Raw genomic sequence first — 72089 nt, forward strand, 5'->3', positions numbered from 1 at the left:
GGAGGGGTTAACAGTAAAATTAAATAAATAAATAAATAAATAAACTCTCGAGGTATTGCTCGCCTGAAGAAGAGTACTTCATGATAAGCTGTAGACTACACTATCTACCAAGAGAGTTCTCATCTATATTATTCGTAGCTGTCTATTTACCACCACAAACCAATGCTGGCACTAAGACCGCACTCAACGAGCTGTATAAGGCCGTAAGCAAACAAGAAAATGCTCATCCAGAAGTGGAGCTCCTCGTAGCCGGGGACTTTAATGCAGGCAAACTTAAATCCATTTTACTTCATTTCTACCAGCATATCACATGTGCAAGCACAGGGAAAAAAAACTCTAGACCACCTTTACTCCATACACAGAGAAGCATACAAAGCTCTCCCTTGCCCTCCATTTGGCAAATCTGACCATAATTCTATCCTCCTGATTCATGCTTACAAGCAAAAACTAAAGCAGGAAGTACCAGTGACTGGCTCAATACGGAAGTGATCAGAATCAATTCAAATCAAATTTTGTATTAGTCAAATTTGCCGAATACAACAGGTGTAGACCTTACAGTGAAATGCTTACATACGAGCTCCTAACCAACAATGCAGTTAAAAAAACACGAATAAGAATAAGAAATAAAAGTAACAAGTAATTAAAGAGAGAGAACAGTCTATGACTAGGGTGGCTGGAGTCTTTGACAATTTTTAGTGCCTTCCTCTGACACCGCCTGGTATAGAGGTCCTGGATGGCAGGAAGCTTGGCCCCAGTGATGTACTGGGCAGTTCACACTACCCTCTGTAGTTCCTTGAAGTCGGAGGCCGAGCAGTTGCCATACCAGGCAGTGATGCAACCAGTCAGGATGCTCTCGATGGTGCAGCTGTAGAACATTTTACATTTACATTTTAGTCATTTAGCAGACGCTCTTATCCAGAGCGACTTACAGTAGTGAATACATACATTTCATTTTTTTCATTTCATGCATTTAAAAAAAAAAAAATTCACACACCATGCTGGCGTTGCAAACACCATGCTTTACCAACTGAGCCACAGGGAAGGCGTGGCTTTTTTGAGGATCTGAGGAACCATGCCAAATCTTTTCAGTCTCCTAAGGGGGAATAGGTTTTGTCGTGCCCTCTTCACAACTGTCTTGGTGTGCTTGGACCATGTTAGTTTGTTGGTGATGGGAGACCAAGGAACTCACCCTGCTCCACTGCAGCCCCGTCGATGAGAATGGGGGCGTGCTCGGTCCTCCTTTTCCTGTAGCCCACAATCATCTCCTTTGTCTTGATCACGTTGAGGGAGAGGTTGTTGTCCTGGCACCACACGGCCAGGTCTCTGACCTCCTCCGTATAGGCTGTCTTGTCGTTGTCGGTGATCAGGCCTACCACTGTTGTTTCATCGGCAAATTTAATGATGGTGTTGGAGTCGTGCCTGGCCGTGCAGTCATGAGTGAACAGGGACAGGAGGGGACTGAGCACGCACCCCTGAGGGGCCCCTGTGTTGAGGATCAGCGTGGCGGATGTGTTGTTACCTACCCTTACCACCTGGGGGCGGCCCGTCAGGAAGTCCAGGATCCAGTTGCAGAGGGAGATGTTAATTCCCAGGGTCCTTAGCTTATTGATGATCTTTAAGGGCACTATGGTATTGACAGCAACAGAATTAAGAACATTGGCCATTCTCCCTGTACACCCTGTATCCCTATACACCCCTCCCTGTATTCTCCCTGTACACCAAGTCAGAACCGTAGGATAAATAAAGAGGGCATATAAGCAGACAATGAAAGCTCTTCCAATATTCGATGATGACATTTCTCTAAAACAGGCTATAGGCTACATGTGCACCACCAAGTCAGAACAGAAGGCAAAGTTATATGGGTGAAAGGGACCAAATTATTAGGGTGAGGCACATGGGCTACTAACAGCTTACTACACAACATACACTTAGTACTACTTTCTTAGCTACAGTATACATATCTCCCTGTCATATTACATAATGTATGCAGCAGCATACAAACATTTTTGGACTCACCATTGTGCTGTGCTCACTCGAACAATAAGGTGGCGAGGCGGTCCTTATTGTATTTGATTTTTTTTACTTTTACACCTTTTTCTCCCCAATTTCGTGCTATCCAATTGGTAGTTACAGTCTTGTCTCATCGCTGCAACTCCCGTATGGACAGCGAAAGTCAAGAGCCATGCGTCCACCGAAATACGACTCAACAAAGCCACACTGCTTCTTGACACAATGCCCACTTAACCCAGATGCCAGCCACACCAATGTGTCGGAGGAAACACCGTACACCTGGCGACTGTGTCAGCTTGCACGCACCCGGCCCGCCACAGGAGTCGCTAGAGAGCGATGGGACAAGGACATCCCTGCCGGCCAAACCCTCCCCTAACCCGGACGATGCTGGGCCAATTGTGCGCCGCCCCATGGGTCTCCCGGTCACGGCCGACTGAGACAGAGCCTGGACTCAAACCAGGATCTCTAGTGGCACAGCTAGCAACTGCGATGCAGTGCATTCGACGACTGCGCCACCTACAGAAGGCCGAGGCGGTCCTTCTTGTGGGAAAATGTTGTCATAAAACTTTGTCATCAAAGTCTGGCATTCTATGGATTTATGGTGCTTTCAAGACAACTGGGAAGTTGGAAAAAAACAAGGTCGAATCATGACTTAAGTAATCTATCTTCAGGTCGGAGTTAGAAAGAGGCCCGAGTTCCCGACTTGGATGACCGTTCAAAACTTATTTTTCCAGTTGGAGCTCGTTTTTTCCTGAGTCCCAGCTGTCTTGAACTCACTGAAGTCTGAGATTTTCCAGTTCTGAATTTCCAGTTGTTTTGAACGCTGCATAGCATACAGGGGAATCAAAATAGTGATTGCTTTGCAACACTTGCAGTTAGCCACTGATTCCTTCCAAACCACTTATTGTTGAATCTGCCATTTCCAAGTTGTTGTGTAATGTTTATGTCCAATGGCTGATGAGCACCAATACGTTTTATCTATAATTTCTCTTCATATGAAAAGGATTGAAAAGGATTTGCCAGTAGATTGTCGACATGATTAATGATGACTGCGTGTCTAGTTTGCTAGCTAAGATTTTGAAAGTATGATGTTGACATGATCAGTCCAATCAAAGCTACGGTAGATATAACGTGATTTGACGTCATTTTATCTGAGGCCTTGAGCCTTCTTGGATGGGCACTTCTAATGTAAATCTATGGCAGCACCCAAGGTGGCTTGAACTTTCTAGCTTTCCCTGTAGATTTTGCGGTGATGTAGTGTCCCCATGAGTGACAGAACATTGAGCCAATCACGGCGCAACTAGAGAAGATAACCAACCCCTACGCCCTGTGTTTTCAGCTGGCTGCCTCTCAACCACAGAAAGCACTGAGCAAGGCTGAAACACAGGCATTTTGGAGCTGCCTTTCTCAAGAAAGCAAAAAAGAGACCATGTTTGTATGCGTCTTTATTAATTCAATAATTTATTGTTTACATTGTTTTCTAACTGATATGTGAATTGTATTAATGCCAAAATAACATGCAAAACAGGCCCCACCTGCCATGAATGACGGGTCACAGCTGAGAGAAAGGACAGAAAGAGAGACAGCAAGAGGATGAAAGAAAGAAACAGAAAGAGATGGAGGGGAAGAGAGAAGGTAAACAGAAAGTCAGAGGAGAAAGAAAGGAAGAACAGAAAAGACAAGAGAGAAAGGGAGAGAGAGAGAATTAAATAGAGAAAGTGAATGCGGGGCTGGGAGCGCCCGATAGGTGTTTTGCTCTGCAGCCCACTCTAAACATCATGCCTAACTGGTAGGGTGGAGGCTGTTTGCTGGACTGAGGAAGAGATCAGTCAGAAGAGGGGAGGATAAGAGAGGAGATGGAGAGAGCAAAGGAGAAGTGAAGAGGAGACAAGACAGCAGGAGAGGATTGGGGAATAGAAAGGAGAGAGAGATTGAAGAGGGGATGATGAGATGAGGGGAAAGGAGAGGGAGATAGAAGAGGGGATGAAGAGATGAGGGGAAAGGAGAGGGAGATAGAAGAGGGGATGAGCTGGCCAAGGTGAAGGAGATGGCATGAATAACAGCACACCCACGATGGCGGGATGTGGGGGAGGGAGAGGAGGGCAGGGAAGAGGAGGGCAGGGAAGAGGGATGGGGCTCCTGTAGCCTATGTGCATAGGGAAACAAACCACTGCATTCTCCTGTCTTGCTCTCTTTCTCCCTTTCCTTGTTCGTTTTCTCAGCTATGCGTATAGCTATGCTATACACCCTGTACTTAACCACGCTACTTAACAATTACTCTCCCACAGTTTATTGATTGAACAAACCTGTCTGTTTCCCTCTGTATAACTACAGTAGAACTAGGACACTGCTCTCTCTCTCTCCTTTTCTATCTCTCTGCAATGCTCTGCTAACAGAGTTGTTGCGATAGTGGTGGAGGAAGGGGAGAGACAGAGCTGAAGAGGGTAGGGAGGCTAAGGAGGGAAGGGAGGCTAAGGAGGGAAGAGAAAGGAGGTTGAGTCACAGTCTACAGACAATGCCTCCCAGGTCCTTCCAACCTTGACCCTCCTCATTCACTCACGTAACCACATCTGTTACCCATGAGAAACCCCGCCTCCCCCCCATCCATTCTGGCTAAACGTGTATACATGGACTTTTAATTGTACCATCCCATGTCTCCTCTCACAGGCGAATTACCTTAACTGACAGCTCATCTAGTTAGTGGCGTGTAAATATTTGGGAAGTGGGAAGGGAATGTGTAATTAGAGAAACACCCCCACCTAGTGGGGAGGTTGGGTCCTGAATGTGCTGATGGGCATTGGTAGACTGCATTTGAAACCATTTTCGTTAGGTTCTAAACATTATTTAGGTCACGCAGTCTGAGGCGATATCTGTTGTGCCATTTTCAGGTTACCATATGTGTGTGTTTATACTTGTACAGAGCAGTATGTATTGCTTGCTTGTTATTTTTATATAACACAAAAACAGAATATCACCACGTTTATAAATCACTGTTATTATTCGGAAATATCCGAAACACCCAAAGTCTTTCTTATAATGCCCTTGGACTAGTCTGATTAAAAGCCATGTAGCAAGCACACGCGCACACACACTGTGGCAAAATATGTGTGTTAAAATGTGAATTAAAACACAGAATAAAGACCTATAGGTCACAGTCCTTTCTTGGCTATAAGACCTCACAGCAGCCCTTAGACTAGTCCTTCACTACATCCTATTGTGGAGAGCTGTAATCTGGGTCCAGGACACTCACTTACACATTAACAACACTAATAAGTCACTTGTATTACGGACAATTGATTTGAAACCCACTGAGAGATCGAGTGACACCTCTGCATGACCAAAATGTTGAAGCCATAAAAGGACAGTTCAAACGGGCCACGAGAGAGACACGGACTTCAGACTAGAATGGTAACAACGTGGCCGGCTGTCTGAATGCCTGTATCCTTAGCCTGATTAAAAAAAAGGCTGATCATGTACGGCTTTAAGGGGAGACAGATGCAGCTTTAAGGGGATGAGGTTTGTCCATTTGGCCTAATATTGACATCCAGTGTTTCCTCTAACATAGACCACAGCAGTCATTGCGTTAAGCAATCGATACACAGAGCTGGTGGGACTAGGGTAGGGCGTGACAGGGGGTCAGAGTATCGCTCAACACCCTATTCACCTGTAAACCATGGCACTTCCTGTAGATCTGAAAGGATTGGATGGGTATAAGCAATATGGTGAATATACTACCTAGCCCACCAGAGGGCAAAGTGAAGATATTACCAATTTCTATATTGCTAACAAAAAAAACTGTCCAAATCAAAACCTCTCAGATATAATAGAAATGCCACCGCCACCCAGATGCACGATATGCACCAGAATTTAGCAGCCAAACATGTCCTAGGGCTTGGATTTGGGATTGGGCACAGACAGGAGTCCTTTTTCTCAAGACCCTCTCGTCAGAATCTCTTCACTGAGAACACCAGGCCATGTCTGTTGAGGCGGTCAATGAGAGTTGTCCTGGCAAATGCAGCTCCTGGACTGTACACTCCTCCCCTGTCAATCACAACATAGTGTTTACTTCTAGGTCCTGTACATGCATATATATGTACTGTTACATTGTAATGATAGCTGCATATTTGATGTACCAGTGTGTAGGACTCTATTCCTTGTAGAACTATAAAATATTCACGAGAGAGCGAGAGAGACACCTGACTCACTTTATAGGAAGGAATTGTGGTTCATTCAGCACAGTGATAGCCGCCTGGACCATAGCAACAGGTGTGGCTACATAGCCAGGCTCTGTGGACCAATGAAAGCCGACATAGTTAATCAACAAAAACTATAGTAGACCAATGATAATCAAGACGAAGAAAATAATAAGCACAGTGTGGACATTGGACAGAGCATGAATAGACATGATCCTGACCTGCATTACAACTAAACCAAAAACAAGCCTACAATCAGAGCTAATGTATTACCTGCTCCGTGTATCTGGGTACAGATCCTAGCGTTGGGTCTTCCCTGAGACGGGTCCAACCCCTCAGCATAACCCTCCCCGAAAAACGTCAGACTGAAAGATGTTCCCTCCATCTGGGAGAGGAGAGAAGAGGAGTCGTAGCGCTTCAAGTTATGAATGCTAATCTCCACTTCCATAAACTGATCAAATAAATACAGTGCTTTAAAATATATATATATATATATATATCGTGATGTTATCAACATTCTACAATGCCTGCATCCAAAACGTTTATGGAGGTTCTTCTCACTAGGCGCATGGCAATGACTGGGCCATTCATGTACTGTTTCCATCGGGCCTGAGTCCACTACATTACCTGCTTCCTGCTGGGTCCAGCCTTGGTGAACACGCCAAAGGAGAAGAACTCTGGAAACTGAGGAGCAGAAACATCAACCAATTCACCGGAAAATTGAGCTGATTATCTCCATCTCCAACACAGGTCATTTCTTCATGTTATCGCTGCACAAGTACAGTAACTGTATGTTATATTCACACAGCTCTGACAGCAAAGGAGAAGTGAAGAGGAGACAAGACAGCAGGAGAGGATTGAGGAATAGAAAGGAGAGTCTTAACAATTACTCTACCACAGTTTTATGATTGAACAAACCTGTCTGTTTCCCTCTGTATAACTACAGTAGAACTAGGACACTGCTCTCTCTGTCTCTCTCTCTCTCTCTCCTTTTCTATCTCTCTGTAATGCTCTGCTAACAGAGTTGTTGCGTTAGTGGTGGAGGAAGGGGAGAGACAGAGCTGAAGAGGGTAGGGAGGCTAAGGAGGGAAGGGAGGCTAAGGAGGGAAGAGAAAGGAGGTTGAGTCACAGTCTACAGACAATGCCTCCCAGGTCCTTCAACCTTGACCCTCCTCATTCACTCACGTAACCACATCTGTTACCCATGACAGACGTGGAGGTTAACTGAACGAGGGGCTCACAGTTAAAAGAAGAGGAGACCATTCGTTTGTGTCTTTTCTGCACTCCTTTAACTACCCTTGATTAAGACAACCAACTGTGACTGACAATTTTCACAAGATTGATAACCAAACTACTTGGTTAATATAATTTCCACAGACATCTAATGTGGATAAATACACTGTATGGGCCCGGGTCAAAAGTAGCGCACAATATAGGGAATATGGTCTTGGGCTCTGGTCAAAAGTAGTGAACTATATAGACAATAGGGTGCCATTTTGGACACATACTGTAATGAGGAGCTTCCTTCCCAGGCCGAACTTCCCTAGGAACCAGAAGAGCAGGCCACCACAGAACATCTTTATCAAGGACCAGACGCCACCGACCCCTACATACGCAGAGTACTGGACCTGAAGAGGGAGAGAGGGAGGCGGGATGGGGAAAGAGAGAAGGGGAGAGAGAAAGAGGGAGAGAAGTAGAAAGAGAAGGGAAATCGATAAATAACTTTTAACTCCTGCATGCTCCTGTAAGCTACTGATGCCCCCTACTTCTAAATAGTACTCCCCCAGGCCATGGAAAGGGTAGAGAAAGGGCACATCACAGGCACTATAATCCCTAGTGCACTATGTTGGCCAGGAGCAGTGTTGAAACACCCCACAGAGATAATGAGGAGAGAAAGATGATGAATCACTTGGAGCTGCTGTATGACTCATTATCATTTATCTCTCTCCACATGAAGAAAAACAGGGGTTCTTTACAATCTCTCTCTCCACATGAAGAAAGACAGGGGTTCTTTACAATCTATTTCTCTCCACATGAAGAAAGACAGGGGTTCTTTACAATCTATTTCTCTCCACATGAAGAAAGACTGGGGTTATTTACAATCTATTTCTCTCCACATGAAGAAAGACAGGGGTTATTTACAATCTCTCTCTCTCCACATGAAGAAAGACAGGGGTTCTTTACAATCTCTCTCTCTCCACATGAAGAAAGACTGGGGTTATTTACAATCTCTCTCTCTCCACATGAAGAAAGACTGGGGTTATTTACAATCTATTTCTCTCCACATGAAGAAAGACAGGGGTTCTTTACAATCTCTCTCTCTCCACATGAAGAAAGACAGGGGTTCTTTACAATCTATTTCTCTCCACATGGAGAAAGACAGGGGTTCTTTACAATCTATTTCTCTCCACATGAAGAAAGACAGGGGTTCTTTACAATCTATTTCTCTCCACATGAAGAAAGACAGGGGTTCTTTACAATCTATTTCTCTCCACATGAAGAAAAACAGGGGTTATTTACAATCTCTCTCTCTCCACATGAAGAAAGACAGGGGTTCTTTACAATCTCTCTCTCTCCACATGAAGAAAGACTGGGGTTATTTACAATCTCTCTCTCTCCACATGAAGAAAGACAGGGGTTCTTTACAATCTCTCTCTCTCTCCACATGAAGAAAGACTGGGGTTATTTACAATCTCTCTCTCTCCACATGAAGAAAGACAGGGGTTCTTTACAATCTCTCTCTCTCTCCACATGAAGAAAGACAGGGGTTATTTACAATCTCTCTCTCTCCACATGAAGAAAGACAGGGGTTCTTTACAATCTATTTCTCTCCACATGAAGAAAGACAGGGGTTCTTTACAATCTCTCTCTCTCCACATGAAGAAAGACAGGGGTTCTTTACAATCTATTTCTCTCCACATGGAGAAAGACAGGGGTTCTTTACAATCTATTTCTCTCCACATGAAGAAAGACAGGGGTTCTTTACAATCTATTTCTCTCCACATGAAGAAAGACAGGGGTTCTTTACAATCTATTTCTCTCCACATGAAGAAAGACAGGGGTTATTTACAATCTATTTCTCTCCACATGAAGAAAGACTGGGGTTATTTACAATCTATTTCTCTCCACATGAAGAAAGACAGGGGTTCTTTACAATCTATTTCTCTCCACATGAAGAAAGACTGGGGTTATTTACAATATATATATTTCTCTCCACATGAAGAAAGACAGGGGTTATTTACAATATATATATTTCTCTCCACATGAAGAAAGACAGGGGTTATTTACAATCTACTTCTCTCCACATGAAGAAAGACAGGGGTTCTTTACAATCTCTCTCTCTCCACATGAAGAAAGACTGGGGTTATTTACAATCTACTTCTCTCCACATGAAGAAAGACTGGGGTTATTTACAATCTACTTCTCTCCACATGAAGAAAGACAGGGGTTCTTTACAATCTCTCTCTCTCCACATGAAGAAAGACAGGGGTTCTTTACAATCTACTTCTCTCCACATGAAGAAAGACTGGGGTTATTTACAATCTACTTCTCTCCACATGGAGAAAGACAGGGGTTCTTTACAATCCATTTCTCTCTACATTGGATGTTTGTGAGTAAATGAGGCTTCATTAGATAGTTTCATAGGAAGCTAGTAAATGGAAGAAAATGTTGACAGCCAGAGTTGCTTGACCTAATTATGGGTTGTGAAAGCAAGGAAGGGGAGAGACGCGTAGATACTGAGGTAGACTATGGACATGACAGAATAATAACGTCATTTTGCAGACGCTTTTATCCAATGCGACTTACCGTCATACATGCATACAAAACACATACGGGTGGTCCCAGGAATCGAACATACTATTGAGGCGCTGCAAGTGCCATTCTCTACCAACTGAGCTACAGAGGACCATGTACCTCTCTGGGTAATGTATGTGGCAGTAGATGGGGTTTGACAGCGGTCTCGGTATTGAGCAGGTTGTTTAGGCTAGCCATGATGGATAAAATACTGGGCAAAGGAGGGGTAGCCTGGGTACCAGTCTGTTTCTGCTTTAGCCAACTGATCGTTTTCTTGCCATGCCAAACCTCTACGCATCAGCAAGACCACAATGTAGCATCGTTGAGTGACTGAAAGCAGGCAGCCAGTCAGGCAATAGAGGTGTGCGGTGGTGTTAGATCTTACTGGTAACTCCTGATGGCCCTCATACAGGAAGCGCTGGGATCTCCTGACTACTGATGGGTCTGAGCCCATGAAGGGTATGGCATACTGGTCAATCTCCTTACTGAAGAACAGGCTACCCCTGAGGAATACACACACACATACCACACACACACCACACACACACACACACACACGTCAGTTTACTTCCAAATACACTCTCACATTTTCACCATCAGCATCCCACAGAATTCAGCACAGACAGACGCCATCAACTCATTTCATCTATATTGATAGCCAAGTCCTCTAAATCCACTTCAGCATTGCCAAGCACCAACTGTGTCATACCAATCAAATGCAATGACTTTGAATGGAAACGGAGTGAACACAGACTGTCTGTACATTAGACATCTGCCAATACCTCTTCTTGACCTTGGCTCCTACAACGGGGAGAGGTTGGTAGCCAAATTTCTTCCTCAGCTTCCTCAGGGAACCGCTGTCGGCAAAGCCGTAGATGGCGGACTGCCATGTGCCGTCGTGGGCACAGCCTCCCTACAGGGAAGGAATATCCCAAAGCTTGAGCCAAGTCACCATCACAACAAACAAACTATTAAAGGAATGGTTCACTCCAAAATTAAAGTCTATCAGAATTCCCCATGACAACAAACTAATTGTTTGTTGACATTTTCAGACCTCAAAAGTGGTTTACTAGTCCACGTCCCATGCTGTTTGTTGTGTCTAACGAAATGATGAAATTAGATGGTGCCTGTAGTTCCTATTCATTCAGGATTGAGGCATATAGCTGGATCTAAACAAAATAATGGTGTGGACCTTGGAATCATCTCAACATTAGATCACTTGTATGACTACATTTCCCATAATGCATGTAGGAAACCGGAAGTGATAGAGCTGTCTACCTCAGAACCAGTGTGTATAGTCAGGAAGCTCTCCACAGCTGTCAGTGTTCCTGTTAACAGATATGACACAGTGTTATTATATATCCTTTACTCAAAGACAGACTGGACTAGCACACAGATAGAAACCTCATTGGAAAAGCAACAAGGGCACTAACGCAGTGAGATAATTGTGTACTGTAGCTGTATCATCCTGTTTGGAATTCAGCTAAAAACACAAACATCTTCTTTGCCAAAATGGTGCTGTAATTCATCATTTATAACAGGAAAAACACCAGTAAAGCAGAAAGAGCCTGCAAATGCAATGTCAAGGGCAGAAATAAGTATGAGAACTGTATCTTCGTCACAGATGGCTGCCATCACAAACCCAGAGACACAAACGAGTGCTGTTCTCCATAATAAAACATATTTAAAAAAAACATTCACAAACCCAATTAACAGTGTAGCTCTCTACCTTTAAACTGGTCCTTTGTGTACAGGATGCCCATGTCAGCTGGTATGGAGTCAAAGCCACAGCTGCCAATCACATACACTCCACTGTCCATCGCTCTGCTGTGGTACTCCAGTTGCATTCTCTCCAGGAACTACGGACCACAATACAAGACCACCGTAAAAACACCTACGAGAGCGAAATGGGGTGCATCCAAAAAGGCATGCACTGCTTTCGACCAGACTATGTTGGCAATAGGGGTGATATGAGCATAAAGCTCCTAAAATCCGAATGTATCCTACTATCGTTGTCTCTGTAAAGACAGTAATAGACAGTAAGACAAAAATAGACAGTAATAGACAGAAATAGACAGTAATAGACAGAAATAGACAGTAATAAAACTAGGTTAGAGGTAGAGGCTAGTGAAGGCACTGAATTGAGCCATAAAGACGGACATTTAATGTGATGGTGTTGTGTAATGACAGAGCCTACTACCTGAGGTTCTCCACAGATGTCTATGCAGTGGGCTCCATTCTCTATGCAGGCCCTAACCACTGGCTCACCATAGAACCTGTACTATGGAGACAAGAAAAAGGACTCAATAAGAGTTGGGTGTTAATGGGGGTATGGGTGTGTGAATGCGTGCCATCAGCCCTTTAACACAAGTATCATCTCCCTATCAAATTGCCGTACCTTTGCAATTGACCACATGTTATTACGTTTCATTCGCACCGATAAAGCTGAGTCGACTGCACTGTAGAGCAGTACCGTGGCCGCAGCTATACAGTCAGCATATTCCTAACAAGCTTTCCAATTATCATTGGGGACAAGAGTAACTTGGGAGTCTGGACACATGACGCCCCAAAAGGCCAGCGCTCATCCCAGGTAGCAATAACAACAACACTCCTTATTACTGTAGACTTACTGGCCCCACACAGTTGAGAACAACCAGTCCTTGTTGGCACATGATGGCCAATGAATCTGCTTCGGAAACATCAGCCACAATGATTTCAACTTCCGTCCTTAACTCTGGCTTACCTGGAAACAGAGAGCAAAGCTGTACTGAATGCATGCATTGGTTAAAACTCACACACTTACAGTAAATCATAGCTTAATACAATATTTAAATAGGCATTTAGAAAGGGAAATACGTAGTGCGTTGTACAACTGAATGTACTCAACTGAAATGTGTCTTCCGCATTTAACCCCAACCCCTCTGAATCACTGATCATATAGTTTGGAAAGACTAGAATTTTTAGACCAATTTGCATTGGTGACCATTATTAGTAAGCAAGTCACAAGCCAGTGGGATCAAGATCAACTAAGATTAAACAGCAGTAGCCCTGTGTACCCAGAATAATATGAAGACACCTGTTTAACGGTCAAGTTCAGCAGTGTTTTTGTTTACCCGTAGAGAACAACGGATACTGCGTGCGCATACAAAAAAAAAGACAAAAAAAAAGTTATTGAGGGGTTCTTTGTCAGAGGTGAGGGTGATTTGTGTAACCATTTTTCAGGTAGGGTTCTTTACTGCTCAGGAAGGGTTCTTTACTGCTGTGATGGCTGTGAAGAACCATCCTGTTCTTTCACTCTCCTCCATGTTTTGCTTTATGCCATGAAATGCTAGATTGTTAAAAAGTTCCTGTCATTTTACAGTACACTAGAGGCTACTGGTTGCAGTGAAAGTACAGTAAACAACAAGTTACTGCATTTTGTGTATTTGTGCCAAGTGTTGTACCAGTTTAAGTGGTTGGTGGTTATGTTGTTAAAGGTTGAGCACATCTTTTACTGTAACACTGTCAGTTCTGCAATCTTTGTGACAATGAAGAGCTGCCCTGTTAAGAGGTTACTGTGCAGTGTTTCCCCTAGGATTTTTTTCAGCAGTGGTGGCAAGGTTAGCAGGGGGGTGGGTGTGCATTGTTACTAGTGTTAGCGCAATGATATGCTAGCTGTTCCCATAGACTTCCAGTCATGGAGCCAATGACTATCCATTTAAAAGCGCATCTCGACAGAAATGTCTAAAATGACTTCATATTTTTTGCAGCGGTGGCAACAATTTGAATGAATATAGGGGAAACACTGCTGTGTATTTCACAGTAACTTAATGGCAGTTAGCTGCCTGGAAGTTTGCGTTACCTAACTGGCAACTAGCTGTCAGTAAGTTAGTGTAAAATTCACAGTAACTTAATAATAGCCAGTAACTTACATGCAAATAAATGCCAGTAACTTACTGTACTTTCACTGAACTATACTGATTACAAGCTTAACATTAGTTGACAACTACTAAGCATTCTTTGTGGTCATCACACTTGGAACTCAGCCTCAACTGGCCTCAACCTCATGGTTACTGAATTTTAAAACAACTACTTGCCGCAAGCGGACAGTAAATTATAGAAGGGGGAAAAAATGAAATTCCTGGTGGTCAACTGCCATTAAGTTACTGGTAAATGCACAGTAACCTCTTAACAGTGCAGCTCTTGATTGTCATAAGCTCTTAGAAAGATTGTAGAACTGGAGTGGACAAATGAGGTGCTCAACCTTCATCAACATAACAATAAAACACCTTAAACTGGTACAACACTTTCCACTAACAGTTGGCACAAATACAACATACTTTAGATCATGCCCCCAGATATGCTAATGAGCCCCCACCAGCACTGCCCCACCGACATTTCAGAGGGCAGTAATGATTGTACCTTATATTGAATAGAAAAATATACAATTATACTAGATTTGTATCATGTATCCTTAATGGTACTGACCAGTACTCACCGACAGGCGAGTACCTAACAGTGTGTGCCATAAACGCATCTGAAGTATCCTATAAGTATAACTGTAAACCTGTCATTGGTTCCCCTACACGGACAAATCAAAGGGTTCTATGAGGCACCCAAAAAGGTTCCCCTATAGGGACATATGACAGAATCATGCAACATGAGGGTTCTTCATGAGAGGGTTCTACGTAGAACCCAATTGGGTTACCCTACAGGGTGAAAACAAAAATAAACCCAGGGTTCCTTGTGAGATTAATATATACATTTTTTAATCAAACCTTTATTTAACTAGGCAAGTCAATTAAGAACAAATGATTCATTACAATAACGTCCTACTCCGGACAAACCCGGATAACACTGGGCCAATTGTGCACCGCCCTATGGGACTCCCAATCACGTCCGGATGTGATACATTACCAATGGGATGCTTGAGGGCGTAGTGTGAATGCCTACATGCAGGAACGCCCCGAATTGCAGGCTGCAGTTGCACACTACTGACGCTGGCAAACTAGAGGTTGTGAGTTCAAATCCCAAGTGAGGTTGACTCGCGAGTAATCAGAATACAGCAGCATACTGTCCCTTACAGAAGCATCACCTTAATCCAGCTCTAACAATAAAGTATATTTATGTATATTCCCTTACAAAAAAAGATTTCAGTTTTGAAACTGCAGTAAAAGTGCAGTAACTGCAGTCCACTGTTGTATTTTGGACGCAGTAATTGCTGAGTAACTGCCGTGTACAGCTGCTGTTATACTCCACTCTAACTGCAGTTACACTGCAAAATTACTGCTGTAAGAAAACTGTGCATTTTGGACGCAGTATTTGCGTGTACTGCAGTTATACTGCACTTTGACTGAAATTGTTTTTCCCAAGGGTTTACCATATTTTCACTGCAACCAGAAACCGGGACACTTTTTTTTTACAGTGTAATGAAGAACCCTCTGGTTCTATCAGTGCAATGAAGAGCCGTACAAATTGTTATACAAAGGCTTATTGGAAGAACCGCTATAAAAATGGTTCTCCTGCAGAGAAACTGAAGAAACCTTCGTTACTAGCGCCTTTTACAAAAAAATGCAAGAGTGTATAGGCCTTGTCTTTTAAAGGCAACTGAAACCGTTGCCGCTGTTAATCATTATACAGTAGCAGCCTAGTCAAACCACGCTTGACATAAAATCATTATTTTACTGACAGCAAGCACTCGCTTATGTTTTCTGATTAGTGTCAAACACGTACGGAGGGTCTCGGCGGCTTGGTTCAGAACTCCCTCCAGCCGCTGTCTGCTACGCCCGGCCAAGGCCCATTTCAGAGACCCGCTGGGTCCTTCGAAGGCGCTCCGGGCTACCTCTTCCACCACAAACTGCCCAGTAAAACCGGAGGCTCCGAATATGATAATATGGTAAGGTCTGGTAGAGGTTACAGTCGCCATTGCGCACTAAAACATCCGTTTACTTACTGTAGCCTAGTTTACGCAGCGTGACGCGCAAAATGATTTGTTCTCGTAGTGTTTCGTATCAATCAACTGACTACAATGTTAACCAATCAATGCATTCGGTATTACTGCAATGTTTGGCAAAAGAAATGTCGAGATTGAAATACTACAGCTGAGATATGTAAAACCACATGGGTAGGAATAATAAGGATACCCGAAATAACTCGAACTTTGCCTTAAAACATATAAACTACGCAACTGTATTGCATGAGTCGACTGAGCTCTAGTCCAACGCTTGATAGTATGCAGTATAAATACACAATGCTAGAATAATGGTGGCTGGTTTGGTTTCATGGTGCACGGAGACATCTTGTGACCTGTTGGTGGTATTACATCTTGAGAGGAGCGCCATAGGCTACAACATTGCACAACTCATGCCAATGTGCACAATGAAATAACATCTCATACCAAGTTTCCTTTATATCATTTATGTTCCATCGAGAAAACAAGCAAACAGAAATACTGCAACATATAAACACGGATTGCATGATGCAACACAATTGCAAACAACACAGGCTGCTACAGTGACAATTAGAGGCAAGATTCATTGACATTACTCAACCACAGCCATTTACGACTTTATCCAATCCATATATTGTCTTTTGCAAGTTTTAAATTGGCACAGTACCTGTAATCAAAGGTGTCAGCTAGAGAGAACTTGCAGGGATTTGTAGTTTTGCATGATGTCTACTTTGATTCTAATGAGCATTTATCGAAACTGAGCAAATAGAGCCGAATATATTGATAAAAGTCACCTTGTCCGAGAGAGATTTAAATGGTTATCAAAACGTCAAACCAGGGTAAGCCTACATGAAGCACAGCCTTTATTTTAAGTGTTTCTAAAATTCCCTATTGGAAAAATGAATGGTGGAAAAACAATTGGAACCATTTCCCCCATTTGACCGCTAGGTTTTATGGGTGTTATGACATCTCCACTGTGGGGCTCTATGTTCCCGCATTAGCTGAGACTGCATTCAGGTAAACGCTGCAGATGTCGCTTCAATATGAAATGACCTTTGCATTTCTATCACGCAAATCTATAACGCTTCAGCGATACAGATTGAATAGCACTCTTGGAGAGCATATGGGTGGAAAAATGACTTTTACCAGACACCAATGTCAGACAATGGATAGAAGATCATGCCCATAGAGTAAGTAGTATGTCATTAGGGACATTCCAATGCCAAACTGTGACTTTCTGTCTGATTTCCTTCAAACACATTCACAGAACCAAGCACTAGGTTTAGAACAGGGTTCTCCAACTCTGGACCTGGAATTCTACTGGGTGTGCAAAAAAGTAGTAAGTAGTTGCAAAGTTGCTAAAAATGCTAAAGTTATCCGTGATGAGATTCGAACATGCAACCGTTGGGTTGCTAGACATTTGAGTTGCCCACCCTCCCTCTCCACTTTCGTTTTTGCCTTAAGTAAACTTATGTCTTAAGTAGCCATACTGAACGTAACATATTATACTAATTTGAGTGTCCCGGATTTTTGTTTACTATGTTACGTCTAGTCTATGAGACCAGCGTGGACATACAGTAGATAAAAGCAAACAAAGTTTATTCACCAAAGCAAGGAAATGGATTTGTATTGAATACATTAAAATAGACTCATAGAATAAATGACAAATGTATGGTTACAGTACATAACAATATTGACCAGCACAAAAAAGTTAACATAAGTGCCTGAAATATTGGAGTAATCAGTACAGTACTAAATATCATGACTACATTAAAATGCATTGCTGTATGAACATTACACTTTGTTCATATTGTCATACATACAGTATCTTTCATGCATATTTGTATTGATATTACTCTGTTTTCAACAAATGACTTAACAATGTGCCAATTCCAGAGAGCCATTCGTCCCAAATGACTTTCATTTGCAGTGGTCAACAACCTTGCGTACCTTCAGAGGAATGTAAGAGTAATTCTAAACCCATGTCTCCATGTACAAAAACAGCTGTAAAATGTACAACATGTAGGCTACATTTGACAAGTCAAGGAGTCGAGAAGACTTGTCATGAAAAACAGAAACGTTGATAATAAAAAGTGTCCTTTCAATCCCCAAAATGTATTTTCTTTATTGGCATACTGTACCCCAAATTTTACCATGAGGCTTTCAAATTCAGATAAACATATTTTTGATAAAAAATCCAACTAGAATATATTTTACAATGCTATGTTTTGTTCCTTTGCATGTTTTTGGGGGCTCTTTTGTGCTGTGTCCATCTTGAGGTTAAAAACGGCAGGTTAAAAACTTCTGGTCAAAAACAAGAGGAGGCAGTGTTCCGGAAACAGTTTGGTCTGCATATGAAATGTCAGTAGTTCAAAATGTCTGCACCTGTGCCTCCTGTTAGATCAATGCTCACAAGCCCGTTCAGTCTCTATTTCAGACCCTACCCCAGAACTTCAATGACCTTCTCTAATTCATACTGGGACTAGGGTCAAGTGCTCCCTCTTGTCTCAGTCTCAGAGCAGTTCATACAGTATATAATACCCTCTTACTGAATCTATTCCCTGGCTTGGAGAGTATGGGGAGCCAGTGTCTGACTTCACCTAAATCTTTCTCTCCAACCAGTAGTGTTACCAGTCTTACAGTATATTCTTGCTTGTCTTCCTCCTAGGGTTTCATAAGAGTCCCTAGACTGTAGCAGTAGGTGGGCTTCTGTACGAGTCCATATAGTGCTGCAGCAGGCGACTGTATGTCCTTACTGCTCCAGTAGACTGTGCGGACTATGAGCGTATGGACAGCCAGTGTCTGAGCCCGTCCAGGAAGTGACGTACTTGGACCAAGTAAAAGTCCACGTTGTGAGAGAAGTCGGTGCAGATACTACTGTAGGTGTCCACTAGGGTGCAGTACAGAGCAGTCCCGCCCAGACTGATCACCACGGTTACTAAGCACAACAACAGCAGGATCAAACAAGAGTCTCCACCCACCTCGTCTGCACAGATAAAAAAAAATACTTATTAATATGTTACTACTATCTTATTGTGTCTTTACTGAAGACACAGTATAAGAACTTATGTATGTATGTATGTATGTATGTATGTATGTATGTATGTATGTATGTATGTATGTATGTATGTATGTATGTATGTATGTATGTATGTATGTATGTATGTATGTATGTATGTATGTATGTATGTGAGAGAGAGAGGTTGTTATCAGGCTGATCCATACCTGGTTCCATGCCATCCTCTGGCTCGCTGAAGCGCACCTTGCGTTTGGAGTTCTGTTTGGCTGCATCGGGACCCTCTGGGGGCAGGCCATCTAACGACGCCCTCCTCCTTTTCAGAATGGACACCAGGCCATCTGGTGAGGAGCTCTGCAGGGGAACAGAGTGATGTGGATAAGTGAGAATTAGAAACAGTGTGCAGTGAATAACTGAAACATTTCTTTCTCTATACAGTACACTACTTTTGACCAGAGCCTTGTGTAATTAAAAACAAAAAAATATGTTTTAAGTCAGAAGTAAGCATTGTTCTGAAGCCCAAAAAATAAAGGAAATTCACATCAGCACCACAATGCCTACTCCATCCATGCTCTACCAAGGTATTCCAGCACACAGCTTTGACCTACTACAGTTGCTATGCTGGTCTATTGTACTTCAAACAATGTGTATGCAGGTTGCTTAGGATTCAAAACTTCTAAAATAGCGGAGGAGCTGGATGTTCCAGTGGAAGCAGAAGATAAACAAGTGCATAGAGGGGCTCGGCGCTCCGTCAATCAGCTGGCGTACACATTTCAGGGAACATTAAGCAGTGTGTTCCTGGGATGTACCATAGGGGTGGAGCACATCTGAAGGATGAGGGTAATGGTGTATTCCTGGTAGAGTTGGTCTCTCCAGTCTCCACTGTACTCTTCTCCGTAGAAGCAAGACGGAGAAGGGTGCAATTGCGGCCCACAATTTGGGTTGTTCAGGAACCTCTCTTTATACTTCTATTGGTACATTTTTAAACTTGGACTCTAGTACACAGGTGGGACCGCTCCAGTACAGTAAGTGGCGGTAATGCACCATAGCGTTGGATGCCGACAGCCGATAAACCCCACAGAAGAAGAGGAGGGCGTTGTCGCCCCCGAAAACGTGGAGGGAGCCGGGCCCTTCTCAAATCGAACAGTAATCTGCCCTGATCGGTCATTTTGTCAACAAGGCAGCATGGTGCATCTTCCAGAAACAAACATCTCTTTTCCATAAAATAAATGTTTGAATTTCTAACTAGTTTTCATTGGGAAGGCAGATAAAGCGTTTTATACAAAAGCAATCTCTTTCGCATGGGAAAACACAGAATCCTAGTAATTACTACACATGCTTAAAATAGGTCACTTTTGTTTTGAGCCAACTTCGTGGTGGGCTTTCAACGGGGCACTTGGCTCACGTCCAGGAGGCAGCCTGGTTCCAAATCGAATGCAATCAACTTTCAGCCAATGCAAAACCTGCCTACATTGGTGCCCAGGCGGGATTAATCGAACCCCCAGAGGGTAGTAATTACTAGGATTGTGTTCTCAAGTAAAAGGGATTGCTTTGATAAAAATGCTTTATCTGCCTTCCCAATGAAAATGAGTTAGAATATTTTAACATTTATTTTATGGAAAAGATTTTGACTTTGTTGCTGTGGTAACTAGTGGAAACGCTTCAGATTCCATGGTGGTGACATCAACGCTTACGCTACAAACCCTGTCATGAACACATTATCTTGACACTATTAAAATAGACAGTCTGGTGATGAAAGGAAGCTTTTGTTGTTGTTCATTCACTCAGTAATGATTGAACATCTATTTATTTTGCTTGGTTAAAAAAATTGTCTAAAACATGTGTGCTAATTTGGATATAATGACAAGAAGAACATTTTATTGACAGAGGGAGCGTACTGAATCAATGCATAAGGTAAGGGCTATAACGTTACGTAGCTACATTGCTAAGCAAGACAGAATGACTAGAGTGTATGGAGTAACGTTAGCTAATGTTAAATTAACAATGCCCATTGCATTTATTATCCATTAGCAGCGTGGCAGTTTCCCAAAGTTTGGAGTTGACTATGAACTTTACTTAGCTAGCTAGCTGTGCATTGTTTGTGGAAGAATGTGGGATAGCTACAGTGCATTCGGAAAGTATTCAGACCCCTTGACGACTTTATCCACATTTTGTTACGTTACAGCTTTACTCTAAAATGGATTAAATACACTTTTTTCCTCATCAGTCTACACACCATACCCCATAACGACAAAGCGAAAACATTATTTTTCTTCTAATGTCTAAAAAAACAATTAAAAAAAATACCTTATTTACATAAGTATTCAGACCCTTTGCTATGAGACTCGAAATTGAGCTCAGGTGCATCCTGTTTCAATGATGATTTGGAAAGGCACACACCTGTCTATATAAAGGTCCCACAGTTGACAGTGCATGTCAGAGCAAAAATTATGCCATGGGGCTTAAAAGGCACAAGACAGCCCACTTGGAGTTTGCCAAAGGGCACCTAAAGGACTCTCAGACCATGAGAAACAAGATTCTCTGGTCTGATGAAACCAAGATTGAACTCTTTGGCCTGAATGCCAAGCATCACGTCTGGAGGAAACCTGGCACCATCCCTAATGTGAAGCATGGTGGTGGCAGCATCATGCTGTGGGGATGTTTTTTCAGCGGCAGGGACTGGGAGACTAGTCAGGTTTGAGGGAAAGATGAACGGAGCAAAGTACAGAGAGATCCTTGATGAATACCTGCTCCAGAGCACTCAGGACCTGACTGGGGCGAAGGTTTACCTTCCAACAGTACAACGACCTTAAGCACACAGCCAAGACAATGCAGGATTGGCTTCGGGACAAGTCTCCGAATGTCCTCGAGTGGCCCAGCCAGAGCACGGACTTGAACTCGATGGAACATCTCTGGAGAGACCTGAAAATAGCTGTGCAGCGACACTCCCTATCCAACCTGACAGAGCTTGAGAGGATCTGCAGAGAAGAATGAGAGAAACTCCCCAAATGCAGGTGTGCCAAGCTTGTAGTGTCATTCCCAATAAGACTCGAGGCTGTAATAGCTGTCAAAGGTGCTTCAACAAAATACTGAGTCTGAAAACGTATGCAAATGTGATATCTCTGGGATTTCCCCAAAAAATATTTGCAAATATTTCTAAAAACCTGTTTTTGCTTTATCATTATGGGGTATTGTGTGTAGATCCATTTTAGAATAAGGCTGTAACGTAACAAAATGTAGAAAAATTCAAGGGGACTGAATACTTTCCGAATGCACTGTTTATCGTCAATACTGAGTTGCTGACAATATACATTGAATGCATGATCCATCCATAACAGCTAATATTACAGTTACAGCCTTGTTGGCTTGTAGCTAGCTAACGTTACTGGCAAACTTTAGTTGGCTAGCTAACTGGTAATTATGCAGTCAAGGATGTTCGCTATCTTATTTGTGCTTATTTCACACAAGTGTCAAGGCCAACAGTTTACACAAGATGACTTCAGCCATGTGGAAAACCTTCCAAAGCAAAATATAGCTTCCTTTGCTTGTAGCTTGCCTCTCATCCAACTGGTGTTAGCTAGCTACTAGCACTGTTGCTGCGCAACCCAAGTGCTTTGGTCCGGGTTCTAGAACTTTGAGATTCGGATGAAAAGATGTTAGCATTGTTAGAAATGCTTCAAAAAGGTAGCACATGGTTGGTTCTTAATGGACGGAAATGTGCACGTGAGGGCGCTGAATTATCTATTTAATTAAAACTGTTGTACCTACAAATGTATTCAGTCCAAAACGGCTGGATGGATCATTATGTGAGGCGAGTGTGTTGTGTACCTCCAATCAAGTTCATTTGCGAATTTGCATTGACATTGTGTCATATTGGCTTAGATATGAAGGTAGGGAGATTTGAATTTAACATTGACCTTCAACCAGTGCATATACTATTGTGGGGGCCATCGCCCCCAAAATAATGCACCGTATAGGCAATGGGGATCAATTTTAGACACACCCTTAGGACGTATCTAGAGGTGAAACAAGTGTATGTTTGCACAACAAACTGCAATGATGCACAGCTCAGCGGAGTCATACACTATTGCACTTAAATTAGGTCATTTATAACACTGACAGTGTCTTAATATATAGGTAGGTCAGTTATATGGGGTCAATATGCGGAGATCAATAACAACACAGGATAATGCCTCAGTCAACAGATCTATTGTCAACCTAAGAGTGCTAGTAGATCATATTAGGTTGTCTCTAGTGTCTAGTCTGACCTGTGTGGTTTCAGCAGTCACTACTAGACAAAACTAGGTTCAAATACTAGCCAGGCATGCTCAAGAAAGCCCATAATTGCTCAACAAAGCCCTCCTAAACGTCATTGTCTGAACCATGTCTGACCTATTTTTCAGGATTTGCATGTGAACTACTTGTTCTAAATCTGTTGTGGCTCTTTAGTGACATCATAGCCTCTGTGTCCTGTCCTCAAACCTTCCAACCATGGCCACATCCGTGTGTGGCTCAGCACATGGAATTAAGTATCGAGCACACAGGCAATTCACTAGTTACAGACCCAGCTCCTTTGCCAAGACATTCCTGTGCTCCCTTGAGCCTGTCGAAGTCTATCTCATTCCAAAAGTCGGTTCCTCTCCTTGTTCGGGCGGCGTTCGGCGGTCGACGTCACCGGTCTTCTAGCCATCGCCGATCCACCTTTCATTTCCCATTTGTTTTGTCTTTTTTTCCCCACACACCTGGTTTATATTTCCCTCATTACTTGTTGTGTATTTAACCCTCTGTTCCCCCCATGTCTGTGTGTGAAATTGTTTATTGTTGAGGTTGACACGCTTCCGGCTGGTTTGCGCCAGGTTTTGTTTTATACCCGTCCTTTGTGGCAGCCAGTACTTTGTACTTGGGTTTTTTGTACTTTGTGCTGCCTCACTTGTTCGTTGGGCATTTGTTTTGTGACGCGGTTGCGTTCTGTGCTAATGATTTCCTAAGTAAAGTGCTTTGTCCACTCATCTCTGCTCTCCTGCGCCTGACTTCTATGCACCAGCTACACTCACCCCTTCACAGAGAGACAGCGATCAAGAGATCTAGACACACAAGAGATAAACAGAGCGAGAGAGAAGAGACAGATAAACATGAGGCTGTTGACGCCTCAGTCACAGTGGATTCTCACCTCCTCCACATGAGAAAGTTTGACCAGGTCTTTGGCTGAGGCTTGGGGAACCCCCGCTGGCCACTCCACCACCTGCACCTCCTCTTCTGGACTCTCCTCAAACACCTCCTCTTCATCCACCTCCTGCCCTTCCGCCTCCATCTCGTCCACTCCTCCCTCTCCCCCCTCCACTCCTCCCTCCTCCTCAGCCATGGCAGAGTCAGCTCCTGTTGATGTGGTCTGCTCACAATCCTCCTCACCCTGTCTTACAGGGTTGCTGCCTCTGACTGCAGAGACAAGAGCAAGTGTTGCTTACAATACTAGACCTACTACTAATCACCTGGCTTCAGCATATAGAGCCCATAAGCACTTATTATAGATACTGACACAGACACACTTATAGCTGAGACAGTATGGGAGCATCATCTGGTATCAGATTCCATATTATGAGCCCTTATTGATTAGAACCTGAACCGCACTCTGGCGCTTTCCAGTGAACAAAGAGGATGATATCATCTCCTTCCTATACACATCTCTAGGCTAAGTGGCCATTCTATAATATTGATTTAGGGATTCATCTGATGGTGGGTTTTGTGTTGACCTTTTCCGTGGTGGGATGGTGATGTTTCTCTCTCAATCCTCTCACATTGCTCCTTGGTGTTGTGGTTGTCTTTCAGCACTGTGTCTGCCATGCTCTAGAAAAAAAACCCAGCTTCGTCATAAATGTTGCTCATGTCACAAACGCACTTATCTTCTCTTAAAGTGTGGACTAAGAAACGTCATCAAAAGGATGGTGTGTAGTGCATTTTCTTACCTTTTCCACACTAAGCATTGGCCTATTACGGAGAGACCGAGAGAAAGAGAGACCGAGAGAGGGAGAGAGAGAGCGACAGCGATAAAGAGAGAGAGAGAGAGAGAGAGAGAGAAGAGGTCTGACTGGGTAAGCTGATGTTTTGAAGCCATTTGATTTAATAAATGTAAAGCTAGAAAGACCGGAGGCCACTACAGTGACTGAGCATCTGGTATCCAGCTGAATCAATCTCCATCAAACCGCCACAAGCTACTAACATACCAAGAGGCATGGGTGGGGTTCTGTGACTTGCATGAAAACGTATCTGAGTCTATAGCTTAGTAGAGTAAGTAAAGAGCAATATTTGAAAATCAAAGGAGTGTTATTTAATTAAGGGGTGGTTCATGTCTAGACAAGAACACCTGGCGTGGGGTGTTATGTTCAAAGTTCAAACATAGGGTATAATCTGACATATCAACCAAATGACTCTAGCTAATAAACCATTCATTATAAAGCATTCATGAATGAAAATATGCATTTAAATGAAGACAGTGTTTACTGATCCCCCTCTGGAGCGGTAATATGGTGGGTGGTGGCAGAATGTGACAAACTATCTAGACATGCTTTGCTTTCCCTTCTACTGCAGCGAGCAGTACTGCTACAAGTTATTGTCTAAGTCAATGTTTTGTGCATGTAGTCTCAGTTATAGTTATAGTATAAAATTGTGCTAGATCAGCACCCATGTGATGGTCCACCAGTATCTATCTCACCTCTGGTGCGTCCTGCAGATCTGGCTCAGTATTTCTATGTGTTCCTGTCCAATGTTGTTGGTTTCACCTGGTGAGGTGCTCTCCGCTGCTCTGTTACACTTTCTACACCGGCTCTCTGGAAGCACACAGAACACACACACACACACACAGAGTGGAATTCAAAGAATAACAGAGTTATATTTTGTCAGTCGTGTTCAGGTGAGTCTACAGCAGTTGTGTAGAGAAGAGTGCAGTACCCCAGTCTTCCTGCAGGGCAGTGAGGTTGGACAGGAGGCGCTCATGATAAAGCCTCTCCAGCTGCAGGAACTGCACTGCCCACTGATCTTATAACCATCAGCAATTAAGGAAAGAGGACACTACAAGAGCCCATAACACCTATCCCTGAAGCTGTCAACTCTGGGATTCAAAAGACAGGATCACACTAACAAACATCAGACAAATATATACAGCATCTGATGTTGAGCTGGTGAGCTGGTGCTTGAGTGCGAAAACCAAGAATTCAGAAAATGTATGACGCTATAAATAAATCTTGGAATTTTAAAGCTATTCCAGGGTATGTTCTCCTGCAGTTGACTCTGTGTGTGTGTGTGTGTGTGTGTGTGTGTGTGTGTGTGCAAAGTATTACTTTCTTAGGCAAAACCTCTCATGTAAGAGATTCTTATCTCAGTGGGAATTAATTGGATTACTACCATTACAACATATTTCCCTCATCAACAACCCCCAACTTCCACACCCAGTATTTACCAAAACTGAGGGAAATCCTGCAGGGAAGTCAACCCAGGAACCAACAGCGCAAGCCAAATAGTAACGAAATTGTAACCCGCTTATAGAAACAAAAAAACTAAAAGTGAAGATTCCGTTCTGCCCAGCACACATGAAAACACTTACCCCACCACTGCAGAAATAGCATGTCCCTTTCCTTTTTCAAATGAACAAGAGTGTCATCCTAAATCAGTCACCAAAGTCCCTGAAGCGTCAAAATAAAAACACTGCTATTTAACTGCTGTTCAGCTCTGACGGAGTGGAAATAAATACTGGCAATAAGTAATGGCAAGGATACATTCCTCTTCCAGGGAGTAGGCCTCCGCTATCTGTTAAGAAAGAGAAAGAGTGAGAAAAAAAATCATTACACACCGACTTTCTTATTCTGTCACTTAGCTCACTTACTCAGAATCAGACTTCAGTACAGTATGTCAGGTCCTCTATTTAACCTACCTGAAAATAAATCAACTTGAAAGATTCATTTAAAGTAATTAATGTAATTTAACTAGAAAAGTTTTATCCTAAAGAAAACAATTATTTTACTGTTGGCTATTGCATGGAAGGAAAATGGTTTACCCCCCACGACAATTCAGTTTCTAACTAAGAGAAAGCAATAAAGCCTTCTACATCCTACAGCTTCAGCTGTCCAACTGAACTGTCAGACTAGATATCCTCCTGCTGGGTAATGAACTGATCCTAACAGCTATTAATGGCTACCGACACTAAACAGTGCGACTTCCAACACATCTTGTATCTAAGCTAAAGTCACTTGATGAACTTGAATATGACTCAAGTTTTAACTTCAAGGATGAAACATGCCATGAGATAAGCTTAGACCACTTTCATGTTGCTCTGAAAGACTATATGAAGTCACTCTAGAGAAGGGATGGGCAACTTTGATTGGGGTCGGGGCCCAAAAAAAATAAACAGGGCTGCAGTGGCTCGCGGGTCTGCGTACCCATCATACCCATCCACACACGCAGTCAGAGCTGGCCCTAGCCTTTTGGGGGCCCTAAGTGACATTTTGTTGCGGGCAAAACATTTGTAAGGCGCAATGTCTGTAAGTACATTGTTTATTAGCGCAAGATAAAATGTTTATCACATATCATTTATGTTTCTGTAAAAGGTTAAGAATTGAGTTAGCTGTTAGCTACTTTGCGTTAGCTTCAGTACTATTTCTCAAAAGGGACACCTAGCTTAGCAATATCAAGCATACAGTTGCATTCTAGTAACTTTATTTTATATTTGACTTATTTTGTACATTTAGTGCAGTTATTGTGTAAGACATTCTGTGCTCTATACTACTGTGACTGAAAACATGTACTTTTGTGTTTGTTGCAGTTTCACACTGATTAAAGGAAAATGGCACCCTGCTTCTCACTGAGTTGTTTGAATGAGTGTTTAGCTAACTGGATAGCAGGATAAGGGCTACTTGTCACGGCTGTCTGAAGGATCGGACCAAAATGCAGCGTGTTCGTAGTTCCACATATTTATTCCGTGAAACTAAATGCAATACATTAAATACTTGAAACACATACAACAACAAAAAAACGTGACGCAGAGAGGAAAACACACTACTCAAAAGATAATCACCCACAAAAACAGGTGGGACAAAGATCAACTTAAATATGACCTCCAATTAGAGGTAACGAGGATCAGCTGCCTCCAATTGGAGATCAACCCAAACACCACCAACATAGAAATACAAAACTAGAAACTGAACATAGAAATACAAAAACAGACAAACACCTCCTGTCGCGCCCTGACCTACTCTACCATAGAAAATAACAACTTACTATGGTCAGGACGTGACACTACTGTACATTTAGCAAGTCCAGTATGTGCACACATGACTGTGTATTGTTCATTTTTAACTTCACTCCCCTGTCCATGTATAGAATAAATGAATGAATTATTAAATAAATTAATGAAATAGTAGTCTGGAAGGATAGAGCTATGGCAAAAGATGGGACTCAGATGTAATGTGGCGAATAACAAGCTGTTTTACCTCAGATTCACTTCTACCATGACGCACAACAGAACTCAAACAACTGTGTCAGACAACTCTTCCTGTCCCTGTCTCAACTCTCTGTAGACTCCACAGTGTAGAGCGAACACAAACCCAAGACGCAGACTGAATCTCTTCAAATGTCAATGCCTGTTTACCAGGATTTTATGATTTTTTTTTGTTGTACAGCTCTAATTCTCCATGTATGGGCATCTATTTTGTCCACATAACTGAAATGCAATCTCTTGGCGTACTTCTTGGCCAGTTATTCTGCCAGTGCTCCACTGATTGTACCAGTTTGATCACAGAGAAACCCTTTCTTCTGTATCAGTGTATCAGGCCCGTCCCAAATGGCAACCAATTCCCTGCCTATTTAGAGCACTACTGTTGACCAGGGCCCAAAAGTAGTGCAATATGTAGGGAATAGGGTGCCATTTGGGACGTAGAGTGCCATTTGGGACGCAGCGGGGCCATTTGGGACGCAGCCCTCAGTGTATCAGTGGGGCCTGTCTTTTTCTTGGGGCGTGTAAATCATAGCTGGCTCTTTGTTCCATGATGACCGGAACTGGCAAAGATAAAACAACAACTGCAAGTGTTCTTACTGAATAGGATTATAACAAGTGTATAGACTACAGTACATGATCATTGTAATCATGGATACATCTTAAAGCTTGATTTACTCTCCCTACAAATGAAAAGAAGACACAAGGGAAAAGCAAGATGTTTCAGTGGCAAAACACATGTGACAGATGAGGATGAGATTTACGGTGCAAAACACAGTACAACCCACAGGACCAAACCACAGAGGAAAAGAACACAGAGGATTTGTGCTGGTGAAGGTGAAAACACACACCTGGTGTAGAGACTGTGGCAGCAGTGTGTGGTCACTGTGTTCTCCCAAAGACTGTAGTGAGGCTAGCAGGTCAGGGCTGGGGCCTGGGGGGCCACTTCCTGAAAACACACAATGTCAAGTGTAATAGACAGTTGATGAATAGTCATGTTTGATTTTACATTTTAAGGCTACCCTTAAGGTCTTATCATGGCAGCCATAGAGAGTGCTTGTCTTTTGAAACAGCTTGAGGTAGGTGACATGCAAATCTACTCCACAGTAAATATGTATTAAGTACACTAGTGATGCACGGGTTGACTCATAACCAGCAGTCCCCGCGGATAGTGGGTTTAGGGTCATGAAATATTGTGTGGCTGAAGGGCGGGTGGGTGGCCTGCGGGTTGAATAAAGAGAAACAATACCTTCAAAAAATCCATAAATGTATAATTATTGTGCAATTTATATCTATAGGCTACACAGGGTTTTCTTTCATTATTTTAGGCTATCTGGTATTAGTGTAAAAGCCTAAACTTTAGGGCTTAACTGTAGCCTACGCGCCAAATAGTTTACACAACCAATCGCCAAATGCTTTTGAGAGCGGGCAGAAAAAGTTAAGTAGATACACCGAGGCAAAAAGGACATTGTCGAAGTTTAATTCAACAAGACAAAAGCTGCGAAATGATAGTGGAAATGAAAGAGAAGGAAGGGCAATAAAAGCAATGTTTGGAAAATATTTGGTGAAGGGGTAAAAGAGAATGATAGCAGTGTTGTGTGTGTTGATTGCGAGACGCTTTACAAATTCGACAGTCACAGAACGGGACTTCAAATAGGCACGTCAAGGAAACTGTAGCCAACTGTTTAGATCGGTTAAATGGAAACTGATATCTGGACACTGACTGTAGGTCTACAACCTCTCATATAGCCTTCCTAATAAATCCTGCAGAATTAAGCATTTCTTGCAGTAAAACTATACACCAAATGTTGGCAAATTCTGGATTTAGGAACAGGAGTGGAGAAATATGATTTATTTACTTCTGCATCTTGAGAGAATGCAATGCTCAGTTAGATACCGTATATTGGTTCTGTCTTCATTAGAAAAGCATCATAAAAGCTGATAATATTTCAACCACATATAATATGCATCGAAGCCGAACTGAAATATTTTCCGAACTTACATTTTATCAGAAACGCGTTGCGTCGTTTTCACAGCTTTCTTTTTCCTTACAACAGGTCAAACTGATGTCATTTGGACATTTTGGACAGAAAATCTTTCCCATTCGTTTTTTTTTTGTTGCGTTATTGTATTTTCTCCCCAGTCCCTAAAAGTTGAGCAAGGGTATATTTAGTATTTTAGGGCAACATATAATGACATACGAGAAGCTACATGTATCTAATTATAGACAAGTTGACTAGCAAATAGCCAACCAAAATGTCGGAAATGATATGCAGAAACGCATCTAAATCTGGCAACAACAAAAAATTCATGCACCCCCTGTCAAAAAAATTATGATGCTGTCTTTGACTGTCGCCTACCGCATTTTCTATAGTTGCGGGTTAGGGTTGGGTGCAGACCTCATATTTTCACTTTATCACATACTTAAACTAACTGAATTGATAGTTTATTCCCGTTATATTGTTTTACATTTTGATCTCCAGGATCATGAAGCTTTGGAGTGAGATACTGTTAAAATGTGAAACGGATAAGTCTTAAAAGAGAAGAGAATCATATCTAAAGTAATGTGAGCATTGAGAAAAGCAATGACTTTTTATATGAACATCTATTGCGGTTGCAAAAGGGTTATTAGCAATTGCGGGCAGGTGCGCGAGAAAAAAAACAGCTGACCCGCGCACCACTTAAACTACTGTATGAGATCTGTACTGTGTGATGAGTGCTGTAGGCACCTGAGGCAGTCTCCGTGTTGTTATCCTCTCTCTGAGTCGTCTCAGTGTCTGGGTCTCTAGGGGGGCTGGTGCTCTTGTTGCCCATCCTCTCCCTCAATGTTGTTCTCCACCAACTCACTGGTTCCCAAGAGGTAGGTCGGGCCCACAGGAGGGAAGTGGCTGGCTGCTTTAGGGTTGCCACTTACTAGGATTGGATTCTGTCTAGAAACATGGATTTGGTTTAGGCTACTCTATGGGTCACAGAAAACTCAAAAAATCTTTAGGTTGGCGAAATAAAATGTGGGATCCAATGTTCTACGTTTTCCAGCTTGTTGGAGTTGGAAGAGTATAAGTAGAAGGTTGTGTCATCAGTGTATATATATAGTCTATTATTCCAACTCAATCTCCTTGTTTTTAATGGTCTCCCTGTGTTCTGGTCTCCTTATTTGGAGTTGTTTGGGGCTCTTCCTGGTCCTTGAAATCCCTCTAGCAGGTCACCAAGAAGCTTTTTCCTCTCCTCTTCAAAACCCTGTTGGATTTAAACAGATTTTATAGTGTTAGCATCAGCGTGTCATTCTCAGCTAGAGATACGCCTTGAGTTAGTGAGGAAACTGAATGTGCAGAAGAGTGGGAGTGAAATGCTAGTTATTTTTGCTGAGTTAATCTTTTCAGAGAGAACTCTTTGTGTTACAACCAGGACTTGCCTTCAGGCACAGAGAAGCTGTTACATCAGCCAGGCTGATTTTGAGAAACTTAAAATAACATATTTGTCTATTAGAAACCATAATGGCCATGTTACATCATCAGCACATGGGGCTGCACACAGCGAGAGAGAGAAAGAGAGAGATGTACAGTGCATTCGGAAAGTATTCAGACCCCTTCCCCTTTTCCACATTTTGTTACGTTACAGCCTTATTCTAAAATGGATAATACATTTTTTTTTAAAAACCTCATTAATCTACACACAATGATTAAGCGAAAACAGTTTTTTGAATTCTTTTGCAAATTTATAAAAGAAAAAAAAATCTGAAATAGCTTTTTGAGATAAGTATTCAGACCTTTTGCTATGAGACTCAAAATTGAGCTCAGGTGCATCCTGTTTCCATTGATCATCCTTGAGATGTTTCTACAACTTGATTAGAGTCCACCTCTGGTCAATTTGGAAAGGTCCCACAGTGCATGTCAGAGCAAAAACTAAGCCATGAGGTTGAAGGAATTGTCTATAGAGCTCCGAGACAGGATTGTGTCGAGGCACAGATCTGGGGAAGGGTACCAAAAAATGTCTGCAGCATTGAAGGTCACTAAGAACACAGTGCCCTTCCTAGAGCTGGCCACCCGGCCAAACTGAGCAATCGGGAAAGAAGGGCCTTGGTCAGGGAATTGACCAAGAACCCAATAGTCACTCTGACAGAGCTTCAGAGTTCCTCTGTGGAGATGGGAGAACATTCCAGAAGGACAACCATCTCTGCAGCACTCCACCAATCAGGCCTTTATGGTAGAGTGGCCAGACAGAAGCCACTCCTCAAGTAAAAAGGCACATGACAGCCCGCTTGGAGTTTGCTTAAAGGTACCTAAAGGACTCTCAGACCATGAGAAACAAGATTCTCTAGTCTGATGAAGCCAAGATTGAACTCTTTGGCCTGAATGCCAAGCGTCACGTCTGGAGGAAACCTGGCACCATCCCTACGGTGAAGCATGGTGGTAGCAGCATCATGCTGTGGGGATGTTTTTCAGTGGCAGGGACTGGGAGACTAGTCAGGATCAAGGGAAAGATGAACGGCGCAAAGTACTGAGAGATCCTTGATGAAAACCTGCTCCAAAGCGCTCAGGACTTCAGACTGGGGCGAAGGTTCACCTTCCAACAGGACAACGACCCTGAGTACACAGCCAAGACAATGCAGGAATGGCTTCGGGACAAGTCTCTGAATGTCCTTGAGTAGCCCAGCCAGAGCCCGGACTTGAACCTGATCTAACATCTCTGGAGAGACCTGAAAATATCTGTGCAGTGACGCTCCCCATCCAACCTGACAAAGCTTAAGAGGATCTGCAGAAAAGAATGGGAGAAACTCCCCAAATACAGGTGTGCCAAGCTTGTAGCGTTATACCCAAGAAGACTCAAGGCTGTAATCGCTGCCAAAGGTGCTTCAATAAAGTACCGAGTAAAGGGTCTGAACACCTATGTAAATATTATGTAAATATGTTTTACAGAAAAAAACTGTTTTTTCTTTGTCATTATGGTGTATTGTGTGTAGATTGATGAGGGGGGAAAAAACTTTAATGAATTTTAGAGTAAGGCTGTAACGTAACAAAATGTTGAAAAAGTCAAGGGGATTTGAATACTTTCCGAATGCACTGTGTATATGCCAAATTCCACAGTAATGTATGGGCAATTCCACAGTAACAGAATGAGGCCAGAAGCCATTGATTGCAAAGTTAAACAAATCATACAACACTATGCACAAGGACTAGTTTTAACAATTTCCACAGAACATTTGACAAAAACACATTTGCTCAAAGAACAGTGCAGTAAAGTTTGATATCAGAATGATGGTAAAATCTCCCTCCCTTTTTTATGTAACCACATTTTCCAAGAACTCTTAAACATGTACTCTGAATTATGATTCAAAGATGTCTGCAGAAAGAATGGGGTGTCAGCTATGATTTGACTCTCTCAAAAATAAAAAAAATTCAAATGATTTGACTCTCTTTTGGTTATTTAACGACAGTAAGTGAAGTGGATTAACACCCAGTAGAATGATGGTAACAGAATGACATCATGGGTCCCTGTTCTGTACTATACAGAAATGCATAATTATGTTATTCTCTTCATGGTGATGTATAGGTAAACAAAGGTAGAAAAATGTAATATCCTCCTTTGCATGTTTGGGTATTATTCTACACACCGGTTATTATTCTAATGAGCTCCGCCCCCCCCAAACAAGACCACATTTGGTTTGTCCAGACTGCACCAAATCTGTACCAATCACAGACGTCTATGTTTCACAAGTTTGGACATCATAGTAGAGTACACTACAGTACAGGACAGCAGAGTATAGTTTAGTACAGTACACTACAAATAAGTAAAGTATACTGTACTTTATTCTAGTGTGCTCTACTGTACTGTACTAAATTCTACAGTACTGTATTGTACTGCCCTACACTGAGTATTGCAAACATTAGGAACACTTTGCTAATATTGAGGGGCATGGATTCTACAAGGTGTCGAAAAGCATTCCACAAGGATGCTGGCCCATGTTGACTCCAATGGATGGATGTCCTTTGGGTGGTGGACAATTGTTTATACACACGGGAAACGGTTCAGCGTTAAAAATTGAGCTGCGTTGCAGTTCTTGACGCTCTCAAACCGGTGCATCTGGCACCTACTACCATACCCTGTTCAAAGGCACTTAAATCTTTTGTCTTCCCCATTCACCCTGAATGGCAGACATACACAATCCATGTCTCAATTCTGCCCAGGCTTAAAAATCCTTCTTTAACCTGTCTCCTCCCCTTGATTGGAGTGGATTTAAGTGACATCAACAAGGGATCATAGCTTTCACCTGGATTCACCTGGTCAGTCTATGTCATGGAAAGAGCAGGTGTTCTTAATGTTTTGTAGACTCTACTTTTATTTGCTGTACTGTCCTGTGCTCTACTGTACAAACTTGTGAAACAACTGTCTATGATTGGTTCCAATTTGGACTGACCAAATTTCAACTACTTTCAACGTTTTCATACTCTTCCTTTGACCACCACACAACAGAAAGATGAATAAAACATTGAGCTGAACATAACAGTGGAAGGGAAGACAGTAGCAGGTGACCCGACTATGTTTTGTGACTACTATGAATTCCCATCGTAAGCAATTCAGTTATTCACTTACAGGTTTATTGGTAATTCTGTTACCGATTTGGTAACAGAAAGACACGTTTGAATCACTTAAATGAATCACAAACCAAATTGTTAGCAGTAAAAACATTATCAGTAATTGATAGGTCACTTTTACTTGAACTTTCATTATCCTCCCTCCGTATAAAAAAAATATCTTAAAGTGGTTTTGGTAAGAGAATGACAAGACATTAGGCAATATTTCTTAAACTTACAGAAGGCAAATCATTTCTGCAAAAAAAATATAAATGTTACTTCAACATGATTGTGTTTGATGTATTTTGAATACCCATTTTTTTTGCTAGATGTTTTCTAAGACCTCTTTTCCATCTGTTTGACCAGAAATCATGTTAAGCATTTCACTGTGCTTGTGCATGTGACAAATACAACTTGAAACTTGAATATCAAAGCCTTTGCTTATTCACATTTTTGGAGGGATGAAAATGGTTGAAAACTGTATGTACTGTATGCCTTCATTTTCAAAAAAATAAATAAACACAACCTCCACATCATAAGACCTAGCCTACATTTAAGCATAAATGGATGACCAGAGTATGGATGGAATGCACAGAGTGGGGGTTCAGGAACATGTCAAGAGGTGCCATGTTCACAGTCATGTGGATGTGAGGGGGTTTAGAACATAGAACTAGAAGGAGGAGTGTGACTCATATGCATCGTGTCTAATGTGTAGTACTGGCCTTTACCCTCTCATGTAACACCCCACTGTGCGCATGACTCATAGCTCTTACATAGATTGAAGGTGACAAAACTCACAGATTTTGAAAAATCATCCATGTTTGCATCCTCCAACCAGTAACCGATATACTATAGTTATACACTGGTAGCAGAATGAACCTCCAAAAAAAACATACCCCAGGACACTTCAAAGGGTGTCTGTCTGTCATCCTAGCTGGAGGGGTGCTCTCATCTTATCTACGAACATAGACAGGGCTCTAACTCCTCTAGCTCCACAATGAAATAGGGTGCAGGCCAGGCAACAGGCTGTTAGCCAGCCTGCCAGCTTAGTGGAGTCTGCCACTAGCACAGTTAGCGTAGTCAGCTCAGCTTTCCCCATTGAGACCGTGTCTGTGCCTCGATCTAGGTTGGGCAAAATTAAAAATGGCGGTGTTCGCTTCAGTAATCTTACTAGTATAAAGACCTCCTCCATTCATGCCATTATTGAAAGAGATTGTGATACTTCACATCTCAAAATTGGGTTACTTAATGTTAGATCCCTCACTTCCAAGGCAGTTATAGTCAATGAACTAATCACTGATCATAATCTTGATGTGATTGGCCTGACTGAAACATGGCTTAAGCCTGATGAATTTACTGTGTTAAATGAGGCCTCACCCCCTGGTTACACTAGTGACCATACCCCCCGTGCATCCGGCAAAGGCGGAGGTGTTGCTAACATTTACGATAGCAAATTTCAATTTACAAAAAAAAAAACAATGACGTTTTCGTCTTTTGAGCTTCTAGTCATGAAATCTATGCAGCCTACTCAATCACTTTTTATAGCTACTGTTTACAGGCCTCCTGGGCCAAAAAATTTGATCATATTACTCCAGTGCTAGCCTCCCTACACTGGCTTCCTGTTAAGGCAAGGGCTGATTTCAAGGTTTTACTGCTAACCTACAAAGCATTACATGGGCTTGCTCCTACCTATCTTTCCGATTTGGTCCTGCCGTACATACCTACACGTACGCTACGGTCACAAGACGCAGGCCTCCTAATTGTCCCTAGAATTTCTAAGCAAACGGCTGGAGGTAGGGCTTTCTCCTATAGTGCTCCATTTTTATGGAATGGTCTGCCTACCCATGTGAGAGACGCAGACTCAGTCTCAACCTTTAAGTCTTTACTGAAGACTTATCTCTTCAGTAGGTCCTATGATTAAGTATAGTCTGGCCCAGGAGTGTGAAGGTGAACGGAAAGGCTGGAGCAACGAACCGCCCTTGCTGTCTCTGCCTTGTCGGTTCCCCTCTTCCCACTGGGATTCTCTGCCTCTAACCCTTTTACAGGGGCTGAGTCACTGACTTACTGGTGTTCTTCCATGCCGTCCATGGGAGGGGTGCGTCACTTGAGTAGGTTGAGCCACTGACGTGGTCTTCCTGTCTGGGTTGGCGCCCCCCCCTTGGGTTGTGCCGTGGCGGAGATCTTTGTGGGCTATACTCGGCCTTGTCTTCGGACGGTAAGTTGGTGGTTGTAGATATCCCTCTAGTGGTGTGGGGGCTGTGCTTTGGCAAAGTGGGTGGGGTTATATCCTGCCTGTTTGGCCCTGTCCGGGGGTATCATCGGATGGGGCCACAGTGTCTTCTGATCCCTCCTGTCTCAGCCTCCAGTATTTATGCTGCAGTAGTTTGTGTCGGGGGGCTAGGGTCAGTCTGTTACATCTGGAGTATTCTCTTGTCTTATCCGGTGTCCTGTGTGAATGTAAATATGCTCTCTCTAATTCTCTCTTTCTCTCTTTCTTTCTTTCTCTCGGAGGACCTGAGCCCTAGGACCATGCCTCAGGACTACCTGGCATGATGACTCCTTGCTGTCCCCAGTCCACCTGGCCATGCTGCTGCTCCAGTTTCAACTGTTCTGCCTGCGGCTACGGAACCCTGACCTGTTCACCGGACGTGCTTGTTGCACCCTCGACAATTACTATGATTATTATTATTTGACCATGCTGGTCATTTACGAACATTTTAACATCTTAACCATGTTCTGTTATAATATCCACCCGGCACAGCCAGAAGAGGACTGGCCACCCCTCATAGCCTGGTTCCTCTCTAGGTTTCTTCCTAGGTTTTTGGCCTTTCTCAGGAGTTTTTCCTAGGGAGTTTTTCCCAGCCACCGTGCTTCTTTCACATGCATTGCTTGCTGTTTGGGGTTTTAGGCTGGGTTTCTGTACAGCACTTTGAGATTTCAGCTGATGTACGAAGGGCTATATAAATACATTTGATTTGATTTGATTTGTCTTTTGGGTTTTGAAGTCCCTCAGTCGAGCACCTGATTCCCTTTTTGTTCAAACTGGGCTGAAGCACGTTTAGGTACAATTTCTTACCAGAATAATTAACCTTTTTAGTATAGAGTAGCATGTTTGGTCTTATAAGTATACTTTGATCTCCTTCGTATGGCCATGTGTATTTGTATTTTATAAACGTTTACATCTCATTGCATTTACTTATGTTGCGAACCAATAGTGAAGAATGTATGCTGCAGCTGATGCTCTCTACCGTGCCTATCCAAGCAGTGGCACTCAAGTGAGTCCAAGCCAAACAAACATTTCATGTTGATTCAATTCATTGGAATACCGTAGCACATTATCAACGCAGTTTACACAGTAATAAACCGGCTACATGCGCTACAATGTTGCAATTCACAGTATACATTTTCTTACGCCAATTTCATGTTGACTATTCAGCAATGAAGAGCAACTATTTCATCCTTTTCTATTGAATACACGAAGCGAAATCAAGAAGCCGTTCATGCGATATTTAGGCGATAGCTATACACGTAGAAATTCTCATCATAACCGCATTCGAAGACGGTAACCGTAAGTAAAAACGGCGGTACCCATCATCACGCGGATGTATCCATACTCACACATGGAAGATACTGTCCCGCTGTAGGCAAAGAAAGGTTCGTGGTTGTCAATCAGCTGAACGGTCATCCAGCTCAATCCATATCCCTTTTATTCTGAACACGATGTTCTAAAATGCACTTGGTATACAACCTTGAGTGTCACCATCGCTGCGGATCAATGGTTGTTTATGATCTAATCCGGGCATTTTCTGCCTTCGTCTAAAACTCATTGCGAAATATCTCATTTTATTGTACAGCAGAGGCAAGGGGGCCATCTTCTGGCAGCTGGTTGATGTCTCAACTTCCACAAAGAGGTGGCCTGTAATTTACAGGGCTGCAACGTCAATGTTTACATATGGTGAAAATTGTTACTCGATTTCGTTTAATAGCATCCCACTGGGCACAGACGTCAGTTCAACGTCTAGTTTTAATTTATAATTGGTATATTTGTCAACTATCGGGAATTCAGCGTCAAATCAACAAAAACATGTCACCATGTCATTGGATTTAGGTAAAAAGTTGGGTGAAAGAAATACAAAATTACCTTACATTGATTACTTTTTCAAATACAATTAGTTTTCCACGTTGATTCAAAGTCATCACATTGACTATTGTTTTTTAAACCAGTTTTTGCCCAGTGAGATATGTCATTCTGGTTGTTGGAGCTATTTGTTATATGGGGAACCTGGGCTGCATCGAGGTGTATTTGTTCCTGTCGATGAACGTTCCATTCTCACAGGCACCTGGGCCTGTTTGGGGATGTGATTTGAATCAAAATCCACTTCCTGCAATGGAATATTTTTGTTGTTTTGTTTAAATACCCCGTACAGTAGGTGGCAGCAATACACCAGTAGTTGTAGTCTGCCATAAAACCTTAAATAAGAAGGAGGAGAAGGTGCATTTGTGAGTAGCCTAAATCTGTCTTTGATGATAGCCAGTGCCTACCCAACCACTGACTTGAGTGCCTACCCAACCTCTGACCGCACTTCACTGGCTGGTAAATGTGGTTTATTGCCCATGCCCAGTAGTTACACAATGTGGAACAGTAGACTATTGGGTAAAAGGTATCTCCTTAGAAACAGATGTTTTCAAATATCTATTGGAGAGCTTTGGTATCATTCTCATGGAAAGCTTATTCAATATCTGACACTTGATGTTGTTGCACTGGTGTGTCAGTAAGGTACTGTATCTGAGTCAGTGTTCTTCTCAGTGGCATGTAGCATGTACACCTTGGTGGGGCAAACTCACCCAATTATTTTTATGCATGCCAGCAAAGCCACTACACAACACAACACTAAACAATACATTAATTTCACTATAACAGTGACAAACGGTACCCACATACTGTTAAGGCCTACATAAATCTGTCCCAACAGCAGAGCTTTATTTTCAGCACCATGGAGTGAATCCTTACCACTGTTACACCTGGCTATCAGCAGACCCTTGTCTGGCAGCGAAATAGTTCATTCAACCTCATTTACTATTTTAAAAAAAAAACATAGCTGATATGGCTGACTTGCTTAAACAAATGTGGTTTCTGCTGACAATTGAGACGTACAAAATATGACATAAGGGAACGATGAGCGGATAAGAGGCAATCCGTAAGTTTGATTAAGACATTAATGAGCGAGTTAAGACTGATGTAGTCAGTTTAACTATTTGTTTAGTACTATTGAAACGTACAGCAACAGGATTCAAAACATTGGCCGTTCTTACAGTATACTCCCTGCACACCAAGTCAGAATGTAGGATAAGTAAAGGGGGCATATAAGCATACAATGAAAGCTACAATATTAATATTTTATTATAACATTTCTTTAAAACAGGCTATAGGCTACGTGTGCACAACCAAGTCAGAACAGTAGGCTAAGTTATGAGGGGGAAAGTGACCAAATTATTAGGGTGAGGCACATGGGCTACTAACAGTTTACTACACAACATACACTTAGTATTACTTTCTTAGCTACAGTATACATATCTCTCTGGCATATTACATCATTTATGCAGCAGCATACAAGACATTTTTAGACTCACCTTGTTGTGCTGTGCTCACTTGAACAGGAAGATGGTGCGGTGGTCCTTCTTGTGGGCATATTTTGTCATAAAACTTTGTCATCAAAGTCTGGCATTCTCTGGATTTATGGTTCTTTCAAGACAACTGAGAACTCTGACAAAAACAAGGTTGAAATATGATGACATCAGTGATCTTCAGGTCGGAGCTCTAGAAAGAGGCCAGAGTTCCTGATTTACAATTCCGAGTTGGATGACCGTTTAAAACATATTTTCCCAGTCGGAGCTCGTTTTTTCCCAAGATCCCAGTTGTCTTGAACTCACTGAAGTCTGAGATTTCCCAGTTCAGAGTTTCCAGTTCTTTTGAATGCGGCAGAAGTCATGCTAGATTGACAGCATGGCCAATGTATTCAACCTTTTCTGGCCCATGGTGTTGAATGTTTATCCTTTTAAGCTTGGGAAGAGACCCTTAAACCCAGACTTGGACCACACACCCTCTCCACTGAATAGCAGGCTAGTGATTGCTTTGCAACGCTTGCAGTTAGACACTGATTCCTTCTAAACCACTCATTGTTGAATCTGCGATTTATAACTTGTTGTGTAATGTTTATGTCCAATGGCCGATGAGCACCGATACATTTTATCTGTAATTTCTCTCATATGACAAGGATAGAAAAAGATTTGCCAGTAGAATGTCGACGCGATTCATGATGATGACTGCTTGTCTAGCTTGCTAGCTAAGATTTTGAAAGTATGATGACATGGTAAGTCCAATCAAAGCTACGGTAGATATAACGTGATTTGACGTCATTTTATCTGTAGCCAATGACCTTGAGCCTTCTTGGATGGGCACTTCTAATGTAACTCTACGGCAGCACTCAAGGGGCTTGAATTTTAGAGCTCTCCTCGTCGATTTTGTGGTGACGTAGTGTCCCCATGAGTGAGAGAACACTGAGCCAATCACGGCGCAACTAGAGAATATGACCAACCCCTACACTCCTTATTTTCTGCTGGCAGCCCCCACCACCACAGAAAGCACTGAGCTAGGCTAAAACACCTGCATTTTGGAGCTGCCTTACTCAAGAAAGCAAAAAAGAGACCATGTTTGTATTATTATTTTTTACATTGTTCGCAACTGATACGTGACAGGTATTAATGCCAAAATAACATGCAAAACAGGCAACAACAAAAAATATATGTATTTAGCTAAACAGGTGGGGCTCAGAACAGATGGCCCCACCTGCCCTGAATGACGGGTCGCCACTGGTTCTTCTAGCCTACTCCCATATGCTTGATACATCTGATAGTCCTCAGGGCCCTCTGTCCCATGTACAATTGATTATTTAAAAAGATGTACAGTGTAGCCTTTGTGCATATGTATACAATATTTCTAAAGTTGGTCATTCAAAGTCTGAAATCCAACAGACACAGTGGGTTCATAGAAAGATACGTTGAGAATTCTTTGTGACAAAGTGGTGACGCGTCAAACACCGGGCAGACCCACAGCTTAGTAGTATTTACCCTTTGAATTCCCTCTTCCTGTCTGCCCTTTCTAAATGTGAAAAAAAGATTTGTCTTGTTCACTCTGCATTGTTATCTTTGGGATGATTTGTAATGAGTCCTAAATGACTGTGAAGTAGAGCAGAAAGAGGGAAATGCTGGAATGGGGAGCGATCCAGGGAGTGTGTGTGTGTAATGAGTCTGACTTTTCGAAGTGAACTCCGGCTGACTGCGCGTCCTCGTTAACTTCCCACTAGAAAACATTTGTAGCGACGTCCACTAATGGCTAAGCTGCTGCAACATATAACAATAATGTGGCTTAAGCTTAACATCTTGCAATTGACTCAAATAGACTGTTAAACCCTGTAGATATGAAAGGAACATATACACTCAGTTTAACCAATGTAGTAATTGCATCGTCTTCTGATAGACTAGGTGGAATTTTTTTGCCATACTGCTTGGACCTATTCAGTCTTTTCAGATCCACGGGACAGACGGAGTGCATGGGGGAGCCTGGTCCCAGATCTGTTTGTGCGGTCTTGCCAACTCCTTCCAGATCACAGGAGGTTGGAGGCACCTTCATTAGGGAGGACAGGCTTGTGGTAATGACTGGAGCGGAATTTGTGGAATGGTATCAACTACAGAAAACACATTGTTTCCAGGTGTTTGATGCCATTCCATTCGCTCCGTTCCGGCCATTATTATGAGCCGTTCTCTCCTCAGCAGCCTCCACTGTTACAGATTAAACCGATGTTGGACCAAGCTAGTCTAGGGGGGTAGGAGCTAGAGCTCCGTTTGGGATGCAGTGTTACTGTTGTTCTCTGTGGTAGTGTTTTGTCACCCTTCTTAAACTACTGTTTAAAACAGTGTACTCTGTGTTGGCATTAATGACAACACAAGCCAAGCCTCCAGCTCTCACACGAAGTCATTAGACTCGGGCGAACGAACAACCACTTTAGGACAGTTTATCCTTTGTCATTGAAGTTAAAGGATACAGTAGGGGGCTACATAGCAATACCATAATAAATACAGAGAAATAGGAAGACGTAGCTTATAAAGAGTTGACATACAACATGCTGATACTGTAAATAGGATTCATAAAACAGACATCATGGAGTGTGTGTGTGTGTGTGTGTGTGTGTGTGTGTGTGTGTGTGTGTGTGTGTGTGTGTGTGTGTGTGTGTGTGAGAGAGAGTGTATGTTAAAAATGTAACACTCATATACGTTAGATAAGTATTCACCCCCTGACTAAATACATGTTAGAAACAACTTTGGCAGTGATTACAAAGGTGAGTCAGCTTGGCTTCGTCTCTACGAGCTTTTGCACACCTGAATTGTGCAATATTTTCCCATTATTCTTTTCAAAATTATTCAAGCTCTGTCAAGGTTTTGGGGTCATGGCTACACAGCAAAGGTTTTATCCTGAAAAACTCCCTAGTCTTTGCCGATGTCAAGTATACCCGGGCGATACCATGATGCAGCCAACACTGTGCTTGAAAATAAGGAGGCAGTTACTCAGTGATGTGTTGTGTTGGATTTGCCTCAAACATAAGGCTTTGCATATAGGCCAAAAGTGTATTCCTTTAAAATCACCAATGGCCTCATGGTGACATCCCTGAGCAGTTTCATTCCTGTCCTGCAGCTCAATTCAGAAGGATGACTGTATCTTTGATGTGTCTGAGTGGTTTAATAGATAATCCACAGCATAATTATTAACTTGACCATGCTTAAAGAGATACTCAATGTCTGATTTGTTATTGTTACCCATCTACCAATCAGTACCCTTCTTTACGAGGCTTTTGAAAAGCTTGCTGGACTTTGTAGTTGAATCTGTGCTTGAAATTCAATACTTGACTGAGTGACCTTACATATGTTGTATGTATGGGGGACAGAGGAAGGGGTAGTAAGTAGCCTTACCTTGTGCGAGACGAAACAGCTCATAGGGCAGGACCCTATCTTCTGTTTCTATAGCGTGAAGCCACTGAGTTGGTACAGAGGAAGGGGTAGTCATTAAAAAATCATGTCATTTCCTCTTTCGCACATAGTGAGTCCATGTATCTTATGTGATTTGTTGTGCCAAATTTTGAATAGTAAACTAATTTAGGCTTGCCTAAACAAAGGGGGTGAATACTTATGCAACTACATTTTAGTTATTTAATTTGTATTCATTTGTAAACATTTGCAGTATTTTCTTTTCACTTTGACATTATGGATTATTTTGTGTAAATCAATTAAATCCATTTCGATCCCACTTTGTAATGTAACAAAATGTGAAAAAATTCAAGGGGGTGAATACTTCTGATACCCACTGTAACGGTGAATATTGACCTGTATCGTGTGTCAGAAGAACATACACCATTTCGGAGTGAGAGTGCTCTGTGGTATTCAGAGATGTTGATTCCACTCCCTCTTATTCAGGAGAAGTCAACAGTGAGTGATACTTCTCACTACTGTTAGGGAGTTGAAATACAAATACCTGTGTATGTTTTCAAGTGGAATTCAGATAAGCATAAAAAGACGGTGGTATTCCATTAATGGCCTCCTCGCTCTCTCTCTCTCTCTTTCTCTCTCTCTCTCTCTGTACATCTCTTTTTCTCTTTCTTTGTAAATCTCTCTCTTTGTACATCTATTAACAACAATGGGAACAAAATGACACTAAATTCCCATGAATCCTTGCTGCTGTTCCGTCCGGCGGCGTCTCCGCGCTTGCCGGCGCTTGGTGGCGACGTCGAAGCACGTGACCATCATGATGTTGGCCTTGCAGCGGTTGACCTTGCTCTCCAGCCTTGCCGTGACCACCTCTAACGCTTCCAGGTGTTCCAGAGAGTCAACCTCAAACGTCTGCCACAGGTCAACTACACAAACACAACACAGTGATCAGTGATGACTGGCCACCAAATTAGCATTATCAAAACTGCCTATTTTAGCTAGCCATCATCTTAATATAACATGAACTACAGAGGCCTCTCAGGATCAACATTAGCCACATAACACCCTTACAAATACACCAGACAAGGACATGAGATAAGAAGAGAGACAATCAGGGAAGGGAATATCTTATTATACCGGTTCTATGGCAATACCAAGACTCCATGCAATGGTTGCTATTGCATTGGTCAATAATGAAAAGATGATTGTTCACACCTTATAGTGTAAGTCCAGTTGCTTAGAGAAATAAACTGACTAGTTAATGAATTACTGATTACTCTATAGTAAACACTCACACTCTTGGTTCCATTTCCCTGGCTCCAGCATGAGATTCTGTTTGGCCAGCACCAGCTCTCTCTTCAGGCTGTTGTACTTGGCTCTCACCTCTTCGATCCTCTGTTGACGGTGCTCCAGGAACTTGAGTTTGGCACTGAAGCAGGCTATTCCCTGTTAACAACAACACAGCCAAGGACAATGAGAGCTTCAGCTACACATCCGTTTACACAGAGAAAAGCCTCTTCAGAACACCAAGCCTCATATTATGGATGCAAATACCAAATGGCACTCTATTCCCTAAATATCATAATACTTTTGACCAAAGCCCTATGGGAATGGGGTGCCATTTGGGACATGTCCTCTGACTATACCTTAGAGATCAGAAATTAGTCAATTTTCAAAGGTTAGTGCATAGTGTATATGTATTGTATTCAAATACAAAAGTATATACAAAAAAAATGTTTAATCGCACACACAGCCATGCAATCTTCATAGACAAACATTGGCTGTAGAATGGCTCGTACTGAAGAGCTCAGTGACTTTCGACATGGCACCAGGATGCCACCTTTCCAACAAGTCAATTTCTGCCCTGTTATTGTGAAGTGGAAACGTCTAGGAGCAACAACGGCTCAGCTGTAAAGTGGTAGGCCACACAAGCTCACAAAATGGGACAGCCGAGTCCTGAAGTGTGTAGTGTGTAAAAATCATCTGTCCTTGGTTGCAACACTCACTACCGAGTTCAAAACTACCTCTGGAAGCAACATCATAACAATAACTGTTCGTTGGGAGCTTCATTAAATGGGTTTCCATGGCCAAGCAGCCGCACAAAAGCCTAAGATCACAATGCACAATGCCAAGCTTCGGCTGGAGTGGTGTAAAGCTCACCGACATTGGACTCTGGAGCAGTGGAAACGAGTTCTCTGGAGTGATGAATTACGCTTCACCATCTGCCAATCTGGGTTTGGTGGATGCCAGGAGAACGCTACCTGCCCGAATGCATAGTGCCAACTGTAAAGTTTGGTGGAGGAAGAATAATGGTCTGGGGCTGTTTTTCATGTTTCGGACTAGGCCCCTTAGTTCTAGTGAAGGGAAATCTTAACGCTTCAGCATACAATGACATTCTAGACGATACTGTGCTTCCAACTTTGTGGCAACTGTTTGGGGAAGGCCCTTTCCTGTTTCAGCATGACAATGCCCCCGTGCAAAAAGCAAGATCAATACAGAAATGGTTTGTCAAGATCACTGTGGAAGAACTTGACTGCACTACACAGAGCCCTGACCTCAACTCCATCGAACACCTTTGGGATGAATTGGAACACAGACTGTGCCTGACCTCACTAATGCTCTTGTGGTTGAGTGGAAGCAAGTCTCCGCAGCAATGTTCCAACATCTAGTGGAAAGCCTTCCCAGAAGAGTAGAGTCTGTTATAGCAGCAATGGGGAGACCAATTCCATATTAATGCCCATGATTTTGGAACGAGATGTTCGACGAGCGGTTGTCCACGTACTCATGGTAACGTAGTGTATGTATGTATGTACTGTGCATGGACTTTATACATGCAATGCATTGTACGCTTGCATTGCAAGTTTGCCATTTTTCTTGAGTTGTTTTTGGATATTTATGTGTTTGTACACGAACTCAAGAATAGCCCTGATTTCTCCTGATGAACTAAAGTAAACATGTATCCAAGCCTATCCCAAAACACCCACTGACATCTTGTCCCCTCACCTGTTTGCCTGCTCCTCCTCTCCTCTGCAGCCTCTCCACGTCATCTATCTCATAGACCTTGATGTCGTAGGCCTCTGAGATGCCCCTGTCTATCCAGCGAGACCTGGGCCCACTGGCAGACCTCCTCAGAGATTGGCACGTGTCATTGGACAGATGCCGCGGGTGTGAACCTACAGGTCAGATGAAATGGAATAAGATAGTGTAGAGTGGTGCAGAGCAGTGTAGTATAGAGTAGTATAGAGTAGTGTAGAGTAGATTAGTGTAGAGTAGTGTAGTGTAGTGTAGAGTAGAGTGGAGTAATTCAGAGCCAGGGAAGGCATGAGACTGTAATGGAACATTTTGTCTTGTGAAGAGACAGCCTTGAAAATGTTAATCTTGTTTTAGTCATAAATAATCCTTGGTTCCTGCCTGTGCTTGGTAAAGATATGATGGGGGGGGCAACATGACCCCCTCCTTAGGATCATGTGGCAGAATGCCCAGAATATGTTCTACAAGTTAAGATAGGAGACGGTGCCAGACACATGCCGGCACCAACCCTATGAACTATGCCTATGTAACGTGTCTAACGGGACTGCCCCGGCAGAGCTCCTGATAGACGTTCACTATGGTGCATCAAGTTTGTTGGAACCTCTCCAGTTAACTGTTAATAAACAATGATTCATTTAAGATTGACTTTGAGTGTCCCCGTGTAGAATTTCCATGACAATTTGGCGTCAACGAACAGAATGATTGATTCTGCCTTTGGTGCTTTCCAGTGGGGGTCTGCGAGGAAAACTGCTGGCACATTTTATGAAGTGCGAGGGAAATTGTCGTCTGACCAAAAGAGGATGAGACCCGCCCAGACCCTTACTGTGAGCTGCCCAGGAGGAGACACATCATTTGCAAACAATTGAGGGACTCAGCAACTGATTTAAGTAAGTCAATTTAAATGAATTTGTGTAAAAATAGGAAAGAATTATAATAAAACCAATTAAAGTAAACATAAAAATGGAGGAAGGTACCCCCAGTCCTAAGTCAAGTAATAGCACGAAGTGAATGTGGATGTGAGTTGTGTGAGTGTAATGAATGTGGATGTGAAAGTTTTGTGAGTGTGGAAAGTATTAAGCTGATTGAAACTGGGATAATAACACGATTGACATTTGGATATTAAGAAATAGTATTGGATTTGTAGCCTTAAGTTTAGTTAACAGAAAATCATGTTCAACATTCATTGGTTCTATTTAAAGTTTTATTGGTTAGGGATAAGTCAAGTCTCGTACCTTTACCAAAAGTGGATATACGGCAATCTTTGTCTGAGACTCTATTTCTCAGACCCTTTAGACAGTCATACAATGCGTTAACCTTATCTTAATCAAATTATCCATAGAGGGACCACTCTGAATATTTCTCAGAATAGTTTTTACACCACTTGTGTACGTCTACGTGTGGGTGTGCAAGTCGTATATTATTAATGTTTTTTCTCCATTGTTACTTTATCAAATATCTTGTAACCCATTAAACTCTTCATATGTTACTTTATCTCTAGTAATCCATTATACTTTTCTTCACCAATTCCTCCTTTAGACTAGTCTTCTAATCATACAGATGTTTAGATATTTACACCAGTTGTTCTATTTAACAGCATATTCAGGAATAGTACTTTCTCCTTTCATATCTCTCACATGCACAGATTCCCTATTCAATACAGATCAACATACATGCCTAGAGACATCCACACCGCTCATATGCATGTTCAACGACTCTAAATAACACCTTGTGCTATTATCAGTGGTTCTCAGACCACGTAGACTATCGATACACACGTGCTATTCTAAAGGACAGTGGCGGCTCAGGTGAGAGAAATTGAGACATTATCAAGGGCCAGCCAAATGCTAGACTGAGAGTGCCGGGAGGGAGGGGGGGGGGGGGGGGGGGGGGGGGGGGGGTGGTCAACCATGCCAGTAATTGATTTAGGCTTACCCAAAATGTTTTTTTTGGGGTATCAGGTTGATTATGGAGGTCTGCACACTGCGAAATTTAGAGTACTTTAGACTAGAAATGCATTGAGATACCGATCTGTCATTAACATGCCACTCGCGACAAAAGCTTCAGCTGAAATGTTATTGCCAGAATCCATAAATTAAATTGTGTAATGAAGCATGTGGAACGAAGGTCTTAAGCCATGGTTTTGCAAGTTGGATTGTACAACCCAGAATGGAGGGTTTGAAAGTTCTGTGGTTTTATGTGTTGATTTTGTTTACTTACTACTTTGATTGTAGATTTTAGCTTCTATATCGAAATGCATCATTATAATAAATCAAAATAAAGGTTATACTGAAATTACCGGGAGTGAATCTAATTTCATTCATAATCATCATACTAAAGCTAAAATCTAATGCTTACCTTAAAATGTAATGATTATTAAGAGGATGGAATGTGATGGAACATTTTATCTTGTGAAGAGACAGCCTTCAAAATGTTCATCTCGTCTTAGTGTCATAAATAATCCTCGGTTCCTGCCTGTGCTTGGTAAAGATATGTAGCTCAGTTGGTAGAGCATGGTGTTTGCAACAGCAGGGTTGTGGGTTCGTTTCCCACGGGGGGCCAGCACAGAAAAAATAAAAAAATAAAAATAAAAAAAATGTATGAAATTGTATGAAATGTATGCATTCACTACTGTAAGTCGCTCTGGATAAGAGCGTCTGCTAAATGACTAAAATGTAAATGTAAAATATGAAGGGTGGGCGACATGATCCCCTCCTTAGGACCATCTGGCAGAACAACCAGAGTATGTTCTATAAGTTAAGATAGGAGATGGTGCCAGACACATGCCAGAACCAACCCTATGAATTATACCTATGTAACTTGTCTGTAACCAGTACATAAGATATCTAACGGGACTGCCCTGGCAGAGCTCCTGACAGATGTTCACTATGGTGCATCAAGTTTGTTGGCTCTTCTCCAGTTAACTCTTCTCCAGACCTCCCTGTTAATAAACAATTATTCATTTCAGATTGACTTTGAGTGTCCCTGTGTAGAATTTCCACAACAAGACAAATACAAGCCCCACTAATATCTAGACTATTTTTACTTGACAATTCAAGCACTTTTCTCCTTGGGCTCATTTATTAAAGATGTGACCTAGACAAAGTCTTTGAAGGCAAGTAAGAGGACAGGAAATGCAATGAATAGTAATCTGTGCAATACCAATGAATTACATAAAAAGCCAATATTACTATAAAACGCACTACAATTTGTGAAAATGCACGTCGCACACATAGCTGTTCCTCACTTCGTTGCACATCAGTGTTTTTATTGTTGTTAACACAGAAGACCTTGTTCACCAAATCCGCATAGCTCATTCCTGCTATTTTAACACAACACAAAATGCAAAGCAGGAAACATGAATCACACACTTGTAACTACAGCGACTTACATATGACCAGCGGGTAAAACTGGTTCAAATGCAGTCATTACCAGGTAATTTCAACCAGTTTTGTCCAGTTTTGCTCGCTGGCTGTGCATTCAATTAAGGAATTACCCAGATCAGATCTTACCGTTGCTGCTCCTCCTTTTGGGGTTCCTCTCACTTCGGGCCACACTGATCATAGAACAGCTCTTATCGCTGATAGAGTCTCTGTTGGAGGTAATGCTCCCTGTGGCTTCGCTGTCCCTAACCATGCTCTCATAGCCACTGCTCACCACGCTGTTCCTATTGGTCAATAATGCTGTCTTACCCATGGCCGGGGGCAGCTCCCCGCTCAACACACTAGTGACATCACTGGCGTGACCGCTGAGGTGGTTGGGCCTGCGAGGCGCTGTCACCCTGGCATAGGGTGAGGGTACAGGGTGAACAGGATGAACCTCTCCCATGGATCTACAGGCAGCTCCAGCCGCTGCTGCCATCTTGTCTAGAACTAGTCCTCCGGAGGCCCCGCCAGAGGGGTACGGCTCTCTGCCGATCTGGAGGAGCTCTGAGATGCGCCCGTTGATTACCCGGACGGGGGACTTTGCTACGAGGCGTGGTGGTAGGGTCTGGGGCGAGGGGGTCTGGTTTCGGCTTAGAGACTGGGTGGACCAGGTTGGCCCATGCTCAGGGCTCTTCCCATCAGGGGACAGACTGGCGCTCCTGTTGATGGACTGACGGAACGCCTTGGGAGAGAAACTGAGGTTCTTGGTGCTGGGGATTGATATCCGGCGGACCTTAGGGCTGGTCATCATCAGTTTCCCCACCGCGGAGAGCTTAGATCGGCTGGTTCTGGGAGACTGGAGGGCTGTGGAGGTGGTGGTGTTGGGCTCAGTTATAAAGGTTGACCTGTTGGTTTTGGGAGAATGGGCTGTGTAGGGGGTGTTTTTGTCAGTCAAGGGAATGGACCTAGGGGCCCTCCTGGGGCTCCTGCTGGCCCGGGGTAGGGTGGGTTGGCTGGACTCCCCTTCCCAACTCCCTTTGGAGCCCTTGGAGCTCCCCATGGAGCTCACAGAGGATAGGCTACTGCCTCGGTCCAGAGTGTGGCACTCCAGTGGTATTCTACCTAAAGAGTTGGTCCTGCTAGCCAACTGCTCTAGTTTAGCACTGAAGAGCCTACTGCTTTCCTCTATGGGAGATTCCAGCTTACCGCTATCATGTCTAACACTCCAAGTGGATGGCATGGGCTCCAATGGTGAACTACTGGCTGTGCTGAGAGGACTGTTACTAGTTCTCTGTCTCTGCTGCTGCTCCAGGCTGTACTTCCGAGCTGGTGAGAAGGGGAGAGGGAGGCTCTCCCTGGCACAGGAGAAGATCCCCTGCCTGGCTGAGGATGGCCTCTTCTCCAGGGTCACCCAGGGACTACCAGGGGTGGATGATGTAAAGTCTGGGGCTTTATGTTTATACTCCTCGCTCATTACATAGCTCTCCTGCTTGTTGATATTATGCCAGCCTCTTGGTAGACTGGCTGTTCTGTGGTGGGTAGCTGCAAGGTAACCAGGGATACCATTCTCTGGTGTATTCCTGCTCCTTTCACTACTGTCCCCTGGTGTCTTTGGAGTAATTAGGGAAGATGGAACAGGTAAGTCCCGGTCATAACAGGTTAGGGAACAGGTGGTGAACTCCCCTCCTCTGGGATAGCTCCTTTCTGCTTGGTTACCACTCCTCCCTCTGGCCCTATTCTCTAATGACATCATCTCATAGCAACCGGTCTCCTCCCAGGCATGTGTGTCACATGATGCAATACTATTAGTTTGACCTGGGAAAGGCATCAAAACGCTCTCGTTGGTATTCTTCTCATGATTCCTCTCAGTAATATAGAACACGCCTTCTGTCTCCATCGCCGTTTTACTTCCTGAACCTTTTAGATGATCTTTCTTCTCGGGTTCAGCATAAGCTTCCGCTCGCATGAAACGGGTGTTATAAACCCCTCGGCGATGACGAGACCCCTCCGCATCACTACTCCTACTGAGGTCAGCGAGCAAGGGGTTTATAAAGGAGGGCAAGACCCGGTTCTCCACCCTGGAGAGAGAAGACATGGCTTTGGGTTTGGTGTTGACTTCCACAGCCATGGTGTTAGTGGTAGTAGCAGGGTCCATGGCCTTGATAGTGGAACCTGTAGAATCTTCACCAATGTTACTGATAATCCTGATGGGAAGGGAACCCAGTACAGACCCTGAAGAAGCCTGGCCAGAGGAGGAGTGGGCATCCCTGATCCTGATGATGTTCCCCGCCCGGCCTCCTCTCTCCAGCGCCCCGCTGATGGTCACCTCCTCCACCATGGTGAACACCAGCTCATCCTGACCCGTCTGGTCCAATGGCTGCTGGACCATCACCGTGATGGTGGCCTTCATCTCCTTCAGGTCTGACTCTGTAGTAGGCAGCTGGGAAAGCTGGGGAAGGATCATCTCTCCTAGGAGAACACTGGTTGCCAAGGAGGTGGTGGTGGAGGATGATGGGGAGTGGAGGGATGGAGAGAGAGAGGGGGATATTGGAGTGCTCTTGCCTGCCGGAGAGGTCCTGGTCTGGTGTTGCAGCAAGCCAGACCTCCCTGGGTATCCAGCTGGCTCCAGAGACAGGGGAAGAAGAGACAGAGGAAGAGGAGGATGAGAGCTTGGCACAGGGCTGATCTCAGTATAGATTCCACTGTGCTGTGGCAGAAAGCTGTACTCAGGGGGGTTGCCTTGGTTCTGGCAGGCTGGATGTATACTGATAGAGCCACAGGGGTTTGGTTGGTCCTCTTTGGAGCTGGCTGCACTTCCCTCCTCACAGTCATACAGACCAGAGTCCTCTCTCTGAAAACTGTTGACCAGAAGACTGCCATCTGTCACCAGGCTCTCTTTCTCACCCACAATGGAAAGCTCACAACACTTCACCTTCATATTCAGTAGTTTCAAGAAGGAGGTATTTTCCTCAGTCTCAGTTCTGCCTGAGCCATCTTGGGGGACTGGAGGGGACTCGGTCACGGCAGAAGGTTCTTTTAACGATGACTTGTTAACTGTTTCGCTGCCGTCGATGCACCCGAGTCGCTCCTGCAGCTCTGCGAACGTGTCACACTTAAGACTTAAGTTCCTCTCACATTGGCCCACTTCTGCTGTATTCTGAGGAAGTTGTTCTTGGATGATGCTCTCATTCTTCTTCTTCTCTCCCTGCAGTCTAGGCATGATGTTTAGAAGGTGCTGCAGTAGCTCTTTCTTTAGAGCAGAAAGCTCAGCGTCCTCCGATTCCGCTTCAGCCTTATTCTGGTGTAGAGAGTGGATGATGGGGGTAAACTCCGGCTGGTCCTGCTGGGTCAACTCTGCACTGGGCTGCTGGACCGAGCCATCGGGGTTGACGTGGATGACCGTGTCACAGGACTGGTCGCTGCTGGAGTGGTCATCCAGCAGGTCACCACCGAGCCTGAGCTTGGGCAGGTCACTGAGGACAGAGTCCACAGCATTGGTAGAGTGAAACGCTCTGAGAGAGAAAGGACTACTCCCTCCACTCCTCTCTCTACTCAGGCTTCTACCACTGGGAGAGCAGGATGTTGAATGCTGAGAGAGAGCGAGAGAGAGAGCGTGAGAGAGAGAGAGAGGTCAAAGTCAGTGATATTTTTTTGCCTCGTCACAAACAAAACAAATGCTACTAAACTGCTTAAATTGTTTACTAATAGTTAGGCCACCCAAGGTTCATTGAATAACACTTTTAACATCATTCTTGGCACCAATAATGTAAATGGTAAGTAATCTATAATTCAGTAGACATACGTTTGCCTTCTTCTGCATCCTGCGAATGCGCGAGGCAATTTGGACAGTGGAGAGTGTCTCTGGGAAGTGTTCTGTTGAGTCAGTCACATGGGCCAGCACGGTCGTATGACAGTTAATATTACCCAGAGACTCCTGTAGCAGCATGGTCACTTTACTGTCTCTGTGGTGAGCACAAAGTACAACCATCCTCATCATCACCATCATACATTATACATAACACGTACCATACAATTATATTACATACCAGTATTAAAGACTCAATTTCATGATCTACTGCTTGAATCAATTGTTTCCTTCTGTTCCATTGCAATGCAATCAAATTGAAAGTCTCTAGTATCTAACCTGTTGGGGATGTTTTTGTTTCCATTGTTGAGTAGGGCCAGTATAACACTGCCCAGTTCAGACTCAGGACGTCCAGTTCTGCTGTCACTGGTTCTACTGGTCCCCTTTATACTGTTAGCCAGGTCTATCATGATCAACCTGCTATGACCCCCTGGTACTGATAGAGGAAGAGGAAGAGGAAGAGGAAGAGAAGAGAAGAGAAGAGAAGAGAAGAGAAGAGAAGAGAAGAGAAGAGAAGAGAAGAGAAGAGAAGGAGAGAATTCAGTAGAGGAAATGAAGGGGGGGAAACTAAAATCATCAGAGAGAATAGTTGAGAATAGAGCAAAGAAAATAATAAAATAAATCCAAGGTATTCCAAGTATTCTTAGAAAACAAATTAGGTACAGTTTATTCAGTCAGCCGTATGCAAATTAAGTCTCCAGATATTAGCTTGATAGCTTACTCACGAGTCCGTACGGTGACACATACAGTGCAAGCTACGTACAGGTCACTGACCAATAAGAAGGAAAAAATACGAACAAAAATAAAGAGCGTACAGACATTTTTACTGTCAGTGTCTTGACAAAGTACTCTGACTGAAACGTGGACACAAAAAGCAATGTGCATAGGTAATAACCTTATTTCCTACATACCGTAGATATAGGGCCCATAGATATCTCTATCTGATCTATGTACGGAATAGCATGCCAGAGTTATCTTTTCTACAATGTACAGAAATAGCAACCTTTGCCGCTGCCCTCTGCGAGCTGCTGTTGGACGTGCAGAGTAAAAAACATATGGGAGCTGGAGGAGGACGATAGTGTGGTGATGTCACTGCGAGCTCCACTCGTCGGGCCGCCGGCACGGTGGCGCGATGCGATGGCTGCATCCAGCAGGAAGGCAGCTCTCTCGGCGTTGGGGGCAGATACCACACTGTGGTGCCGAAGCTGCATTAGAGGAAGACAGCATGTTTTACTTTATGTTATATTTTATCATATTTTTTATTTTATTTTCATGACAGAACATAGATAATGTATGTAGAGAGGGAGAAAGGGGGGATAGAGGTACAATGGCACAGAGGGGGAAAGGGGGACTCCGGGACAGACACCGGCACAGCAAGGCATGAATATAATACGACATGTTGTTCAATGTGACAATGCCAATGTAAGTTTGTAACTGGGATTATGTACTGTAATTAAGTTAAGTCCCACTTCCCTGGCTCTTCTGACAATTCATCTGAATAAGGAATTAACTAGTGTTTTCTAATTCCTGACTGTGGTAGTACCAAACAAAACAAAGTAATTATATACAGTGCCTTCAGAAAGTATTAACACCCCCTGACTTTTGCCACATTTTGTTGTGTTACAGTCTGAATTTAAAATGGATTAAATTGCTACTTTGTTTCACTGACTACACACAATACCCCATAATGTCAAAGCGGAATTGAAAAAAAAAAGAAATTGCGTTTTTCGACATTTTTACAAATGTATTAAAAATTAAAGGCTGAAATGGCTTGAGTCAATAAGTATTCAACCCCTTTGTTATGGCAAGCCGAAATAAGTTCAGGAGTAAACATTTGCTTAACAAGTCACATAATAAGTTGCATGGACTCGCTCTGTGTGCAACAATAGTGTTTCACAAGGTTTTTGAATGAGTACCTCATCTCTGTACCCCACACATACAATTATCTGTAAGGTCCATCAGTCGAGCGGTGAATTTCAAACACAGATTCAACCACAAAGACCAGGGCGGTTTTCCAATGCCTCATTAAGAGCCAGCAGCATACCACCCTGCTTATCTCTGAAGCTAAGCAGCGTTGGTCCTGGATGGGAGACAAGATGCTGCTAGAAGTGGTGTTGGAGGGCCAGTAGGAGACACTCTTTCCTCTGGTCTAATAAATAAATATCCCAGGGCAGTGATTGGGGGCATTACCTTGTGTAGGGTTCTGTCTTTTGGATGGGATGTTAAATAGGTGTCCTGACTCTGTGGTCACTAACAATCCCACGAGACTTATCGTAAGAGTAGGGGTGTTAACTCTGATGTCCTACCTACATTCCTAATCAGGCCCTCATACTGTCACCTAATCATCCCCAGCTTACAATTGGCTCATTCCTCTCCCCTGTAACTACTCCCCAGGCTGTGAATGAGTTTTCAGTCAATTTACCTGGTAAAAAAAGAAGGGCACCTATTGGTAGATGGGTAAACGTTTAAAAAGCAGATGTTGAATATCCCTTTGAACATGGTGAAGTTATTAATTATACTTTGGATGGTGTATCAATACACCCAGTCACTACAAAGATACAGGCGTCCTTCATAACTAAGTTGCTGGAGAGGAAGGATATCGCTCAGGGATATCACCATGAGGCCAGTGGCGACCTGTCATTCAGGGCAGAGCTCCCAATTGTTTGCTAAAATAAATCAATAATTAATTTATACATTGGCTCAGTGTTCTGTCACTCATAAGGGTGCTACGTCACCGCCAAATCTAAGGGTAAAGCAAAAAAATTCAAGCCCCTTGGGTACTGCCATAGAGTTACATTAGAAGAGCCCATCCAAGAAGGCTCAAGTTCATTGGCCACAGATAAAATTACTTCAAATCCCATTATATCTACAGTAGCTTTGATCGGACTGATGTCAACATCATACTTTCAAAATCTTAGCTAGCAGTCATCATCATGAATCAAGTCGACAATCTACTGGCAAATCCTTTTTAATCCTTGTCATATGAAGAGAAATCGTGAAGAGAAATTATAGATAAAATGTATCGGTGCTCATTGGACAACAACAAGTTGGAAATCGCAAATTCAACAATGAGTGGTTTGGAAAGAATTAGTGGCTAACTGCAAGTATTGCAAAGCAATCACTAGCCTGTTATTCAGTGGAGTGGCTGTGTGGTCCAAGTCTGTGTTTAAAGGTCTCTTTGCCAAGCTTTAATGATAAACATTCAACATTGGCCATGCTGTCAATCCAGCAGGATTTTTGCCATGTTCAAAACAACTGTTAACTCAGAACTTGGAAATCTGACTTCAGTGAGTTCAAGACAACTGGGAACTTGGGAAAAAATTAGCTCCGACTGGGAAAATACGTTTTAAACGGTCATCCAACTCTGAACTGTAAATCAGGAACTCTGGCCTCTTTCTAGAGCTCCGACCTGAAGATCACTGATGTCAGTGATCTTCAGCAATCACTGATGTCTTTAAAGCACCATAAATCCAGAGAATACCATACGTTGATGACAAAGTTTTATCACGAAGGACCGCCGTGCCACCTTCCTGTTCAAGGTGGGTCCTATGATTGAGTGTAGTCTGGCCCAGGAGTGTGAAGGTGAACGGAAAGGCTCTGGAGCAACGAACTGCCCTTGCTGTCTCTGCCTGGCCGGTTCCCCTCTCTCCACTGGGATTCTCTGCCTCTAACCCTATTACGGGGCTGAGTCACTGGTTTATTGGTGTTCTTCCATGCCGTCCCTAGGAGGGGTGCGTCACTTGAGTGGGTTGAGTGGGTTGAGTCACTGATAGGGTGGGTAACTACTTCCTATGGTGGCTCTGGTGCAGTACACATAACCTTCTCATCCCACGGATCCTCAAACAGAGGAGGAGGCTCCAGTTCGGGGCGTAACCCCCGCTCCACCCGCTGAGCCCTCTGCTTCTGTGCCACCGGACCGTGGATCGTCGTCGGAGGAACCGGACTGTAGATCATCGCCGGAGGTTCTGGGCTGCAGGCCGCCGCCGAAGACTCTGGGCTGCGGGCCGCCGCCGAAGACTCTGGGCTGCGGGCCGCCCGCCGAAGACTCTGGGCTGCGGGCCGCCCGCCGAAGACTCTGGGCTGCGGGCCGCCCGCCGAAGACTCTGGGCTGCGGGCCGCCGCCGAAGACTCTGGGCTGCGGGCCGCCGCCGAAGACTCAGGGCTGCGGGCCGCCGCCGAAGACTCAGGGCTGCGGGCCGCCGCCGAAGACTCAGGGCTGCGGGCCCTCGCCGAAGACTCAGGGCTGCGGGCCGTCGCCGAAGACTCAGGGCTGCTGGCGTCGCCGAAGGGTCCGGGCTGCAGGCCGTCGCCGAAGGGTTGGGACTGGGGAACGTCGTTGGAGGGTCCGGACTGGGGAACGTCGCTGGAGGGTCCGGACTGTGGGCCGTCTCAGGAGGTTCTGGACTGTAAAACATCGCCGGAAGCTCTGGACTGGGAACTGTCGCCGGAAGCTCTGGACTGGGCACTGTCGCCGGAAGTTCTGGACTGGGAACTGTCGCCGGAAGCTCTGGACTGGGAACTGTCGCCGGAAGCCCTGGACTGGGAACTGTCACCGGAAGCTCTAGACTGGGAACTGTCGCCGGAATCTCTGGACTGGGAATGCGCAATGGAGGCCTGATGCATGGGGCTGGCACAGGTGGCACCAGACTAGTAACACGCAACTCAGGGCGAGTGCGGGGAGCAGGAACAGGACACCCCGGACTGGGCAGGCGCACTGGAGGCCTGATGCGTGGGGCTGGCACAGGTGGCGCCAGACTGGTAACACGCACCTTAGAGCAAGTGCGAGGAGCAGGCACAGGGCGTACCAGGCTGAATAGACTCACTGGAGGCCGGGTACGTGGGGCAGGCACAGGATATACTGGGCCGTGGAGGCGCACTGGAGATCTCGAGCGTAGAGCTGGCACAACCCGTCCTGGCTGGATGCTCAACCTAGCTTGACAAATGCGGGGCGCGGGCACAGATCGCACCGGCCTGTGAATGCGCACTGGCGACAAAGTGTGCATCACCGCATAACACGGTGCTTGCTTCGTCACTCGCTCCCCACGGTAAGCACGGGGAGTTGGCTCAGGTCTCCAACCTGACTCTGCCAATCTCCCCATGTGCCCCCCCACAAAAAAAAATGTTGGGGCTGCCTCTCGCACTTGCCTCGTGGCTGGTATAGTGCCTTGTAATATCGCCGCTCCGCTTTAGCTGCCTCAATTTCCTCTTTCGGACGGCGATACTCCCCAGCCTGACTCCAGGGTCCTTTCCCGTCCAGAATTTCCTCCCAAGTCCACTCCTGTTTCTCCTGGGCACGCTGCTTGGTCCTTTGGTGGTGGGAGATTCTGTCACGGCTGTCGTAAGGAGAAGCGGACCAAAGTGCAGCGTGTGTGTCGTTCCACATTTTATTTACACTGTGAAACTATGCGATACATAAACATAAACTAAAGAACAAAACAACAAACTGTGATGCAGAGTTGAAACATACACTACTCAAAAAACAATCTCCCACAAACCCAGGTGGAAAAAAACCCTACTTAAGTATGATCTCCAATTAGAGACAACGAGGACCAGCTGCCTCTAATTGGAGATTATCCCAAACAAAACCCAACATAGAAATACAAAACTAGACCCTGACAACATAGAAATAGAAAACAGAAAAAAAACTGCCACGCCCTGACCTACTCTACCATAGAAAATAACATCTTTCTATGGTCAGGACGTGACAGGTGGTGGCTGCATCATGTTATGGGTATGCTTGTCATCGACAAGGACTAGGGAATTTTTGGGGATAAAAATAAACGGAATAGAGCTAAGCACAGAAAAACCTGGTTCAGTCTGCTTTCCAACAGACACTGGGAAACATTCAGCTTTTAGCAGGAAAGTAACCTAAAACACAAGGCCAAATATACACTGGAGTTCCTTACCAAGACGACATTGAACGTTCCTGAGTGGCCTAGTTATAGTTTTGACTTTAATTGGCTTGAAAATCTATGGCAAGACTTGAAAATGGCTGTTGAGAAATGATCAACAACTTACTTGTCAAAGCTTGAAATTTTAAAAGAACAATGTGCAAATATTGTACAATCCAGATGTACAAAGCTCTTAAAGACTTACCCAGAAAGACTCACATCTGTAATCGCTGCCAAAAGTTATTCTGACGTATTGACACAGGGGTGTGAATACTTATATAAATGAGATATTTCCGTATTTCATTTTAAATCAATTTTAAATCAATTTCTAACATTTTTAAAAACATGTTTTCAGTTTGTCATTATGGGGTACTGTGTGTAGATGGGTGAGAAAAAGATCAGTTTAATACCTTTTTTATTCAGGTTGTAACACAACAAAATGTGGAATAAGTCAAGAGTTATGAATACTTTCTGAAGGAACTGTAAGATACCCTTAGAGTGACATGACACCTTAGTGACATATGTGTATTTCTGTGTTCTTAAGACCTGGGACTTCATTAAGAAACTGTTCTTATGCAGAGATTTCACACCAATGCTACACATAGAGAAATTCAATAGAGAGCTGACTCTTCCATATTCTGCATAACAAAGAATCAAGTCTGTTCTATAAACGTTACACATTTCTGAACCGTCCACAACAATAAGACCCTGTATCATCATTTACCTGCATTCCATAGATGGGGTCCTCAAAGAGATAATGGTCTGCTGATGTGCTGTCCTGGAGGCTGCCTGACAGTAAGTCCCTGAGGGTCTCGTCCTCCCCACAGACCTCCATAGCGGACACAGACACAGCCAGGCTGGCCCCAGTCCTCTCCCTCCTCCTCCTCTCTGTGTGACTGTAGAACCAGGAGATGGCACACGGGATGACCCCTAAACTCTGGCTGCTGCTATCACTACCCATCATGGTGTAGGACTTCCCTGTTAACCACAGTAATAAGGCACACACAACACAGTCAGTTTGGGTGCTCTGTTTGTGTGTGTCTGCGTGTGCGTGTCTGTGCAAACCTGTTTGTGTGTGTGTGTGTGTGTGTGTGTGTGTGTGTGTGTGTGTGTGTGTGCAAACCTGTGTTTGTGTGTGTGTGTGTGTGTGTGTGTGTGTGTGTGTGTGTGTGTGTGTGTGTGTGTGTGTGTGTGTGTGTGTGTGTGCGTGTGCGTGTGTGTGTGAGAGGAAGAGAGAGAAAGAGACAGAGCATCTTGGTAAACAGCTTGCGGGTAGGGGGGGCTTCAGAGTTGGTTTAATGCACTGCTTGTTAAGACAGACATTATCTAATTACACAAACCACAACGCGCTCATTGAAACTGTCAGTATTTACAGTACATGTCCCCATTGTAGGTTTAACTTGGAGGACAGAGGGGGATGGAAAGGGCAGATTTCCCCCCAAATTAAGGTTCTAACGAAACAGTTTTAATGGTCCACACCCAAAACACTGTCAAAATACCATCTTCTGAAATAGAAGTTATTTAAGCAATAAGGCTCAAGGTGGCTCAAGGGCTGTATCCAGGCATTCCGCGTTGTGTCGTACATAAGAACAGCCCTTAGCCGTGGTATATTGGCCATATATACCGCAATCCCCCGAGGTGCCTTATTGCTATTATAAACTGTTTATCAACGTAATTGTCATACCCGTGCTATACGGTCTGATGTACCAGGGCTTTTAGCCAATCAGCATTCAGGGCTTGAACCACCCAGTTTATAATACAGAACATATTTCCTCCCTTTTAATAATGAATGTATTGATAATACCGGATTGGATTTACATACGGCACTTTACATTGTATGCCACTGCCAGTTACTAGCAGACACTTTTATCTTCCTCCAATAAGCTCTTAGAAAAAAAGATGCCACTTAGTACCAAAAAGGGTTCTTCCCTGACCCCCACAAGGAACCCTTTCAAAACCCTTTTTATAGAGCATACCAATGTGTAGAAGCCACCTAAGTGATCCAGTATAGAAGAGGGAGGGAGGGAGGGAGGGAGGGACTTTTGTCCCGTATTACAGTACCAGTAACTCCAGTGATCCGTGTCCTAGGTTTACTCACTCTAATCCAAATGCTAATTGAATTAGGGTAAGAGAATTGGTTTTGTCCAATTAAAGGCGAACCAGCCTGCCATCATTCATTCCAGAGGGCCATTCTATGGAGGGAGGGAGAGAGATTGATATCCCCTGGCAGCCGACCTGCCGCCGTCTACACCGCCAGACTAATTCAATCTGATTTACGGCCGGTGGCGTCATGTGTAGTAGAAAGGTATAGCTCCAAGGAGACACTGCCCTTACAGGAGAGAAAAGGGTTTTATGTATTTGTGTCACACAGACACACACAGTCGTCTATTAAAAGCCTTTAGTAAAGCTAAGTGGATTCCATTTTCCTAATAGCAGAGCAGAGATCGTCTTACAGTCCATTTCGTTTTTAGTCCACCTCAGCCTTCTCATCCTGACTGACAAAATATTTGCGCCGTGTTGACATGTTTTGCAGGCAGAACGACGGCGGAAGAAGCTTAAAAACACTTGGGATGTATTATGGATGAATGTCCCACTTTTATTTATCGAAGAGGTGGAAAATGAATGGAATGGAAGATGGGATGAATAAAGGAGAGGACGGATGGAACACCTCCATGCCACCACAGCCCCCATAGGGAAAAGAGAGATGAAAGAGATGGATGCACCTCCCCTGCCACTGCACACAGGAAAAAGATGAATTTAAGAGATATATAAAAGACATTGATGAAAGAGATAATAGCCACTCTCCTTATGAGGTTTGGTCTTCATGGCCACTTAAAACAATGCTACTTTCCTGATGAAAATAACATCATAGACCAGCATAGGCTGGTCATGCTGATCAACAGTAAGCATTTATGTTTTTGGCTAATGCTGGTTTTGCTGCTTAGCCTTCACTGTGTTTCTGCTGGTGCTTTCACTGTGTTTTTGTTGTAACCAGCCTTTGCTGTGTTTTTGCTGGTGACCAACCTTCGCTGTGTCTTTGCTGGTGACCAGCATTTAGTACGTTTTTTCTGCTGACCAGCCTATGCTGGCTTGCAAAGTGATATTTAATTGGAACTTTTATTCACCCAAAATCTGCATTCAGAATGAGTGCCAGGGTTAGACTTCCTAAACCATCTAAACTGGAACAACCATTTCAGTAACAGATGCAATAAGTCCAACTAACAGATTGGATTAGTTAAGAACAATGATTTATGTTTTTGTTTTTTTATCTTTGTGTAGCATAAGATTCATTAATCAATCAATGTACATGCAAAAATACAACAAACAAAACAGATATTGAAACAAACAATTCTAAAAATCAACTGCAAAATATGATAATGATGGGCTTGGTCAGACCAGCTTGACTAGCTAGACCATGCGGGACAAGCATAGACGAGCATGGACCAGCTTGGTCACCAGCATCACCAGGATAAGCTGGTATGTGTCCAAAAACACAGCAAAGACTGGTCATCAGTGTTCAAAACACAGCGAAGGCTGGTCACCAGCAAAACCAGCTAGACCATGCTGGTAAACCAGCAAAACCATCTACACCATGCTGGTCAGACCAGCTTGACCAGCTAGAGCAGGGATGGGCAACCTTTGTAGGCCTGCAGATAAAAAATGTTTAGTTAGACTAGTAGAATACACAAGGTGCAATTTCAAAATCGTGTTATGTCAGTCACTGACAGTCACTCAATTAGCCATGTCAGCTAACATTTTTAATATTGGTAAATTAGTCTAGCTAGCTAACTAAACTTGTAGTAATCATATATTTTTTTTGTCACTCTCACTCAGATATAATATTAAATATTGCAAACGTTTATCTCCACCCAATGGCAAAATGTTAAGAATTGTAGGAAATTAGCTGTTTTAAATTCTCTCCGCCTCGATCATTAGAATTGCATGCAATTATAATAAAATAGCTAAATCTTCTCTCTGCCTAATGGCAAGACGTGTTTCTCTCCACTGTTAAGAGGAGAGAAAACAACATTTCACTTAGGGCCCTCAAAAGGCTAGGGCCAGCTCTGACTGCATGTGTAGGTACGCAGACCTGGGAGCCACTGCAGCCCTTCATGATGAGTTCAGAGTTTTTGTGGCCCCCACCCCAATCAAAGTTGCCCATCCCTGACCAGCATCAGACCAACACTGACGTTATAGACCAACATGGACCAGCATAGATTGTTGCGGCAGGTATCCTAGTAGTTAGAGCATTGGACCAGTAACCGAAAGGTTGCTAGATTGAATCCCCGAGCTGACAAGGTAAAAATCTGTCATTCTGCCCCTGAACAAGTCAGTTAACACACTGTTCCTAGGCTGTCATTGTAAATAAGAATTTGTTCTTAAATGACTTGCCTAGTTAAATAAAGGTTAAAAAAAATAAAAAGACCAGCATATATGAGTTTGAAATTCATGCTGGTTAATGCAGTTTTTTATCATTACTTACCCGCTTCACCATGTCCAAAACACAGAATACATCCGTCTGCCCCGTTGACCACAGAACGGATGACGTCAGGCAGAATACCTACACACACCTCCGCCTAGCAGAAAAGATAAAGGAGGGATCGAAAAATTGGGTGAAAAAAAGGAGAAAAGGAGGGTGAATCCATCCATCCACCTTAGCATTCATCCAGCTGTTTAAAACGCAAATAAAACTTAAGCGGAGGGGAATGAATTAATGAAATGGCTGAATGTGTCCGATCCATCAAACAACACTAACACACACAGCTGGGAAAGGAAAGAGGCTGGGAGGCTAAGATAACAGCGCTTGATATAGCGATGGCTGTCTGGAAACGGCATTTTAAGTCCCATCAGTTTTCAGGTCATCAGACAGAGATAACAAACCAACAGTACTGTACTGTACCCACTGACCTGGGTTGACTCTGGGGGGTAGGCTGCGTCAAAGACATATGTCTTAGAGTGACCCTTAGCTTCCCCAACGTGTGACGGCGTGGAGTTGGAGTGTGGCTGTTGATTGTGGTTGGTGGTAGGATCAATCATGGTGACCCTTCGCTTGGCTGGGTCCACCCTAAAAATGGGTGGCTGGGGTTGGGAAGGGGGCACGGTGGGAGAGAGGCAGACTCGCAGCACCACTTTGACCTGTATGGAGAGAAGAAAGCTGGTGGTGAAGATGTGATCCTGTTTTTTTTCAGGGGGCTGTTGGGAACTGGGATGAATAGATGATGAGTAGGTAGGTAAGGGACATTATACCATATGCTTGAAGTTATGTCAAATGTCTTTTATATTATTTTTTGTTATTTGCTCCAAAGAAAACAGGTGATCGACAACAATACAGATAAAAACACTTTAAATTTTTTTTTAACATTTACAGTGTGCAGGTGTGGTTGGGAGCCCAAGGGCTTATATGAAAACCACACCACAAACAAACAATATACAATTCATAACTACAAAAATAAAAAAGGTTTGTTAAAACAGATAACAAAACCTACTAATTATAAATATACAAATGAGCTGATCAGTAATCACGATGTGCATGTGAAAGTGTGAAAGTGTGCGAGGGTTAGGCTATATGGAGGAGGTCACTGAGTATGTAGGCTCATCAGGCTGACCCCCAGTCTTCACTTGAAGTTATTGTAAAGTCCTAACTTGTATCTTCATTCTCCAACTTGAATAATGGTGATTCAACTTCAATCTTTTATTTCAAAAAGGTTTTGTCTCATTCTTACGATAAATGGTCAAGATCGAAGACAAGATCTACATAGAAATCCAAATAAAGAGCATTTTCTAAAAGGTTTGGTGGAAGCTAAAAGAGTATTTAAATATTCCATATGGGGGAAAAAAACAGTAAAAGCTTTTTTTACACACAATAAAACTGATAGAACCAAGAAGGAAAGTATGAAAATCCATGCATTATTAAACAATCAAAATCCTAAACAATAATATCTAAATGCATCAGACGTGATTGTAGAAGAGTCAAAGCAGCTGTCAATATGGGTCACAGGCAGGATGTTCTCGTTCTTTTAACGGAGGTTGGAAACGACAGACACAGCAGTCGCATTAAACCCTAGGAGTTTCCCAGCGTTCCTGATTCTATTCGCTTCTATCCACGGCTATTTATATGTTTCCTTTGGAATAGGTGTAAGAAGACGTTAAGCTAAACGGAATAGGGATATCGCACAGCTAGGCAACTGAGGAGAGATTTCAAACTTTACTGGTAAATAGTGAGAAAAAGGCAGCATTCTGCTGTTCACCCCTGTGAGATGGTGTCTCTTTTACACCAACTTAGTTAAAAGAGAAGAGGTATGTAGAGGAAAACTTGTACAGATCAAAGCAAACTGTCTGTCACTCTGACTTAAACACCCATAGACTAGTGTTAGAGAGAAGATATAACTGTAGTAGCTGTTATTATAGGCTACACAGTTTACCCTTATGTACTATAAAGCGTTGAGATCCTATAATTCAGTGGAATGTGTCTGTAATTCTATGCTGTTAAATTGTCTGTGAAAGCACTATATACATCGAATCAATGATAAATTATTATTAATTCATGTTGCTACATCCTATATATCCCGAGTAGGAACGCAACATGAACAAATTCCTGCTGTTCAGATATTAACTTAGCTCTACTGGAAATACAGTGGATTTAAAGGCTCTGAGAGGGTTTATGTTAAGTTAGCTAAGACCTCAACAGCCACTTAACTTAGTTCTCTGAGGTCTGACTCTGCACATCTGAAGGATAAGAACGTCACAGAACCACCAAGATGAAGTCAATTAACCATGCAATCATGCTTAAGAAACCCAACTGAACTGAAGTTCACTATGATGACATACCAAATGTGTTTGATAGATCCTTTTTGTTTTCTTCTACTGCCTCTTAAGGGGAAAGTAATCCAAAGGTAACGGAAAGTAATCTGATTACGTCACTGAGTTGGGGGTAATCCAAAAATTACATTACAGATTACAATTTTGGATAGGTAACTAGTAACTGTAACAGATTACATTTAGAATGTAACCTAACCAACCTTGACCACGAGTAAGGCTTTTATTGCTCAATCTAATTTGTGCTGATTAAAAAAGGCCTAACGTACTGCTTAAACTTGTGCACTTTTGATAAACTTCAACAGATGAAAATTATCGAGATATCAAAGTGTCACCCATAGAGATCCTATTAAATGAATTAAGTATTCTCAATGATGTCACCAACCGAAAAGTAAACAATAGGCCTAGCAAATGTTTTCAGTAGTGCGCCAAGCATGCCATTCCATGAGAGCAGCATTTCTTTTTCAACCATGTTTTGAAGCAATGAACCCAGTCAGTCCTTCAGAACAAACAGGTAAACAACAGAGTAGGCTAATAAATCCTTTCTTTTGAGGTTATGGTCAGGTTAAACAATTAAACTAATCTATATTTCCATATTTACAAATCCTATTCTTGAAGATCAAGAATATAATTAATTGGAATGAGTGTAAATCTGACAGACTTTAGATTTTAATGTTAAAATATAGCCTAATCGTTTTATTATCTGTATTGAAGTAGAAAGCAATGGGTTAGAAGCCTACAGAACCCAACATTCATTGCTGGCCAGCTATGTAAACTCTAACATTGACTTATCTTGTAATAGATGTCATTCAATTGTTAATATTCATTTTTGTCTTCTTCTAATGCCTCTTAAAGGAAAGTAATCTAAAAGTAAATTAAAGTAATCAGATTACGTTACTTTGGGTAATCCAAAAGCTATGTTACTGATAACAATTTTGGACAGGTAACTTGTAACTGTAACGGATTACATTTAGAAAGTGACCTTCCCAAATGTGAACATAATCCATCAGCCTTGATTATGATGATGAATCATAATAAAAAACAAGTGATGGTAGCTAGTCTGTCTGCTATCTGTTGGAGGAAGTCTTGCTTTGTAACTCCTACCCTGACTGTATTCTATTGAGCTTGTGTCACGGTATATTTATGGGGCTGAATTATTCAAGAAGCCATATACTGAGAGATAGGAAAGAGGGGGTGAGCTAGAGAGAGAATGTGGGAAGGAGAACCGGAGAGAGAAAGGGAGAGGGGTGAAAGAGCGAGAGAGAGAGAGAGAGAGAGAGAGAAAAAAAAACAGGTTCTCCCTGCGTTGTTTGGGCTGAGTGCAGGTGGAATGGATGGGATGGGATGGAGGCCTGTTATCTGTAACTCTAGACCATCATCTGTGAAACACGAGGGCAGCCATATTGATTTCCTCTACAGTATACCCCAGAGGGGGAGGGCAGAAACAGAAAGGACATTAACACCACATTATAGCATTTCATAAAGATGGGGGTATAATTATGAGTGCCGATATAGGATCTACTTCACTCCTCGACACAACCACTCTCACTTGCTTAATGACTCTGGAATCACGTAAAAAAAAAGTGTATGTGGGAGAACGATTTATTTATTTAATAAAACATTTATTTAAATATTTATTTAAACATGTATTTATACCGAACAAAAATATCAACGCAACATGTTAAGTGTTGGTCCCATGTTTCATGAGCTGAAATAAAAGATCCCAGAAATGTTCCAAACGCACAAAAAGCTTATTACTCTTAAATGTTGTGCACAAATTTGTTTACATCCCTGTTAGTGAACATTTCTCCTTTGCCACAATCATCCATCCACATGACTGTTTAATCAATAAGCTGATTAAACAGCATGATCATTACACAGGTATACCTTATGCTGGGGACAATAAAAGGCCACACTAAGATGTCTCAAGTTTTGAGGGAGCGTGCAATTAACATGGTAATGTCCACCAGAGCTGTTGCCAGAAAATTATTTGTTAATTTCTCTACCATAAGCCGCCTCCAACGTTGTTTTAGAGAATTTGGCAGTAAATCCAACCGGCCTCAGAACCGCAGACCATGTGTAACCACACCAGCCCAGGACCTCCATATCTGGCTTCTTCACCTGCGGGATCATATGAGAACAGCCACCCTGACATCTGATGAAACGTTGGGTTTGCAGAACTGAAGAATTTCGGCATAAACTGTCAGAAACCATCAAGGGAGCTCATCTGCATGCTCGTCGTCCTCACCAGGGTCTTGACCTGATCAGGTGGGCAAGCAATTTGCTGACGTTAACATCGGGATCAGAGTGCCCCATGGTGGCGGTGGAGTTATGTTATGGGCGGGCATAAGCTACGGACAACAAACACAATTGCATTTTATCGATGGTAATTTGAATGCACAGAGGTACCGTGACGAGATCCTGAGGCCCATTGTCGTGCCATTCATCTGCCGTCATCACCTCATGTTTCAGCATGATAGTGCACAGCCCCATGTCGCAAGGATTTGTACACAATTCCTGGAAGCTGAAAATGTCCCAGTTCTTCCATGGCCTGCATACTCATCAGACATGTCACCCATTGAGCATGTTTGGGATGCTCTGGATCGACGTGTGCGACAGCGTGTTCCAGTTCCCGCCAATTCCCAGCAACTTCGCACAGCCATTAAAGAGTGGGACAACATTCCTCAGGCCACAATCAACAGCCTGATCAACTCTATGTGAAGGAGATGTGTCACACTGCATGTGGCAAATGGGGGAAACACCAGACACTGACTGGTTTTCTGATCCACGCCCCTAACTTTTTTTTAAGGTATCTGTGACCAACAGATGCATATCTGTATTCCCAGTCATGTGAAATCCATAGATTAGAGCCTAATTAATTTATTTCAATTGACTGATTTCCTCATATGATGTAACTAAGTCAAATATAAAAAATTGTTGCATGTTGCGTTTATATTTTTGTTTAGTGTAGTCAGGTAAGTCAATGAGAACAAATTCTCTTTTACATGAACGATCTGATTGGTCAAGACCGAGGTGAACAACTGAGAACAGCCTGTTACCTTGCCAAAGTTGGGGGCGTCTTTGAGTTGGTTGGCAGCTTGAAGGAGGCAGGTGGGGACTGTGGGTGGAGACCTCTGGATGATGCCCCTGTAGCAGGTGCTGTAATGGGGGAGAGGAGACACGGGAGAGGGAGCGGACATTTGGGCCTTCCTCCTCGACGTCAGGCTCAGTTTCTGGGCTGCCCTGTGGAAAGATAGGATATGGACATTTCAAAAACACATTAGGTACATCCTCAACTTCTGAATGATTATTTAAGACTTTTTATTAATCATCAGTAAAGAATTACCTGCAGGAGCCCATGTCTACTCAGTAGACATCTAACTGACTAGTTTTACACATACCTGACCAGAAAGGACAAAATTGCAGGAGCCATTGGACTGCTCTGGACAGCCACAGTCTCATTCGGTCCCTCTGAGAACTCCTCTGAAAACTGGAGAGAAGTAGAATGATCATCTTAGGAGATAATACTTCAACTGTATTAGAATATCCATAGCCTGGGGGTCCAGTCTGTTTGGGCTATTAGCCAACTCCTCTTTGTGTTCATTCAATGTCATGCCAAAGTACAGCTTGGCAATGATAGAAGAGTTGCCAACAGCACATCGTAATATAGCCCAGGGAATAGATGCCATTTGGAACGCAACCCAAGAGAAGAATCAATTGTTAACCTGTGGATGTGGGGCACTAGGATGAAAGCACATTAGGTAAATGGGACATTCATCATATAGATCTACATATAGACTAGTGGTCACACATGGGACATATAGCTCCAAGGTTTTAATGGAGACACGACTCAGACAATCAGACTCAGAGCCACTACTAAACCTACTGTGACCGTGCTGCATCTGACTATTACACACCACACAACCTCGAGGATGTGCGTGAAGTCTGACTCTTCAACCCAGCCCTGCTTTCCCTTCCCTCCAGCCCTAGTGTGTGTGTGTGTGTGTGTGTGTGTGTGTGTGTGTGTGTGTGTGTGTGTGTGTGTGTGTGTGTGTGTGTGTGTGTGTGTGTGTGTGTGTGATATACTCCGTATATCTGCTGAAGTGAAGTCAAAGAGCTTGGCCGCAAGCGAAAGCGACAGCAAGAGTCCTGTTTTATAGTGGCCCCCTCTGCAGCTCTACTGTCACATCAATGTTTCAGCTTTTTAGGGCAAGATAACAACCCTGTTCCCCTCCCTCTATTGTTACTGCCACAGGAAACATCCAGCCATGTAATGCCAATTAGAGCCATGAGGCACCCTGGGGCATGACTAACATCTGGAATGAGATGGGTTTAGGGGGCACGGGGTAAAGTTAAATTCTACCTCTACTCCTTTCTAACTCTGAACCCCATGTCCCCCACACCCTGAAGATCTCTCTCTTTCTCTTTCTCTTCCTCTTGCTATTTCTCTCTCTCTCTCTCTCTCTCTCTCTCTCTCTCTCTACCCCCCGTCTCTCTCTACCCCCCTCTCTCTCGCTCTCTCTTTCTCTTTTGTCTTCCCCCCTCTCTCTCTGTCCCTCTTTCTTTGTCCTCTCTTCTATCTCAAACTGGAATGGTGTAAACACTCCCATTACCATTAGCATGAGGTCACCTAGCTTTGACTAACATTTGCTCTGCTTCCTCCAGGTGGAAAATCACATGAAAACACATCAATAATCACGTTCCCATCCACAGTTTTTATGCAAGTAAAGTCATGCCGTATAAAAAAAAAATCACGACAGCTGTGAGGGAAACAGGAAATTTAGGTCCAATTTTATAAATGCCGTCAGATCATTTGTTCGTTCGACATGGTGGGATCTTTTTGTGCCTGTAAAATGAATTATGCGTGAAACAGCAGTGGAAACACATTTATGGGCAAATATTGATATAATAACCATCATATCAAAGTAAACTTGGAGTCACGCGATGACATGGGGTGTGGGGTCCTCCCACTACAACTCATCAGAAAAGCATGCAGTTTATTAGTCTACAGATGAAATAAGAGATGATGAACTTCACAGGGTGGAGAAAGTGCACGATATGAGCTTGATGCTCTTTTCCAATAAATGTCAGAG

The 72089-nt window shown here is 43.2% G+C and overlaps 3 protein-coding genes across 5 annotated transcripts in view; all 3 read right to left on the minus strand.

Moving 5' to 3' along the window:
* Window positions 1-3442: 3442 nt before the first annotated feature.
* Window positions 3443-16212, minus strand: LOC115174532 (saccharopine dehydrogenase-like oxidoreductase). Its single transcript, XM_029733147.1, has 12 exons — window positions 15711-16212; window positions 12629-12741; window positions 12199-12279; window positions 11728-11857; window positions 11277-11326; window positions 10781-10911; window positions 10384-10501; window positions 7712-7831; window positions 6831-6887; window positions 6477-6588; window positions 6216-6297; window positions 3443-6051 (listed from the first exon to the last, which is right to left on the minus strand). Exons 1-12 carry the CDS (start codon window positions 15901-15903, stop codon window positions 5955-5957), a joined length of 1284 nt encoding a protein of 427 aa, XP_029589007.1. The 5' UTR covers window positions 15904-16212; the 3' UTR covers window positions 3443-5954.
* Window positions 16213-17509: 1297 nt separating this feature from the next.
* Window positions 17510-39114, minus strand: cnstb (consortin, connexin sorting protein b). Its single transcript, XM_029733148.1, has 11 exons — window positions 38615-39114; window positions 31154-31661; window positions 29276-29373; window positions 26713-26743; window positions 25889-25975; window positions 25653-25767; window positions 24907-24928; window positions 24694-24787; window positions 24114-24379; window positions 19153-19297; window positions 17510-18913 (listed from the first exon to the last, which is right to left on the minus strand). Exons 2-11 carry the CDS (start codon window positions 31236-31238, stop codon window positions 18705-18707), a joined length of 1152 nt encoding a protein of 383 aa, XP_029589008.1. The 5' UTR covers window positions 31239-31661; window positions 38615-39114; the 3' UTR covers window positions 17510-18704.
* Window positions 39115-44674: 5560 nt separating this feature from the next.
* The window catches only part of LOC115174535 (kinesin-like protein KIF26B), a 31353-nt gene continuing 3938 nt past the window's right edge, over window positions 44675-72089 (minus strand). The window contains exons 4-15 of one of the 3 annotated variants that reach the window (XM_029733151.1): window positions 70398-70486; window positions 70056-70239; window positions 65089-65316; window positions 64664-64757; window positions 60905-61158; window positions 55293-55494; window positions 54569-54725; window positions 54227-54386; window positions 50752-54013; window positions 47036-47205; window positions 45328-45478; window positions 44675-44958 (exon numbers count right to left, since the gene is read on the minus strand). In XM_029733151.1, coding sequence (XP_029589011.1) covers window positions 44759-44958; window positions 45328-45478; window positions 47036-47205; window positions 50752-54013; window positions 54227-54386; window positions 54569-54725; window positions 55293-55494; window positions 60905-61158; window positions 64664-64757; window positions 65089-65316; window positions 70056-70239; window positions 70398-70486 — 5151 coding nt within the window. In that variant the 3' untranslated portion in view covers window positions 44675-44758. Of the gene's footprint in view, window positions 44959-45327; window positions 45479-47035; window positions 47206-49696; window positions 50001-50571; window positions 54014-54226; window positions 54387-54568; window positions 54726-55292; window positions 55495-60904; window positions 61159-64663; window positions 64758-65088; window positions 65317-70055; window positions 70240-70397; window positions 70487-72089 lie in introns of those variants that run through there. The other 2 variants (XM_029733150.1, XM_029733152.1) reach the window with 2 other exon arrangements.

The sequence above is a fragment of the Salmo trutta genome, chromosome 35 (genome assembly GCF_901001165.1).
Source record: "Salmo trutta chromosome 35, fSalTru1.1, whole genome shotgun sequence".
In the NCBI taxonomy this organism is placed as follows: Eukaryota; Metazoa; Chordata; class Actinopteri; order Salmoniformes; family Salmonidae; genus Salmo; species Salmo trutta.

Excerpts from the sequence above, each read along its gene's own strand:
- LOC115174532 (XM_029733147.1), bottom strand. The coding sequence starts at position 15,903 with ATGGCGACTGTAACCTCTACCAGACCTTACCATATTATCATATTCGGA. Across the intron at positions 12,742-15,710 it reads CCAAGCCGCCGAGACCCTCC|GTAAGCCAGAGTTAAGGACG; the intron begins GTACGTGTTTGA and ends CTCTGTTTCCAG. Across the intron at positions 12,280-12,628 it reads TTCTCAACTGTGTGGGGCCA|TACAGGTTCTATGGTGAGCC; the intron begins GTAAGTCTACAG and ends TTGTCTCCATAG.
- cnstb (XM_029733148.1), bottom strand. The coding sequence starts at position 31,238 with ATGGGCAACAAGAGCACCAGCCCCCCTAGAGACCCAGACACTGAGACG. Across the intron at positions 26,744-29,275 it reads TGCCACAGTCTCTACACCAG|ATAGCGGAGGCCTACTCCCT; the intron begins GTGTGTGTTTTC and ends CTTTCTTAACAG. Across the intron at positions 24,380-24,693 it reads ACCATCCCACCACGGAAAAG|TCAGAGGCAGCAACCCTGTA; the intron begins GTCAACACAAAA and ends TTGTCTCTGCAG.